This window comes from Scyliorhinus torazame, chromosome 23 (genome assembly GCF_047496885.1).
Source record: "Scyliorhinus torazame isolate Kashiwa2021f chromosome 23, sScyTor2.1, whole genome shotgun sequence".
NCBI classification, from domain to species: domain Eukaryota; kingdom Metazoa; phylum Chordata; class Chondrichthyes; order Carcharhiniformes; family Scyliorhinidae; genus Scyliorhinus; species Scyliorhinus torazame.
Genome location: NC_092729.1, coordinates 37,288,088 through 37,359,775, shown reverse-complemented (window position 1 = coordinate 37,359,775; position 71,688 = coordinate 37,288,088). Strand labels below are relative to the sequence as shown.

The 71,688-nt window shown below is 51.4% G+C and overlaps 2 long non-coding RNA genes across 3 annotated transcripts; one reads left to right on the top strand and one right to left on the bottom strand.

Moving 5' to 3' along the window:
• Positions 1–35,853: 35,853 nt before the first annotated feature.
• LOC140399584 (uncharacterized) lies at positions 35,854–41,320 on the bottom strand. 2 transcript variants are annotated; one of them, XR_011937739.1, is made up of 4 exons: positions 41,235–41,320; positions 39,909–39,936; positions 36,528–36,626; positions 35,854–36,424 (listed from the first exon to the last, which is right to left on the bottom strand). It is a non-coding gene; the product is annotated as an uncharacterized lncRNA (long non-coding RNA). The 2 variants fall into 2 exon arrangements; XR_011937738.1 differs by lacking the exon at positions 36,528–36,626.
• Positions 39,941–45,525, top strand: LOC140399583 (uncharacterized). The gene is made up of 3 exons (XR_011937737.1): positions 39,941–40,001; positions 41,478–41,594; positions 43,692–45,525. It is a non-coding gene; the product is annotated as an uncharacterized lncRNA (long non-coding RNA).
• Positions 45,526–71,688: the final 26,163 nt, after the last annotated feature.

Here is a 71,688-nt window from a genome sequence, read left to right as displayed (position 1 = left end):
ATTCGGCGCGCTTTACGAACTTTCTACATTTTATAAATGGATGTCATTGGAAAAACCGATCTATTTCACACTCCAGATCATTCAGGCGGGTTACTATCCCTTCCTTGCTGTTTTCGGTGTGCCTGGTCAGTAACTATATCTCTATTAATTTTACAATTCATTGATACACACGGCACTTTGTTTGATTGATATTTGGATGTGAAAATGCATTTTGTGCAGTTCAATCTGAAACACCATTACTCTCCATCAATGTAATTTCCCTGATCTGTCAAATGCCTGAGCCTTAAAATAATATGATGTGGAGATCCGGCGTTGGACTGGGGTGAGCACAGTACGAAGTCTGACAACACCAGGTTAAAGTCCAACAAGTTTGTTTCGATGTCACTAGCTTTCGGAGCGCTGCTCCTTCCTCAGGTGAACGATATAGATATACAATAATATAGTTCTCAATCTCTGCAATTGCTTTCACATGGTGGAGAGTTGCTAACCCACGTCATTTCCAGTACCAAAACTGTATATCATCTCCGAAATATCACTTCCCCAATTCTGACTTCGAGACCCCTTCACATATTCTCAAATGTGTCTTTGTTAAAGTCGGACTCGAGAACTCCAATGCCATCAGCGAAACACTTCAGATGACCAAACTCTGCAGCGCGCTGAAAATCCCTGCCTCTGTTCAATCACCATTCTGATGCATGACGTGGAGATGCCGGCGTTGGACGGGGGTGGGCACAGTTAGAAATCTTGCAACACAAGGGTAAAGTCCAACAGTTCTGTTTCGAATCACTAGCTTTCGGAGTGCAGCTCCTTCCTTAGGTCCTTCCTCACCAGTCGAAGGAGCTGCGCTGCGGGATAGTGATTCGAAACAACCTGTTGGACTTTAACCTGCTGTTTTTAGACTCTTTTCTGATGCAAGCATTGCGCACATATATTCCCTTTCGCGCTGCTCATTGACCTTTTCCATATTTCTGCAGCATCTATCCACTGAAGGCTGTTCTTTCCACCTTTTTGACGTAAACTGACTTATAAATGTATCTCTTCATTGTGGCAATCTCCGGCGCACTCTGTCAAAATGGAGCCTGCGCTGAGATTGTTACGAGAGTGCTTTCGAGCTGGGTCAAATACAGCAAGTTCAAGTGGTGAGTTCTAACGGGTTCTAAGGGGGTAACTAGTAATTAAACTGATCTTCAATTGAAAGCTAAATTAGCCCTCACATCGGGTAATTGAAAGCTACTCGTTTGGCGAGTTGTATTCCTGAAACAGGATTCAGCTGAGTTACACTCAACTGTATCTGTTGGATTGTGCAAATGATTTAATTCTGTTTCCAGAGCATTGGATATTGAGGCCGATAAACAATGAAGCCAGTCAGTATTGTTTGTCTGCACTGTTTGGCAGTGCTGTTTTTCTGCACTGTGAGTGCGACTTGGCAGGGCGAGAGTGCTTGACAGTTGGGTGGAAAACACGGAGTTGGGTGAAATTGGCTGAAGGTGACACGGAAATATCGGACGCAGAGCTGAGCAGGAGATTATCGAACAGACCTTGGGAATGTAAAGCGGTTTCATGATTCACTGACACACTGTTCCGACTTGAGGGGAGGGGGGCGGCGGGGGATGAAGTGTGTCATTACAGGAAGGAGTGATTTTCTTGGCGAATAAGGAATCTGTTCAAATTTGAAAATCCATTTGAAATTTCTTGTTATATATTGAGGTAATGGGGAAATATTAAAAATGCGTGGTGTGTTCTTCCGGCATGATGGAAGAGCTGATGTGCCCCATTGTGGTATCTAGTGACGTCATTTGTAGTAAGTGTTGGTTGCTCGAGGAACTCCGGCTCACAGTTGATGAGTTGGATTCTGAGTTTCAGGCGTTGCGACAGATCAGTGAGGGGGAGAGGTACCCAGACACTGTGTTCCACGAGGTAGTCCCATCACTTCGGCTCACTACCTTGAATTCAGCCAGTGGTCAGGGACAGACATTGATGCAAGGGTGCCTCAGCTCTTGGCCTTGTCCAACAGGTAGGAGGTACTTGATCCATTGTTGATGAGGAGGATGAGTTAGCTGACCACTGTGCCGTGGTACAGGAGGACATTCAAGCGTGGAAGCAAAAAGACAATTGGTAGCAGTAGGGGATTCAATGATTAGGGAGACAAAGAGCATCCTTTATAAGCAGGACCAAGTGTGTCACATGAGATGTTGGCTGCCCGGTGCCAGTGTGCGGGACATCAAACGCAGCACGGTAGCATGGTGGTGAGCACAATTTCTTCACAACTCCAGGGTCCCAGGTTCGATTCCCGGCTTGGCTGACTGTCTCTATGGAGTCTGCACGGATGAAAATGAAAATGATAATCGCTTATTGTCGCAAGCAGGCTTCAAATGAAGTTACTTTGAAAATCCCCCAGTCGCCATATTCCGGCGCCCGTTTGGGGAGGCTAGTTCGGGAATTGTACTGTGCTGTTGGCCTGCCTTGGTCTGCTTTAAAAGCTAGCTCTTTCGCCCTGTGCTAAACCAGTCTCTTGGACCTGTTTGAGGATCTGTTTGTGAATTACCAGGAACTAGAACCAAAATTAACGAACAGGTCCTCGAGGGTTATAATCTCTGGATTTCTACCCCAGGCATCTGCAAATTGGCCTAGGAATGAGAAAATTAGGGAAGTAAACACGCGGCTAAACGAGTGGTGCAGGAAAGGGGGGCTACATTTCATGCGGCACTGGCATCAGTATGTTGGCAAGATGGATCTGTTCCGTTGGGATGGCGTCCACCTGAGTTGGACTGGGAACATTGTTCCAGCGGAAAGGAGAAAATAGGGTGGTCACAAGGACTTTAAACTAGCAAATAGCGGGGAGGGGAAGGATAAAAAATATAAGGTGACTGGGAGAGCGAAAGTTGTGGATGCGGCACACTTTTACCAGAGGTTAATGAAGGAGGTCAGAATGTGTGAAAAGAATAGTGCGCCAGAAAATCTTCAAAGTGAAAGACAAATCAGTCGGACATATTTGGAAACCCTGTGCCTGAATCCACGCAGTTTTTGGAACAAGGTCAATGAGCTGACAGCACAAATAGATACAAATGGGTGTGATTTGGTGGGGATCACTGAAACATGGTTGTAGGAGGACCGGGACTGGGAGTTAAATGTCCAAGGGTACTCAGCATTCCGCAAGGACAGACGGAATGGAACAGGAGGTGGAGTTGCTGTGTTGGATAAAGATGACATCAAGGCTGTATTAAGTATTGATATAGGTACAAAGGAGAAAGATGCTGATTTGGTGTGGCTGGAAACAAAACAAAATCAAAGGGCACACTCTTTGTAAAGGCAATGAATCGACAGCACAACTGGACACAAATGGGTATCATTTGGAACGGATCACCTAGAAATTATTAGAACAAAGAACAAAGCACAATGAGGCACAGGAACAGGCCATTCGGCCCTCTAAGAATGTACCTGTCATGATATCGACATTTACCAAAACCCTCAGTACGTCCTTGTGCCCTATCCCTCTATACCCATCCTATCCATGTTTTTGCAAGTTGCCTTTTGAACAACGTTAATGTATTTGCTTTCACAACCTCCTCTGACAACGCGTTCCAGACACTCACCACCATCTGCGTAAATAACCTGCTTCGCACATACCTACACTTTGCCCCACGAACCTCAAACCTATGGCCCATGGTGCCTGGCCCGTCCACCATAGGAAAGAGTGCCTGCCCATCCACTCTATCCATGCCCCTTCTAATATTGTATACCTCTATCAGGTCACCCCTCAACCCCTGTCTCTCGAATGAAAACAGTCGTACCAGCACTGCTGCACAGCTAAGACCCTGCAGACCAGGAAATATCTTGGTAAACCTCCTCTGCAAACTGTTCAAAGCCTCCACACACTTCTGTAATGTGGCATCCAGAATTGTGTGCAATATTCCAAGGGCGGCCTTACCAAGGTTCTATCCATGAACTGCTAGTTGTTATACTAAACCCACGTCCAATGAAGGCAAGCATTCCGTATGCTATCTTCACTACATTGTCCACTTGTGTTGCCACTTTCAAAGATCTGTGGACCAGTATACTCAGATCTCTCTTTATCCCAAAGAGTTTTGTTATTTACTGCATATTTCCACTCTATGTTAGATCTACCAAAATGCATTAATTCGCATTTATCCTGATTAAAATCAATTTACCATTTCCCTATCGAAGTCTCCAATCTATAAATGTTCTGCTGTATCCTCGGACAATCCTCAACAGTATCTGCCACTGCACTAAACTTGGTGTCACCCACAAACTTACTAATCAGACCAGCTACAGGTTCCCGTGGAACATCGCGGGTCACTGCCTTCCATTCATAAAAAAAACCTTTCACTGCTACCATCTGCCATTCGTGACCGAGCCAGTTCTGTATCCATCTTACCACCTCACCTTAGATCCCGTGTTACTTCACCTTTTGTACCAGCGTGCCATGAGGCACTTGGTCATGTTTTTTTTTTAATTCATTTCAAGTACAAAACATTTTTTTTCCAATTAAGCGGCAATTTAGCTTGGCTAATCCATCTATCCTGCACATCTTTTGGTTTTGGGGGGAAAACGCACGCAAACACAGGAAGGATGTGCGAACTCCACACAAAGAGCGTCCGAGAGCCGGGATCGAACCTGGGACCTTGGCATCGAGAGGCGGTAATGCTAATCACTGTGCCACCGTGCTGTCCTTTGGCAAAGGTTTTACTGAAATCCATGAAAATAACATCCACAGCCCTCCCCTCATGAATCATCTTTGTCACCTCCTCAAAAAAACTTGAGCAAGTTAGTGAGGCACGAACTCCCTTTCATAAAACCATGCTGTCTATCGTAAATGAGCCCATTTCTTTCCATATGGGGATCAATCCTGTCCTTGAAAATACTGTCCAATTATTTACCTACTACCGACGCGAGGCTCACCGCCTTTCATTTCCTGGATTATCGCTGCTGCCTTTCTTAAACAGCGGTATCAGATCAGCTCTTCTCCAGTCCTGTCGTATCTCACCTGTGGCCAATGAGGACACAAAGATGTCAGGTAAGTCCCTACCAATTTCCTCCCTTGTTTCCGTCAGTATTCTGGGGTAAACCGCATCCGGCCAAGGAGACGTATTTACTTTAATATAATATAACATACCCAATACTTCCTCCTTTTTGATTTCAACATGGCCCAGACTATCCACACACCTTACCCAAGAATCGTCTTCCACAAAGTCATTTTCTTTGGTGAACACTGATGAAAAGTACTCACTTAGTACCCTTTACATACGAATAAGATGCTTTGCGATTCACCTTAATCTTCCTTGCCGAGGAGATTTCATAGTCCTTCCCAGCCCTCCCAATTTCCCTCTTAATCACCTTCCTACTTTTTTTGCACTCCTCTATAAAGCATCGAGGTTTTCATCATAAAGAATTCTCATCAGCCAATAGCGCCTGTGTCCTATACAAAGCAACCACCTAAGAATGTGACTGGATTCGGTGACATATTTCATACAATCATAGAAATTACTGTGCAGAAGGAGGACATTCGTCCCATCAAGTCTGCACCGGCCTTGGAAAGAGCACGCTGCCCAGACCCAAGCCTTCACAATATCCCCGTAACCCAGTTACCCCACCAAAACATTTTTCACATTATGGACAATTTAGAATGGCCAATACACCTAACCTGCACATCTTTGAACTGCGCGAGGAAAGGGCAGCACCCGGAGAAAAAAAACCATGCTGACACGGGAGAACGTCAAGACTCCGCACAGACAGTAATCCAAGCCGGGAATCGAATCTGGACCTGGAACTGTGAAAGAACAGTAACAACCACTGTATACCGTGCCGACCTAATATTTGAAACGGATCAATCATCATTCTGTCAAACTAACGTTTTTCTCTCCATCCAGATGCAGAATCTCACTGTTTATTTTGCTTCCCTCCAGCTAATGTAGCTACGATTCTAACCCTGACTATTCGGAACTGTGGACTTTCCAGATGTGTCACTCGCTACCTGTTGGCCATGGCAGCAGCAGATCTACTGGTCATTATTATCGATCTAATATTCAGACACATCCCGATTGTTTACTGGGAGCGGTTTTATTTCCTGTGGCCTATCCGTGTGTGTAATATCCATGCTGTCTTTCTTTATGCAGCTACGGACTGTTCTGTCTGGTTTACTGTGTCTTTCACCTTTGATCGATTTGTTGCCATTTGTTGTCAGAAGCTGAAGAATAAATATTGCACTGAGAAAGTGGCGGCGGTGGTTCTCGGAACAGTGGCAGTGCTGAGCTGTTTCAAAAACATTTTTTGGTCCTTCATGTTCTCAGACTGGTACTCGATTAGTAACACACGCAGCTTTTGCTTTCAATCATTCTCCACTTAAGTATCTCCTGTTTGGATAGCCTTCGAGTTTCTGCATCACATTGTGACTCCGTGTGTCCCATTCGTCCTGGTTCTGTTGCTTAATGTTGCAACCATCAGACACATAGTGGTGAGCAGTAAAGCCCGCAGCCGACTTCGGGCAAACAATGCTGCGAAGCGGTCCAGAGACCCAGAGATGGAGAGTCGAACAAAATCAATCATATTGCTGTTCCTTATCTCGTTAAATTTCATCCTGTTATGGACAGTTTTAATGGTATTTTCTATATGGAGACGGACATATTATTTGATAGATGATTCTGTGTTGCTGAGTGATGTTGTTCTGGAAATTGGCTTCATGTTGCAGCTCCTGAGCTGCTGCACAAACACTTGTATTTATGCCGTGACCCAAACTATTTTCAGGGAGCAGTTGTTGAATGTACTGAAGTATCCATTTGTTTCGATTTTTCGATGCATTCAGAGATATACAGAAATGAATAATTGACAATTTGGAGAAATTAATTGCTTGTTTCAATTTTCCCATCGGTGTCGTTGGAAGAGAGCGGATCGGAAGTACTCTGATGGGAAAAAGTCGCAACATTAGCAAGTGTTGCCCTCTTTGATTGGCTCTGAGTATGCCGGTCAATATGGTCGCCTTTCTCAATCCTAATTATGTTTGCTCGAGAGTCGTCAGGTATCTTTGGATACCGCCACAAGGTTCAAACCCGAATACTGATCAAAAAGTCGGTACACCAGTTAGTTAGTTCAAAGTCAATAATATTTAGTTAGACACACAGTAATATCTACTCATGCACGGAATACTACAGACTAAACTATCACTACTGCGAAAGCCTATCCTTAGCTTCGGGCGCCCACTCAGTCAGAGGAACAATGGCCGTTGTTCGGTTCTGAGGCTGCAGGGGTCGAAGTGGTGAAGGGAAACAGCTAAGGTCGCCCGCCTGGTAGCGAGCGTTGACCTTGGACTGCTTCGGGTGCAGCTGGTGGACGGGTTTCTCCGCTGTGAGAGCCAAGTCCAAGAGAGCAATGCTCTCTTGGGGCCTTCCACTTATACCTGAAGGGGCTTTGCGCGCTTTTGGGTGTGCCTTGAACTTGACCCCAATCAATTGGGCCGTATGTTGATCACTCGTATTGATCTTGACCAATAAAGGGGTGGGTGCCCTGATGGCTGGGCGTGTCCTAGGTGGCCGTTGGCATGCTTTGTTTTCTGCTTTCGGTTTGGGGAACTGGCGCCGCGAGGTCTGGGGCCAGATCGGTTACTTAAGTATCTTCCTTTGTTCTCGGAGATGGGCCATCCATATGCTAATGGGCCTACAGTTTCCGGCTTGTCTCGGAGCTGCGGTTCCAATATGCAGACAGGCTCTGTGCCGATTTGTTTTCTTACTATTATCCATTTTTCCCTGCAATCTTTGCAAATGTCCATTTGTATTCTTGAAGTGGCCATCCCAGGTGGCTACACACCCTCCTTGTGATCCTCAACGTGAAGCGTGAAGGATCAAATAACCGCGTCGTCTTCGTTCTCTTCCCACGTTGGGCACCCGTAAGCACTTTATAGGCTCTACACTGCTCTGTCCTATGAATTGCAACTTTTACCTCAATTATTTATGTGCATACATCATTATAACCTTCTACGGGGCGTTATGACATTCAGGCATGCATTACAAAATAAAAAAACTGGAACCTCTGAGTATCCTTAACTGAACTATCCTTACTCAAGCAATGAAAATAATTTAAAGTATTTTAAACTACAAATAGCAGCAACACAGGTCTCTCTGGCTTGGCAGTCAAGCACAGAGTTTGACATTTATTTTTGTTGGAACGATCAAAACACATACAAAAAAAGCGGATGCACGTTAATTCACTTAAATGGGTTGGGGTGTTTCTTGAAGTCCGAAAATAGGGGCTCTGAGGGTGTATATCGGAGTGCGAGTGCGGGAGGCTTTCCTCCGCCATTTCCGCAGTCTTAGAGTCTGAACGACACTGCAGAGTATCGCAAATACTAATAGTGATTCCACAACGTAGGATAGGGAATACCAGGTGATGAACCGGTCACACCAGGTCGGTGTAACGGTAACTATCTCGGGGTTTAGCGTATGGCAGAGTTGGCAAACATTCACGACCTGTGTGGTAGGGGGTCAGGGTGGTGGCACCCGCGCGCAACTGGAGGGATCCCGCTAAGATCCAACTGTAGAGCATGGTGGTTGTCTTCATCTTTCCTTCTTTCTGTCTTCTTCTTTTCTTCTTCTGAGTTTCCCGAGGTTCCGAAGATCTATGGACACAAGCATAATATCTGTTATTATCTTGCTTAAGATTTCGTATGTCTGTCTGTCTGTCCATTTATTGCCAATTGCCCATTATAATTGATCACCATCTGTGACAGCCTAATTTATTATTTGAATCAAATATTTTGGACAAGACATCCGAGAAAAAACTGACATAGTGCGAGCCGTCTCGCAGCCTGTGCAATCTACCATCCCAGCGTTCGAGGATGTAAATAGCATTTGGAAGCAACCTAATAAACAAAAAAAAGAGTTTTGAACTGAGAGAACCAAAATGGAGTGCGTATGGGCTGCAGCGGGTAAGAATGGGTGGAGTCCCCGGGTAGGACGGTGACCAGTGCTGTGTGTGCTCTACCCGAGCGTAGTTGACCAGAGGAGGATCCTTAGGCAGAGGGGACCAGTGCCGTTTCTCCACTGCCTGAGCGACCGGCAAGAACGGAACGGTCGCCGTGGGGGCTGCCTCTCGTGATTACCTTCAAATCAGGAGAGTTGCTATGATTGGTTGTCTGCCGGCAAACTAGGTCCTCTGAACGATTGTCTGTCGACAAACTTGTTCCATTAACTGCCAGTTGGCATTAGAAGAGTGGTGGCAGGGGCCATGAAAAAGTTGAAATGGAGACACAACATTTAAAATTCACAATAACAAACAAACATACATTACAAACATGGTGCAGGTTGCATCAGAAAGGACACCGTAACTCTCCATCGGTTCCTTTTTACCATCATCTGGACACCTCATTGCTCAGCAGCAAACAGAGCCGCAAAGGGATTCGTTTGGCGGGACTCAGACTCTATGTCTTCATCTTCTCCCAGCTGCCATGCTCTTGACTGGAGTAGGTTTGCTAAAGCTGCGAGGGGCTAATTGGGGTCCATCTCATCATTCCGGATGAGCCTGAACGAATTGTCTCGGTGCCAGAATCTTGTGTCGAGGTTGGAGCTGCTAGGGGTTAATCCATAATCGTCGGGCAGTCGGTCTGGGTCAGGAGATTTAATGTATGTTATCTCGAAGGTGTCGCTGGAATCATGTTCGATATCCCTGGGACTGGGGCCTGGTGCAGAGGTGTAATCGTAGCGTGGGACTGGGGCTGTCGCTGTCGCTGTCACTGCTGGTTGAAGGAAGGGAAAGGCGGTGACGTGCCTATGGAGTTGGAGTCGATGTCGTGTCTGAGGACGGGCTGGACTGGTTGGGGAGGGTAGGAATGCGTCATTCGTGGGCGTGCGTGCTCATCTGCTGCTGCAAACGACATGTGGTGTGCATGGTTGTTCTGCGAGCCACAAGTCTTAAGCTGGTGTATGTGAAACCACGCAGACTTGCCATTGGGATATGTGATCTTGTGCACAGACTTTGTCAGGGATGGAATACGTTCCGGAAGGTTTGAGGGAGATGAATGAACTGGGGTTGTAAAGGGATAGCCTCCCTTGCTGCCTTACAGCAAACTCGGTGGCGTGTACCGTTTTATCAAAGCAAGCCCTGCTTTGCTTCTTCCCTGTCCCAAGTCTAACAGCTGCAGCGAGCTGGGCTGCCTTCACATTATCATTAATCTGCTGTACTGATTTTTCATGCGTGAGGGCGGTGACTGTGGGGCTGGCCAAATCCAGTCCTAATAAATAATCTGTCCCTTTCATGGGGCATCCGGTCATGAGGGTGAGGGGGGTGTATCCTGTGGGCGTGGATACTGTGTTTCTTATGAACATCAGTGCAAAGGGGAGAACTGAGTCACAGGTGCCATTGTGCTGTTGCACCATTTTCCTGAGGGTGGCTTTCAGAGTTCTGTTCATCCTCTCAATGTGCTTGATTGGGGCTGGTATGTTACATGAAACTTTTGCTTTATTCCGACATTTGTGAGGACGTTTTTCATCAGTCGTCCTGTAAAATGGGAGCCTTGATCGGACTCTATACTGCGTGGGAGGCCCCATCTTGTAAAGATGTGCTGTGCTAGGATTTTAGCTGTCGTTTTGGCAGTGTTTGTTCTGGATGTAAAAGCTCCCACCCATTTTGTGAAGGTGTCAATGACCAGCGGCACTTACTGAAAACAATTTCTGCAGGAGGGTAGGGGTCCTATATAATAGGACTTAGCTGAGCTTTTCTTGCATATCTGTCCGGATTGTTCTGGGCACAGATTAAGCAATTCTCAATGAAATGAGTAACATTGGTTTTTAAATCAGGCCACCAGCAGAAAGATCTGAGGTGTGCTAGGGTGGGTTCAATGCCCTGGTGCCCATGATTGTCATGGAACTGACAAATAATTTGGTTCTTGTCCTGGCTAGGGAATACATAAATGCCGTCTTTTTAAATCACACCATCATGTATGGTTATCGCGTTTTTAACCTTATCATAAGGGGCTGCGAAATTGCCTTTTAAAACTTCACTGAGCTTCTCATCTTCATTTTGAGCCTTTGCCAAATCTTGAATGTTGGTCTGTGAGAGCTGATCCGCGTGCACTGGGGCGCTTTCGGGGGGTTCCAAAAGTGAACATGTCTGGAAACTGCCTTCGGTAGGGCGTCTGCCTTAACGTTACCGGAGGGGGGGCGCGGGGGGGGGGGGGAAGAACGATGATGACTACGAACTTTAATAATGCCGTATTTCCTATCTTGAGCTGTCTCTAGGATATGGGGCTGAGGGTAGAGGCTTTCTGTCAGCGGAAACGAATCCTCTATTTTCCCACAGGGGTAGGAATTCGGTTAAACTGTTGCAGACATATAAACTGTCCGAATATATGTCGGCTGTGGTCGGAAACGAGTCGAGTTGATCTACAATGTGCGCTCTGGCTGCCAGCTCTGCTGCCTGCGAGCCCAAGTGTCCTGGCAATTTCAACGAAACCTCTTCTGGGGGGCGTCCCTGTGCGTCCTCTTACGTAAATACCGCAACCAGTATTTCTTTTCCCATTTAAAACTATGGAGGAGCCATCCACATAGGTTACAATGGGTGCGCACGTGTCTGTGGGCTGGGGTCTCTGGGGTGTAGTACCTGCTTTCCTGGGAGCTCACTTAGGTATCAAGGATCCTGTATTATGTTTAGTGGAGATGATCTCACACGCGTGTGGGGTACCTGCATGGTGTAAATTATCGGCTAGGAAAGTGTGGGTCTTGGTTCTTTTAAATGTTATGTCCCGCCCCTGTAAAAGAAGGGTCCAACGGGTTGCACGGATCTGGCTGACTGTGCCATCCTTAAGTCGACCATCTAGTAGTCGCTGAGTTGGGGTCTGTTCAGTGAGAATGGTGATGGTTGAGTCCTGTAATGTAGGCGAAGTATTGTACTGCCCACAAATGGTGCTAACCACTATCCGTGCTGCGTTGTTGTAGGAAGTGGCTGACAGTCAGAGGGTCAGTACTGAGTGAGTGCAGCACTGTCAGAGGGTCAGTATTGAGAGAGTGCAGCACTGTCAGAGCGACAGTGCTGAGGGAGTGCAGCAATGTCACAGGGTCAGTACTGAGGGGGTGCTGCACTGTCAGAGGGTCAGTACGGAGTCAGTGCAGCACTGTCAGAGGGTCAGTACTGAGGGAGTGCAGCACTGTCAGAGTATCAGTGCTGACGGAGTGCTCATTGCCAAGAGGGTCAGTATTGAGGGAGTGCTGCACTGTCAGAGGGTCAGTGCTGAGGGAGTGCTGCACTGTCAGAGGGTCTGTACTGAGGGAGTGCTGCACCGTCAGGGGGTCAGTAGTCAGTACTGAGGGAGTGCTGTACTGTCAGAGTGTCAGTGCTGACTGAGTGCTCATTGCCAAGAGGTTCAGTACTGAGGGAGTGCAGCACTGTCAGAGTGTCAGTGCTGGCGGAGTGCTCATTGCCAAGAGGGTCAGTATTGAGGGAGTGCTGCACTGTCAGAGCGTCAGTGCTGACGGAGTGCTGCACTGTCAGAGGGTCAGTACTGAGGGAGTGCTGCACTGTCACAGGGTCAGTACTGAGAGATTGCAGCACTGTCAGAGTGTCAGTGCTGAAGAAGTGCTCACTGCCAAGAAGGTCAGTGTTGAGGGAGTGCAGCACTGTCAGAGTGTCAGTGCTGAGGGAGTGCTGCACTGTCAGAGGGTCAGTTTGTCGGAGTGCTGCACTGTCAGAGGGTCAGTACTGGGGGAGTGCTGCACTGTCAGAGAGTCAGTACTGGGGGAGTGCTGCACTGTCAGAGGGTCAGTACTGAGGGAGTGCTGCACTGTCAGAGGGTCAGTTTGAGGGAGTGCTGCACTGCCAGAGTCAGTACTGAGGGAGTGCTGCACTGTCAGAGGGCCAGTACTGAGGGAGTGCTGCACTGTCAGAGGGTCAGTACTGAGGGAGTGCTGCACTGTCAGAGGGTCAGTACTGAGGGAGTGCTGCACTGTCAGAGGGTCAGTACTGAGGGAGTGCTGCACTGTCAGAGGGTCAATACTGTGGGAGTGCTGCACTGTCAGAGGGTCAGTACTGAGGGAGTGCTGCACTGTCAGAGTCAGTACTGAGGGAGTGCTGCACTGTCGTTGGGTCAGTACTGAGGGAGTGCTGCACTGTCAGAGGGTCAGTACTGAGGGAGTGCTGCACTGTCAGAGGGTCAGTACTGAGGGAGTGCTGCACTGTCGGTGGGTCAGTACTGAGGGAGTGCTGCACTGTCAGAATGTCAGTACTGAGGGAGTGCTGCACTGTCGTTGGGTCAATACTGAGGGAGTGCTGCACTGTCATAGGGTCAGTACTGAGGGAGTGTCGCACTGTCAGAGGGTCAGTACTGAGGGAGTGCTGCACTGTCGTTGGGTCAGTACTGTGGGAGTGCTGCACTGTAACACGAGACTGTATTAATGTTTTGTCAGGGCAAAGGGAGGACAACTTCCTTCACTCAGCGATCTTGGACTCGATTGGCCTATGATCATTTCCTGATGCTTGCTGAACCAAAACACACTGGACAGCAGAATGTTCAGACCTTTATCAGCCTTTACAAAAATGAAACACTTCCATAATCTTGACTGTATTCTTCATAGTCTGGATATTATTTTGTATTATGTTCATACGTTCCACTCCACAGCAAAGCATCCAGGAAAGCATCCAGGAACAGAATGTGCATCTACAGGAACGTCTGGAGAATATGGAGGCGAATGCAAAAACAAAGGCGAATCTGCTGCAGGAGGTGCAGAAAAAACACAGAGAGTCGGTGAGTCACTGACCAGGTTGTTTTATTTCATAGAATTTACAGTACAGAAGGAGGCCATTCGGCCCATCGAGTCTGCTCCGGCTCTTGGAAAGAGCACCATACCCAAGCCCACACCTCCACCCTATCCCCATAACCCAGTAATCCCACCCAACATTAAGGGCAATTTTGGACACTAACGGCAATGTAGCATGGCCAATCCACCTAACCTGCACATCTTTGGACTGTGGGAGGAAACCGGAGCAACCGGAGAAAACCCACGCACACACGGGGAGAATGTGCAGACTCCGCCCAGACAGTGACCCAAGCCGGGAATCGAACCTGGGACCCTGGAGCTGTGAAGCAATGGTGCTAACCACTATCCGTGCTGCGTTGTTGTAGGACGTGGCTGACAGTCAGAGGGTCAGTACTGAGGGAGTGCAGCACTGTCAGAGGGTCAGTATTTAGGGAGTGCCGCACTGTCAGAGAGTCAGTACTGAGGGAGCGCCGCAATGTCAGAGGGTCAGTATTGAGGGAGTGCAGCACTGTCAGATGGTCAGTATTGAGGAAGTGCTGAACTGTCACAGGGTCAGTACTGAGGGGGTGCTGCACTGTCAGAGTATCAGTGCTGACGGAGTGCTCATTGCCAAGAGGGTCAGTATTGAGGGAGTGCTGCACCGTCAGGGGGTCAGTACTGAGGGAGTGCTGCACTGTCAGAGTATCAGGGCTGACGGAGTGCTCCATGTCAACAGGTTCAGTACTGAGGGAGTGCGGCACTGTCAGAGTGTCAGTGCTGACGGAGTGCTCATTGCCAAGAGGGTCAGTATTGAGGGAGTGCTGCACTGTCAGAGGGTCAGTACTGAGGGAGTGCTGCACTGTCAGAGTGTCAGTACTGAGGGAGTGCTGCACTGTCAGAGTGTCAGTGCTGACGGAGTGCACATTGCCAAGAGGGTCAGTATTGAGGGAGTGCTGCACTGTCAGAGGGTCAGTACTGAGGGAGTGCTGCACTGTCAGAGTGTCAGTGCTGACGGAGTGCTGCACTGTCAGAGGGTCAGTACTGAGGGAGTGCAGCACTGTCAGAGTGCCAGTGCTGAGGGAGTGCTGCACTGTCAGATGGTCAGTTTGAGGGAGTACTGCACTGTCAGAGTGTCTGTGCTGAGGGAGTGCTGCACTGTCAGAGTGTCAGTACTGAGGGAGTGCTGCACCGTCAGGGGGTCAGTACTGAGGGAGTGCTGCACTGTCAGAGTGTCAGTGCTGATGGAGTGCTCATTGCCAAGAGGTTCAGTACTGAGGGAGTGCTGCACTGTCTGAGTGTCAGTGCTGACGGAGTGCTCATTGCCAAGAGGGTCAGTATTGAGGGAGTGCTGCACTGTCAGAGGGTCAATACTGAGGGAGTGCTGCACAGTCAGAGGCTCAGTACTGAGGGAGCGCTGCACTGTAAGAGGGTCAGTACTGAGGGTGTGCTGCACTGTCAGAGGGTCAGTACTGAGGGAGTGCTACACTGTCAGAGGGTCAGTACTGAGGGAGTGCTGCACTGTCAGAGTGTCAGTGCTGAGGGAGTGCTGAACTGTCAGAAGGTCAGTACTGAGGGAGCGCTGCACTGTCAGAGGGTCAATACTGAGGGAGTGCTGCACAGTCAGAGGCTCAGTACTGAGGGAGCGCTGCACTGTCAGAGGGTCAGTACTGAGGGTGTGCTGCACTGTCAGAGGGTCAGTACTGAGGGAGTGCTACACTGTCAGAGGGTCAGTACCAAGGGAGTGCTGCACTGTCAGAGTGTCAGTGCTGAGGGAGTGCTGCACTGTCAGAAGGTCAGTACTGAGGGAGTGCTGCACAGTCAGGGGGTCCATACTGAGGGAGTGCTGCACTGTCAGAGGATCAGTACTGAGGGATCGCTGCACTGTCAGAGGGTCCATACTGAGGGAGTGCTGCACTGTCAGAGGATCAGTACTGAGGGATCGCTGCACTGTCAGAGGGTCCGTACTGAGGGAGTGCTGTCAGGATATGCAGGCACACACATAATGATATACAGACAAGCAGCTAATGGACACAGAGAACAGGACATGACCAATAAGCAGGCAGGCACTCAGGGGTGGGATCTGACTATAAAAGACACGAGGCAATCACACTCCGCCTCTTTCCACTGAGGAACATCTAGAGAGTCAGTCAAGGGTGTTGTTACAATCTCACACCTCCACCGCGTGGCTAAGAGCTAGTCTGGTTCAGTCAGACAGAGTAACCACACTTAAGTTAGCAGAGAGTCGAACTCACAGAGAACTGTGCTAACTGTGCTATTAGTTCAATAAACCTGATTGAACTAATTTCAAGGTCTGGAGTATCTTTCTTATCTAAACTGCATCCAGTTGCAGCCAGTGTTAGGCCAGTGTACCTAACACAAAAAGGGAGTGCTGTACTGTCAGTGGGTCAGTACTGAGTGAGCACAGCACTGTCAGAGGGTCAGTACTGAGGGAGTGCTGCACTGTCAGAGGGTCAGTACTGAGGGAGCACTGAACTGTCAGAGGGTCAGTACTGAGGGAGTGCTGCACTGTCAGAGGGTCAGTACTGAGGGAGTGCTGCACTGTCAGAGGGTCAGTACTGAGGGAGTGCTGCACTGTCAGAGGGTCAGTACTGAGTGAGCACAGCACTGTCAGAGGGTCAGTACTGAGGGAGCGCTGTACTGTCAGTGGGTCAGTACTGAGTGAGCACAGCACTGTCAGAGGGTCAGTACTGAGGGAGTGCTGCACTGTCAGAGGGTCAGTTTGTGGGAGTGCTGCACTGTCAGAGGGTCAGTACTGAGGGAGTGCTGCACTGTCAGTGTGTCAGTACTGAGTGAGCACAGCACTGTCAGAGGGTCAGTATTGAGGGAGTGCTGCACTGTCAGAGGGTCAGTACTGAGGGAGTGCTACACTGTCAGAGGGTCAGTACTGAGGGAGTGCTGCACTGTCAGAGTGTCAGTACTGAGGGAGCGCTATACTGTCAGTGGGTCAGTACTGAGTGAGCACAGCACTGTCAGAGGGTCAGTACTGAGGGAGTGCTGCACTGTCAGAGGGTCAGTTTGTGGGAGTGCTGCACTGTCAGAGGGTCAGTACTGAGGGAGCGCTGTACTGTCAGTGGGTCAGTACTGAGTGAGCACAGCACTGTCAGAGGGTCAGTACTGAGGGAGTGCTGCACTGTCAGAGGGTCAGTTTGTGTGAGTGCCGCACTGTCAGAGGGTCAGTACTGAGGGAGTGCTGCACTGTCAGTGGGTCAGTACTGAGTGAGCACAGCACTGTCAGAGGGTCAGTACTGAGGGAGTGCTGCACTGTCAGTGGGTCAGTACTGAGTGAGCACAGCACTGTCAGAGGGTCAGTACTGAGGGAGTGCTGCACTGTCAGTGGGTCAGTACTGAGTGAGCACAGCACTGTCAGAGGGTCAGTACTGAGGGAGTGCTGCACTGTCAGAGGGCCAGTACTGAGGGAGTGCTGAACTGTCAGAAGGTCAGTACTGAGGGAGTGCCGCACTGTCTGATGGTCAGTTTGAGGGAGTACTGCACTGTCAGAGTGTCAGTGCTGAGGGAGTGCTGCACTGTCAAAGTGTCAGTGCTGATGGAGTGCTCATTGCCAAGAGGTTCAGTACTGAGGGAGTGCTGCACTGTCTGAGTGTCAGTGCTGACGGAGTGCTCATTGCCAAGAGGGTCAGTGTTGAGGGAGTGCTGCACTGTCAGAGGGTCAGTACTGAGGGAGTGCAGCACTGTCAGAGTGTCAGTGCTGAGGGAGTGCTGCACTGTCAGAGGGTCAGTTTGAGGGAGTGCTGCACTGTCAGAGGGTCAGTACTGAGGGAGTGCAGCACTGTCAGAGGGTCAGTATTGAGGGAGCGCAGCACTGTCAGAGGGTCAGTACTGAGGGGGTGCTGCACTGTCAGAGGGTCAGTACGGAGTGAGTGCAGCACTGTCAGAGGGTCAGTACGGAGGGAGTGCACCACTGTCAGAGTATCAGTGCTGACGGAGTGCTCATTGCCAAGAGGGTCAGTATTGAGGGAGTGCTGCACTGTCAGAGGGTCAGTGCTGAGGGAGTGCTGCACCGTCAGGGGGTCAGTACTGAGGGAGTGCTGCACTGTCAGAGTGTCAGTGCTGAGGGAGTGCTGCACCGTCAGGCGGTCAGTACTGAGGGTGTGCTGCACTGTTAGAGTGTCAGTGCTGACGGAGTGCTCATTGCCAAGAGGTTCAGTACTGAGGGAGTGCTGCACTGTCAGAGTGTCAGTGCTGACGGAGTGCTCATTGCCAAGAGGGTGAGAATTGAGGGAGTGCTGCACTGTCAGAGAGTCAGTACTGAGGGAGTGCTGCACTGTCAGAGGGTCAATACTGAGGGAGTGCTGCACAGTCAGAGGCTCAGTACTGAGGGAGCGCTGCACTGTCAGAGGGTCAGTACTGAGGGTGTGCTGCACTGTCAGAGGGTCAGTACTGAGGGAGTGCTACACTGTCAGAGGGTCAGTACTGAGGGAGTGCTGCACTGTCACAGTGTCAGGGCTGAGGGAGTGCTGAACTGTCAGAAGGTCAGTACTGAGGGAGCGCTGCACTGTCAGAGGGTCAATACTGAGGGAGTGCTGCACAGTCAGAGGCTCAGTACTGAGGGAGCGCTGCACTGTCAGAGGGTCAGTACTGAGGGTGTGCTGCACTGTCAGAGGGTCAGTACTGAGGGAGTGCTACACTGTCAGAGGGTCAGTACCAAGGGAGTGCTGCACTGTCAGAGTGTCAGTGCTGAGGGAGTGCTGCACTGTCAGAAGGTCAGTACTGAGGGAGTGCTGCACAGTCAGGGGGTCCATACTGAGGGAGTGCTGCACTGTCAGAGTGTCAGTGCTGAGGGAGTGCTGAACTGTCAGAAGGTCAGTACTGAGGGAGCGCTGCACTGTCAGAGGGTCAATACTGAGGGAGTGCTGCACTGTCAGTGGGTCAGTACTGAGTGAGCACAGCACTGTCAGAGGGTCAGTACTGAGGGTGTGCTGCACTGTCAGAGGGTCAGTACTGAGGGAGTGCTGCACTGTAAGAGGGTCAGTACTGAGGGAGTGCTACACTGTCAGAGGGTCAGTACTGAGGGAGTGCTGCACTGTCAGAGTGTCAGTGCTGAGGGAGTGCTGAACTGTCAGAAGGTCAGTACTGAGGGAGCGCTGCACTGTCAGAGGGTCAATACTGAGGGAGTGCTGCACTGTCAGAGGGTCAGTACTGAGGGAGTGCTACACTGTCAGAGGGTCAGTACTAAGGGAGTGCTGCACTGTCAGAGTGTCAGTGCTGAGAGAGTGCTGAACTGTCAGAAGGTCAGAACTGGGGGAGCGCTGCACAATCAGAGGGTCAATACTGAGGGAGTGCTGCACAGTCAGAGGCTCAGTACTGAGGGAGCGCTGCACTGTCAGAGGGTCAGTACTGAGGGTGTGCTGCACTGTCAGAGGGTCAGTACTGAGGGAGTGCTACACTGTCAGAGGGTCAGTATTAAGGGAGTGCTGAACTGTCAGAAGGTCAGTACTGAGGGAGCGCTGCACAGTCAGAGGGTCAATACTGAGGGAGTGCTGCACTGTCAGAGTGTCAGTGCTGAGGGAGTGCTGCACTGTCAGAGGGTCAGTACTGAGGGAGTGCTGCACTGTCAGAGGGTCAGTACTGAGGGAGTGCCGCACTGTCAGAGGGTCAGTATTAAGGGAGTGCTGTACTGTCAGAGTGTCAGTGCTGAGGGAGTGCTGCACTGTCAGAGTGTCAGTACTGAGGGAGTGCTGCACTGTCGTTGGGTCAATACAGTGGGAGTGCTGCACTGTCAGAGGGTCAGTACTGAGGGAGTGCTACACTGTCAGAGGGTCAGTACTAAGGGAGTGCTGTACTGTCAGAGTGTCAGTACTGAGGGAGCGCTGCACTGTCAGAGGGTCAATACTGAGGGAGTGCTGCACTGTCAGAGTGTCAGTACTGAGGGAGTGCTGCACTGTCGTTGGGTCAATACTGTGGAAGTGCTGCACTGTCGTTGGGTCAATACTGTGGGAGTGCTGCACTGTCCGAGGGTCAGTACTGAGGGAGTGCTGCACTGTCGTTGGGTCAATACTGAGGGAGTGCTGCACTGTCGCAGTGTCAATACTGTGGGAGTGCTGCACTGTCCGAGGGTCAGTACTGAGGGAGTGTCGCACTGTCAGAGGGTCAGTACTGAGGGAGTGTTGCACTGTCGTTGGGTCAGTACTGTGGGAGTGCTGCACTGTAACACGAGACTGTATTAATGTTTTGTCAGGGCAAAGGGAGGACAACTTCCTTCACTCAGCGATCTTGGACTCGATTGGCCTATGATCATTTCCTGATGCTTGCTGAACCAAAACACACAGGACAGCAGAATGTTCAGACCTTTATCAGCCTTTACAAAAATGAAACACTTCCATAATCTTGACTGTATTCTTCATAGTCTGGATATTATTTTATATTATGTTCATACGTTCCACTCCACAGCAAAGCATCCAGGAAAGCATCCAGGAACAGAATGTGCATCTACAGGAACGTCTGGAGAATATGGAGGCGAATGCAAAAACAAAGGCGAATCTGCTGCAGGAGGTGCAGAAAAAACACAGAGAGTCGGTGAGTCACTGACCAGGTTGTTTTATTTCATAGAATTTACAGTACAGAAGGAGGCCATTCGGCCCATCGAGTCTGCACCGGCTCTTGGAAAGAGCACCATACCCAAGCCCACACCTCCACCCTATCCCCGTAACCCAGTAATCCCACCCAACATTAAGGGCAATTTTGGACACTAACGGCAATGTAGCATGGCCAATCCACCTAACCTGCACATCTTTGGACTGTGGGAGGAAACCGGAGCAACCGGAGAAAACCCACGCACACACGGGGAGAATGTGCAGACTCCGCCCAGACAGTGACCCAAGCCGGGAATCGAACCTGGGACCCTGGAGCTGTGAAGCAATGGTGCTAACCACTATCCGTGCTGCGTTGTTGTAGGACGTGGCTGACAGTCAGAGGGTCAGTACTGAGTGAGTGCAGCACTGTCAGAGGGTCAGTATTGAGGGAGTGCAGCACTGTCAGATGGTCAGTATTGAGGAAGTGCTGAACTGTCACAGGGTCAGTACTGAGGGGTGCTGCACTGTCAGAGTATCAGTGCTGACGGAGTGCTCATTGCCAAGAGGGTCAGTATTGAGGGAGTGCTGCACTGTCAGAGAGTCAGTGCTGAGGGAGTGCTGCACTGTCAGAGGGTCTGTACTGAGGGAGTGCTGCATCGTCAGGGGGTCAGTACTGAGGGAGTGCTGCACTGTCAGAGTGTCAGTGCTGAGGGAGTGCTTCACCGTCAGGGGGTCAGTACTGAGGGAGTGCTGCACTGTCAGAGTATCAGGGCTGACGGAGTGCTCATTGCCAAGAGGTTCAGTACTGAGGGAGTGCGGCACTGTCAGAGTGTCAGTGCTGACGGAGTGCTCATTGCCAAGAGGGTCAGTATTGAGGGAGTGCTGCACTGTCAGAGGGTCAGTACTGAGGGAGTGCTGCACTGTCAGAGTGTCAGTGCTGACGCAGTGCTCATTGCCAAGAGGATCAGTATTGAGGGAGTGCTGCACTGTCAGAGGGTCAGTACTGAGGGAGTGCAGCACTGTCAGAGTGCCAGTGCTGAGGGAGTGCTGCACTGTCAGAGGGTCAGTTTGAGGGAGTACTGCACTGTCAGAGTGTCAGTGCTGAGGGAGTGCTGCACTGTCAGAGTGTCAGTGCTGAGGGAGTGCTGCACCGTCAGGGGGTCAGTACTGAGGGAGTGCTGCACTGTCAGAGTGTCAGTGCTGATGGAGTGCTCATTGCCAAGAGGTTCAGTACTGCGGGAGTGCTGCACTGTCTGAGTGTCAGTGCTGACGGAGTGCTCATTGCCAAGAGGATCAGTATTGAGGGAGTGCTGCACTGTCAGAGGGTCAGTACTGAGAGAGTGCTGTACTGTCAGAGGGTCAGTGCTGAGGGAGTGCTGCACTGTCTGAGGGTCAGTACTGAGGGAGTGCAGCACTGTCAGAGGGTCAGTATTGAGGGAGCGCAGCACTGTCAGAGGGTCAGTGCTGACGGAGTGCTCATTGCCAAGAGGGTCAGTATTGAGGGAGTGCTGCACTGTCAGAGGGTCAGTACTGAGGGAGTGCTGCACTGTCAGAGTGTCAGTGCTGACGCAGTGCTCATTGCCAAGAGGATCAGTATTGAGGGAGTGCTGCACTGTCAGAGGGTCAGTACTGAGGGAGTGCAGCACTGTCAGAGTGCCAGTGCTGAGGGAGTGCTGCACTGTCAGAGGGTCAGTTTGAGGGAGTACTGCACTGTCAGAGTGTCAGTGCTGAGGGAGTGCTGCACTGTCAGAGTGTCAGTGCTGAGGGAGTGCTGCACCGTCAGGGGGTCAGTACTGAGGGAGTGCTGCACTGTCAGAGTGTCAGTGCTGATGGAGTGCTCATTGCCAAGAGGTTCAGTACTGCGGGAGTGCTGCACTGTCAGAGGGTCAGTACTGAGAGAGTGCTGTACTGTCAGAGGGTCAGTGCTGAGGGAGTGCTGCACTGTCAGAGGGTCAGTACTGAGGGAGTGCAGCACTGTCAGAGGGTCAGTATTGAGGGAGCGCAGCACTGTCAGAGGGTCAGTACTGGGGGGGTGCTGCACTGTCAGAGGGTCAGTACGGAGTGAGTGCTGCACTGTCAGAGGGTCAGTACTGAGGGAGTGCTACACTGTCAGAGGGTCAGTACTGAGGGTGTGCTGCACTGTTAGAGAGTCAGTGCTGACGGAGTGCTCATTGCCAAGAGGTTCAGTACTGAGGGAGTGCTGCACTGTCAGAGTGTCAGTGCTGACGGAGTGCTCATTGCCAAGAGGGTGAGTATTGAGGGAGTGCTGCACTGACAGAGAGTCAGTACTGAGGGAGAGCTGCACTGTCAGAGTGTCAGTGCTGACGGAGTGCTCATTGCCAAGAGGGTGAGTATTGAGGGAGTGCTGCACTGTCAAGAGTGTCAGTGCTGAGGGAGTGCTGCACTGTCAGAGGGTCAATACTGAGGGAGTGCTGCACAGTCAGAGGCTCAGTACTGAGGGAGCGCTGCACTGTCAGAGGGTCAGTACTGAGTGTGTGCTGCACTGTCAGAGGGTCAGTACTGAGGGAGTGCTACACTGTCAGAGGGTCAGTACTGAGGGAGTGCTGCACTGTCAGAGTGTCAGTGCTGTGGGAGTGCTGAACTGTCAGAAGGTCAGTACTGAGGGAGCGCTGCACTGTCAGAGGGTCAATACTGAGGGAGTGCTGCACAGTCAGAGGCTCAGTACTGAGGGAGCGCTGCACTGTCAGAGGGTCAGTACTGAGGGTGTGCTGCACTGTCAGAGGGTCAGTACTGAGGGAGTGCTACACTGTCAGAGGGTCAGTACCAAGGGAGTGCTGCACTGTCAGAGTGTCAGTGCTGAGGGAGTGCTGCACTGTCAGAATGTCAGTACTGAGGGAGTGCTGCACAGTCAGGGGGTCCATACTGAGGGAGTGCTGCACTGTCAGAGGATCAGTACTGAGGGATCGCTGCACTGTCAGAGGGTCCGTACTGAGGGAGTGCTGTCAGGATATGCAGGCACACACATAATGATATACAGACAAGCAGCTAATGGACACAGAGAACAGGACATGACCAATAAGCAGGCAGGACACTCAGGGGTGGGATCTGACTATAAAAAACACGAGGCAATCACACTCCGCCTCTTTCCACTGAGGAACATCTAGAGAGTCAGTCAAGGGTGTTGTTACAATCTCACACCTCCAACGCGTGGCTAAGAGCTAGTCTGGTTCAGTCAGACAGAGTCACCACACTTAAGTTAGCAGAGAGTCGAACTCACAGAGAACTGTGCTAACTGTGCTATTAGTTCAATAAACCTGATTGAACTAACTTCAAGGTCTGGAGTATCTTTCTTATCTAAACTGCATCCAGTTGCAGCCAGTGTTAGACCAGTGGACCTAACACAAATAGGGAGTGCTGTACTGTCAGTGGGTCAGTACTGAGTGAGCACAGCACTGTCAGAGGGTCAGTACTGAGGGAGTGCTACACTGTCAGAGGGTCAGTACTGAGGGAGCACTGAACTGTCAGAGGGTCAGTACTGAGGGAGTGCTGCACTGTCAGAGGGTTAGTACTGAGGGAGTGCTGAACTGTCAGAGGGTCAGAACTGAGGGAGTGCTGCACTGTCAGAGGGTCAGTACTGAGTGAGCACAGCACTGTCAGAGGGTCAGTACTGAGGGAGCACTGTACTGTCAGTGGGTCAGTACTGAGTGAGCACAGCACTGTCAGAAAGTCAGTACTGAGGGAGTGCTGCACTGTCAGAGGGTCAGTTTGTGGGAGTGCTGCACTGTCAGTGGGTCAGTACTGAGGGAGTGCTGCACTGTCAGAGGGTCAGTACTGAGGGAGTGCTGCACTGTCAGTGGGTCAGTACTGAGTGAGCACAGCACTGTCAGAGGGTCAGTACTGAGGGAGTGCTGCACTGTCAGAGGGTCAGTACTGAGGGAGTGCTACACTGTCAGAGGGTCAGTACTGAGGGAGTGCTGCACTGTCAGAGTGTCAGTGCTGAGGGAGTGCAGAACTGTCAGAAGGTCAGTACTGAGGGAGCGCTGCACTGTCAGAGGGTCAATACTGAGGGAGTGCTGCACTGTCAGAGGGTCAGTACTGAGGGAGTGCTACACTGTCAGATGGTCAGTACTAAGGGAGTGCTGCACTGTCAGAGTGTCAGTGCTGAGGGAGTGCTGAACTGTCAGAAGGTCAGTACTGAGGGAGCGCTGCACAGTCAGAGGGTCAATACTGAGGGAGTGCTGCACAGTCAGAGGCTCAGTACTGAGGGAGCGCTGCACTGTCAGAGGGTCAGTACTGAGGGTGTGCTGCACTGTCAGAGGGTCAGTACTGAGGGAGCACCGCACTGTCAGAGGGTCAGTACTGAGGGAGTGCTGAACTGTCAGAAGGTCAGTACTGAGGGAGCGCTGCACAGTCAGAGGGTCAATACTGAGGGAGTGCTGCACTGTCAGAGTGTCAGTGCTGAGGGAGCGCTGCACTGTCAGAGGGTCAGTACTGAGGGAGTGCTGCACTGTCAGAGGGTCAGTACTGAGGGAGTGCCGCACTGTCAGAGGGTCAGTACTAAGGGAGTGCTGTACTGTCAGAGTGTCAGTGCTGAGGGAGTGCTGCACTGTCAGAGTGTCAGTGCTGAGGGAGTGCTGAACTGTCAGAATGTCAGTACTGAGGGAGCGCTGCACAGTCAGAGGGTCCGTACTGAGGGAGTGCTGCACTGTCAGAGGATCAGTACTGAGGGATCGCTGCACTGTCAGAGGGTCCGTACTGAGGGAGTGCTGTCAGGATATGCAGGCACACACACACACATAATGATATACAGACAAGCAGCTAATGGACACAGAAAACAGGACATGACCAATAAGCAGGCAGGACACTCAGGGGTGGGATCTGACTATAAAAGACACGAGGCAATCGCACTCCGCCTCTTTCCACTGAGGAACATCTAGAGAGTCAGTCAAGGGTGTTGTTACAATCTCACACCTCCACCGCGTGGCTAAGAGATAGTCTGGTTCAGTCAGACAGAGTAACCACACTTAAGTTAGCAGAGAGTCGAACTCACAGAGAACTGTGCTAACTGTGCTATTAGTTCAATAAACCTGATTGAACTAACATCAAGGTCTGGAGTATCTTTCTTATCTAAACTGCATCCAGTTGCAGCCAGTGTTAGACCAGTGTACCCAACACAACATCATACCAGGAGACTACTAATTTAAGATGGCTTACCTCAGTCCGTTCCGTGACGACCAGCGAATGTATCCCGGCACCATGGAGAAGATTCAGGCTCCTCACCAGCTCAGGGCCTCCGGCAATCTCAGTGCCAACTGGCGGATATTCAAGCAAAAGTTTCTGCTGTACATCGAAGCCTCAGACCTCGCGGGTGGTCTGAGACAAGAAAGATTGCGTTCCTCCTCTCGACAGCGGGTGATCAAGCCATCGAACTCTTCAACTCGTTTAACTTCCCCGAGGGCCAGGCCAAGACAACGTTTCAGACCATCCTGGACAAGTTTGACAGTCATTGTGAAGTGGGCACCAATGAAATCTTTGAGCGCTAAATATATTCAAACAACGTCTTCAAGGTAACGATGAATGTTTCAATGCCTTCTTAACTAGCCTCCGCCTGCTAGCGCTGTCCTGCAATTTTGGTGATATTGCTGTCTTAATGAGCAGAGACCAAATTGTGTTTGGAGTTCACTCTGATCCTCTGAGAGAGCCGCTCTTAAAAATCATGCATATGACCCTGCCAGTCGCGATTGAAACATGTACAGTGCATGAGCACGTAAAAAATCGGTGTGCCCAATACAAATCGGCTGATAATGAGAAACTTGCCTCCCACAAGGCAGAGAGTGTGCAGGCCATCTCCCAGATGCAGCGCCTCAGCATTGAAGACAGCGGCCATTTTGCACGCTTTTCCCGGGCCCCACACATGCCTGATCCTAACTGGATGACGAAGCTGCCGACACCCACACTGCGCAGGTGCAGACGTCTGCCGACCGCACTGCGCATGTGCGGCGACGTATACCGCGTCACGACGCCGACATCATGACGTGCCCGAACTGTGCCAACGCCCACTTAAAGGGACACTGTCCTGCAAGAGGCAGGCCATGTTTAAACTGCGGGAAGCCTGGACACTATGCAGCCTTGTGCAGGTCTGCACCACCAGTCAGGCTTCAATCACGCCCATTGACTGTCGACCCCACCACCACCCCTCCGGCAGACGACCAGGATCAGACGCAAGCCACAGAGACTGGACTTATGAACATTTGTTCTGTTTGCTAGGTTCTGTGTTCTCGCATTAGACAGCTGTTTTCACATGTACATATGTTCACATCCACTGCATGTATATATGTTAATCTTGGCCTATTCTTGTAAAGACGCTCACATATGTCATCCAAACATTAAAAAAAGGGGAGATGTCATGATATGCAGGCACACACACACATAATGATATACAGACAAGCAGCTAATGGACACAGAGAACAGGACATGACCAATAAGCTGGCAGGACACTCAGGGGTGGGATCTGACTATAAAAGACACGAGGCAATCGCACTCCGCCTCTTTCCACTGAGGAACATCTAGAGAGTCAGTCAAGGGTGTTGTTACAATCTCACACCTCCACCGCGTGGCTAAGAGCTAGTCTGGTTCAGTCAGACAGAGTAACCACACTTAAGTTAGCAGAGAGTCGAACTCACAGAGAACTGTGCTAACTGTGCTATTAGTTCAATAAACCTGAGTGAACTAATTTCAAGGTCTGGAGTATCTTTCTTATCTAAACTGCATCCAGTTGCAGCCAGTGTTAGACCAGTGTACCTAACACAAAAAGGGAGTGCTGTACTGTCAGTGGGTCAGTACTGAGTGAGCACAGCACTGTCAGAGGGTCAGTACTGAGGGAGTGCTGCACTGTCAGAGGGTCAGTTTGTGGGAGTGCTGCACTGTCAGAGGGTCAGTACTGAGGGAGTGCTGCACTGTCAGAGGGTCAGTACTGAGGGAGTGCTGCACTGTCAGAGGGCCAGTACTGAGGGAGTGCTGCACTGTCAGAGGGCCAGTACTGAGGGAGTGCTGCACTGTCAGAGGGCCGGTACTGAAGGAGTGCTGCGCTGTAAGAGGATCAATACTGAGGGTGTGCTGCGCTGTCAGAGGGTCAGTACTCATCTGCCATGATTCCTGCTTTACAACAGTGTTTACAGTTCAGTAAGCGTTTCATTGGCTGTGAATTTTCTTTTGGGACGTGCTGAGTTGGAATGTGTGCTAGCAAAATGAAAGTCTTTCTTTCTTCAATCCCTGGATTTCCTCGTGCAGGGGAATGTCCTGTCGGTGATTGTGACTATAGTAACATTGTGACTGTAGCAATATTCTCACACTTCTGCATAGTTGCCAAACACTCTGGTCTTGTTGTTGAGTTTGCCACTTACTTCGCAGGGTCTGTTTTTGAGGGCCTGCTTAACTACCCCATTAAGGATTTGCAAATAGGTTTGAAATGCTGTCTGCCACATTTAATTGTATGGCAGAACAGGCTGAATGGCCTCCTTCTGTTCCCATATTGCTCATATCGTGTGCTAATTAAATTAAGGGGATGGTAGAATTGAACATTACTGGACTAGCGATCCAGAGGCCTGGACTAATGTGACAGTGATTCGAACCCCCATGTCGGAGGGTGGGAATTGTAATTCAATTCAGTATTAAATCTGGAACTCCGCCTGATCTCCATTTGACCACAGACCCACAGTAATCTGGTTGACTCTGAAATCTAGCAAGCCACTAGGTTGGACCAAACCACAATGGAAATGTTAGAACTATGGCTGTATCTTCACGACATGGACAGCGCAGTTTAAGAATGTGGCTTACCACTCAAGGGAACATAGAGATCATAGAATCATAGAATTTACAGTGCAGAAGGAGGCCATTCGGCCCATCGAGTCTGCACCAGCTCTTGGAAAGAGCACCCTACCCAAGCCCACACCCCCACCCGACCCACAAAACTCAGTAACCCCACCCAACACTAAGGGCAATTTAGGACACTAAGGGCAATTTAGCTTGGCCAATCCACCTAACCTGCACATCTTTGGACTGTGGGAGGAAACCGGAGCACCCAGAGGAAACCCACGCACACACGTGGAGAACATGCAGACTCCGCACAGACAGTGACCCAAGCCGGGAATCGAACCTGGGACCCTGGAGCTGTGAAGCAATTGTGCTAACCACCATGCTACCGTGCTGCCCCCTGGACAATAAATGGTGACCCTGCCAGCATCGTGAGTAAAACAAAGCAAACTACTGACAAGCAGAAGTTGGAAAATTCCTTGTTTCTTGGGTTGGCCGTTGCTTAGCTTGGATACTCGATAAGGATATGAAGTGGGTCCGTTTCTCGGTCACCCTTCTCCTCACCCTTTGTACAAAGCTGTGCGTTGTTGCTGTGACACCTGTCGTGTTATTCACCCTGGGGTAACACGGACTGCAACAGGATGCAGATAGACTATAAAGCATACACCTAACGTAGGCGTTGGTTCAATACGATTTATTGAACTTCTGTAACAATGCACACAGCTGGCTGTGGGTTGACTCTCTACTACTCTAAGTAAACTAACTCCAACTATCTAAACCAGGCTAGCTCTGATCCACGTGTAGAAAGTGCTAAATGATATATACACGCTGACTGTCACTACAGTTGTCACCAGTGGAAAGAGGCGGAGTGCTGATGCCTCGTGTGTTTTATAGTTGGAAGCCCCCCTCTGGTGTTCTGCCTGGTGATTGGTTGTGTTCTGTCCTGTATGTTGATTGGCTCACCTGGGTGTCTGTCACTGCCTGCTTTTACCTCATGATGTGCATGGGTGCATATTATGACAACACCCTCTTTTTAAAAAATAAATTTAGAGTAACCAATTCATTTTTTCCAATTAAGGGGCAATTTAGCGTGGCCAATCCACCTGACCTGCACATCTTTGGGTTGTGGGGGTGTGACCCACGCAGACACGGGGAGAACGTGCAAACTCCACACGGACAGTGACCCAGAGCCGGGATTCGAACCCGGGACCTCGGCGCCGTGAGGCAGCAGTGCTAACCACTGCGCTGCCGTGCTGCCCTCTCTGCTGTGACACAATCGTGATGATGATCTCAGCCTTACCAGTCCTGGTCCACTTGACTGATGCCTGGTGACTTGACATGCCTCAGTGAATGATAACGCAGGACAAAGAAGGCGTATCCTCAAAGGGAAAAAAAGATCATGACTCGTATTGTCTGGAGGCACCTTCCTCTGGAGTCGAACCCCAATCCCTGAAGTGTGTGACGAGTGGGGGAGGGGAGTTGTTGATGGCATTTTAATCTGGGCCAAGTGACCACTTCCTGTGCCATAAACGATCTACAATTCTCGATATTTTTATGTCACAGAAAATGATCTGAGTCCATGCTGGGTTATCCCAATCTGTAAGCCAACTTTCTTTAAAAAAATATATATATTTATTAAAGTTTTTTAACACAATTTTTCTCCCTTACAAACAATAACCCCCCCCCCCCACCACCCCGCCCGTAACAAAAAAAAAACGGGAAATCGCGCAGAGCAAGATATATACATGGCAAAATGATATATTTACACAGCTATGTACACTGGCCCTCTCCCGTACGTGCCAGTTTCCCCAAGCCTTCATGTTATCTCTTGCTCATCCACCTTCCCAGGCAGTCCCCTCTCTGCCCCCCCTCCTCCCAGGACGTCCCCCCCCCCCCCCTCCTCCCAAGGTTGCTGCTGCTGCTGACCGACCTTCCTCTAACGCTCCGCGAGATAGTCTAGGAACGGTTGCCACCGCCTGCAAAACCCCTGCGCAGACCCTCTCAAAGCGAACTTAATCCTCTCCAACTTTATGAACCCAGCCATATCATTTATCCAGGCCTCTAGGCTGGGGGGCTTCGCCTCCTTCCACATTAGCAAGATCCTTCGCCGGGCTACTAGGGACACAAAGGCCAGAATGCCGGCCTCTTTCGCCTCCTGCACTCCCAGTTCGTCCGCTACTCCAAATATTGCTAGCCCCCAGCTTGGCTTGACCCGGACTTTCACCACCTGAGATATTGCTCCCGCCACTCTTCTCCAGAACTCCTCCAGTGCCGGGCATGACCAAAACATATGGACATGGTTCGCCGGGCTCCCTGAGCACCTTCCACATCTGTCCTCTACCCCAAAGAACCTACTCAACCTCGCCCCCGTCAAGTGCGCTCTGTGGACCACCTTAAATTGTATCAGGCTGAGCCTGGCACACGAGGAGGAGGAATTAACCCTACCTAGGGCATCAGCCCACAGACCTTCCTCGATCTCCTCCCCCAGCTCCTCCTCCCATTTACCCTTCAACTCTTCTACCAGCGCTTCCCCCTCTTCTTTCAACTCCTGGTGTATTTCCGACACCTTGCCCTCCCCGACCCATACACCTGAGATCACCCTATCTTGAACGTCTTGTGCGGGGAGCAAAGGGAATTCCCTCACCTGTCGCCTCACAAAAGCCCTCACCTGCATATCTCTAAAGGCATTTCCCGGGGGTAACTCGAACTTCTCCTCCAGTGCCCCTAGGCTCGCAAACGTCCCGTCGATTAACAGGTCCCCCATTCTTCCAATCCCCGCCCGATGCCAGCTCTGGAACCCCCCGTCCATCTTCCCAGGGACAAACCGGTGGTTACCCCTGATCGGTGACCACACCGATGCTCCCATTGCACCCCAGTGCCGTCTCCACTGGCCCCAGATCCTTAGCGTTGCGGCCACCACAGGGCTCGTGGTATACTTTGTCGGCAAGAGCGGCAGCGGTGCCGTCACCAACGCCCCCAGGCTCGTTCCTTTACAGGACGCCATCTCCATCCTCTTCCATGCCGCCCCCGCTCCCTCCATAACCCACTTTCGGATCATCGCCACATTTGCTGCCCAGTAGTAGCTCCCCAGGATTGGCAGCGCCAACCCTCCTCGGTCCCTACTGCGTTCTAGGAACCCTCTCCTTACTCTCGGGGTCTTATTCGCCCACACAAACCCCATAATACTCCTGCCTACTCTCTGAAAAAAGGCCTTAGTGATCACGATGGGAAGGCACTGAAACACAAACAGAAACCTCGGAAGGACCACCATTTTGACCGACTGCACTCTACCCGCCAGCGAGAGTGGTAACATGTCCCATCTTTTGGAATCCTCCTCCGTTTGCTCCACCAACCTCGTCAGATTCAGTTTATGTAGGGTCCCCCAACTCCTGGCTATCTGGATCCCCAGATACCGAAAGCTCCCCTCCGCCCTCCTCAGCGGTAGATCCCCTATCCCTCTTTCTTGGTCCCCCGCCTGTAATACAAAGAGCTCACTCTTCCCTACATTGAGCTTATAGCCCGAAAACTCCCCAAACTCCCTTAGAGTCTGCATGATCTCCACCATCCCCTCCATTGGATCCACCACGTACAGCAACAGGTCATCCGCATATAGTGACACCCGATGCTCTTCTCCCCCTCGGACCACCCCCTTCCATTTATTAGACTCCCTCAATGACATGGCCAATGGTTCGATTGTCAATGCGAACAACAGGGGGGACAGGGGGCACCCCTGCCTCGTCCCTTGGTACAGTCGAAAGTACTCCGACCTCCGCCGGTTCGTCACTACGCTTGCCATCGGGGCTCTGTAAAGGAGCTTAACCCAATTGATAAACCCTACCCCGAACCCAAACCTGCGCAGCACCTCCCAGAGGTACTCCCACTCTACTCGGTCAAAGGCCTTCTCCGCGTCCATAGCTGCCACTATCTCCGTCTCTTCCTCCTCCGATGGCATCATTATCACGTTTAAGAGCCGCCGCACATTGGTGTTTAGTTGCCTGCCCTTTACAAATCCCGTCTGGTCCTCGTGGATTACCCCCGGGACACAGTCCTCGATCCTCGTGGCCAGCACTTTTGCCAGCAACTTTGCATCCACATTGAGGAGCGAGATCGGCCTGTACGATCCACATTGCAGTGGGTCCTTGTCCCGCTTTAGGATCAACAAAATTGTCACTTCCGACATTGTCGGGGGCAGGGTCCCCTCCTCTCTTGCCTCATTAAAGGTCCTCACCAGTAGCGGGGCCAACAGGTCTGCGTACTTCCTGTAGAACTCCACCGGGAATCGGTCCGGTCCCGGGGCCTTCCCCGCCTGCATGCTCCCCAAACCCTTGCTCAGCTCCTCCAACCCGATTGTGCCCCCAAACCAGCCACCTCTTGCTCCTCCACCCTCGGGAATCTCAGCTGATCTAGGAATCGTCTCATCCCCTCTTCCACCGCTGGGGGCTGGGATCTGTACAGCTCTTCATAAAAGGCCTTGAATACCTCGTTTATTTTCGTCGCACTCCGAACCGTGGCTCCCCTTCCATCTTTGACTCCCCCTATTTCCCTCGCTGCCATCCTCTTACGGAGCTGGTGTGCCAGCATCCGACTAGCCTTTTCCCCATACTCGTAGGTCGCCCCCTGCGCTTTCCTCCACTGTGCCTCCGCCTTCCCTGTGGTCAACAGGTCAAACTCCGTCTGGAGCCGTCGTCTTTCCCCAAGTAATCTTTCCTCCGGGGCCTCTGCGTATCTCCTGTCCACTCTCAAAATCTCCCCCACTAACCTCTCCCTTTCCATGCCCTCTGTCTTCTCCCTATGAGCCCTAATGGAAATGAGCTCACCCCTGATCACCGCCTTCAACGCCTCCCATACCACTCCCATCCGCACCTCCCCGTTGTCGATGGCCTCCAAGTACCTTTCGATACACCCCCTCACCTTCCCACACACCACCTCCTCCGCCAGCAGTCCCACATCCAGCCGCCACAACGGGCGTTGGTCCCTCTCCTCTCCCAGCTCCAGTTCCACCCAGTGTGGGGCATGGTCCGAAACGGCTATAGCCGAATACTCCATCCCCTCCACCCTCGGGATGAGCACCCTACCCAGAACAAAGAAATCTATCCGGGAGTAGGCTTTGTGTACATGGGAGAAGAAAGAAAATTCCCTGGCCTGCGGCCTTGCAAACCGCCATGGGTCCACTCCCCCCATCTGATCCATAAACCCCCTAAGTACCTTGGCCACCGCCGGCCTCTTTCCAGTCCTTGATTTGGAGCGGTCTAGTGCTGGATCCAACACTGTATTGAAGTCCCCTCCCATTATCAGGCCTCCTATCTCCAGGTCCGGAATGCGCCCCAACATGCGCTTCATGAATCCTGCATCATCCCAGTTCGGGGCATATACGTTTACCAACACCACCCACATCCCTTGCAGCCTACCGCACACCATTACATATCGCCCTCCATTGTCCGCTACAATAGTCTTGGCCTCAAATGACACATGCTTTCCCACCAATATTGCCACCCCTCTATTCTTCGCGTCCAGTCCCGAGTGGAATACCTGTCCTACCTACCCCTTTCTTATCCTGACCTGGTCCGACACCTTCAGGTGTGTCTCTTGGAGCATGGCCACGTCCGCCTTCAGTCCCTTTAAGTGCGCGAACACTTGAGCCCTCTTCACCGGCCCATTCAGGCCCCTCACATTCCACGTTATCAGCCAGATTGGAGGGGCTCTCACCCCCCCCCCCCCCACGCCCCGCCGACTAGCCATCTTCTTTTCTGGGCCAGTCCCGTGTCCACGCCTCCCTCACCCTCCAGTTCCCCAGAGGGGGAATCCCCGTCCCGACCACCTCTTCTGTGTCCCATTCCCTTTTGGCCAGTGCCGCAGCAACCCTTTCCCCCCCCATCACCCCCCCTCCCCTCCCCCCCCGCTAGACCCCTGTCTAGCTTTTTCGCCCCCCCCCCCATGTCACTCCCGTAAGTCAGCTGACGCCTGCTGACCCCGGATGTAAGCCAACTTTCTCAAAGGAACCTCACTAACACTTTTCAATGTCTCACTTTTGTTGTCCATTTTTTTTAGCTGTCCAAACAGGAATCCCTGCAATGGAAGATTGCAGGCCTGCAGAAGGAAAACACTAACCTGGAAGGTCAGTACAACAACAAATTGCATTTGCATTGCAGCTTTAATGTACAGTAAGAAGTCTTACAGCACCAGGTTAAAGTCCAACAGGTGTGTTTGGAATCATTAGCTTTCGGAAGGATGAAGAAGCAGCTCTCCGAAAGCTAGTGATTCAAAACAAACCTGTTGGACTTTAACCTGCTGTTGTAAGACTTCTTACTGGGCCCACCCCAGTCCAACGCCGGCATCTCCACATCATAGCTTTAATGTAATAGCTGATCCCAACTGATGCTTCACAAGAGCGTGCTTAGACAAAATTTAATACAAACCCACTTCAGGAAATATTTGTTAAAAGAAGTAGGCTTTGGGCAGCACGGTGGCGCAGTGGTTAGCACTGCTGCCTCACGGCACCGAGGTCCCAGGTTCGATCCCGGCTCTGGGTCACTGTCCGTGTGGAGTTTGCACATTCTCCCCGTGTTTGCGTGGGTTTCGCCCCCACAACCCAAAGATGTGCAGGGTAGGTGGATTGGCCGCACTAAATTGCCCCTTAATTGGAAAAAATGAATTGGGTACTCTAAATTTATTTCTAAAAAGACAAAAAAAGAAGTAGGCTTTAAGAAGAGTTTAAAAGCGAGGGGGCGGAAGGTTTAGGGCCCAGACAGCTGAAGGCATGGTGCCAGTGGCGGAGCGATTAAAATCAGGCTGAAGAGGTCAGAACAAGTCGAAAACAGAGACCTCAGAGGGTATGGGATTGGTGGAGGTTACAGGGAGGGGGAGTAGTGTGGGACACGCGGAGGTTACAGAGAGTGGGGGGGGGGGGCGGGACTGGTGGCAGTTATAAAGTGAGGGAGGTGAAGGTGGATGGAATTGACAGATGTTACAGAGAGGGAGGGGAGGGGAAGTGTGGGACTGGTGGAGGTTACAGGGAGGGGGAGGAGTGTGAGACTGGTGGGTTTGAGGCAGTTTACAGAGTGTGATGTGGGGGTGTTGGGTGTGGTAAAATAATGGCGGGCCACATGGGTCATTTTCCCGCTGGCGGGGAAGTTTCTCAATGATAGGCTGTAAAGGGATTGTTTTCTCACTCCCATCGATTTAGGAAGCAGATTTGCATAATTAAAGAGCATTTCAGGGCCATTTCATGGGACTGCCATTACCTCCTGGTGATGGTGGGGTGACCCTGACCACCCCCCCCCCTCATGGAGGCAGTCTCCCTGAAGCAGCTATGGGGTGCGGGGATGATGGAAACCAGAGGATGCACTCCCCCAGACTGGAGGCCAGGAAAGGCAGCCCTTGCCGCCCAGTAATTCTACTGGAGAGATCCCCCCCACCCCATCTTCTGGAGTCTACCATCCTTGGACCCCCTAACGTTGAGTATTCGCTTATCTGTCTGAGGCTGCCTCCATTTTGAGGGGCTCCTGGGGTTACCCACCTTGCTCAGCTGCGCCGAACTCTGGGTGGGGGCTGGCTTCAGAGCTGCCAGCCCTTTGATTGGGCCAGGCACATGGAGATCCCATCACTGTGCGGCGAGCCTGCAGGCAGCCAATAAGGACGCCGCTTGCAGTAACATTTCTGAGGCGGCCCTGCTGGTCAGAAACCCAGCGCCCACATTTCAGCCAGACATCGGGGGTCCCAACACCATTCAGTAGAGGGGAGGGGAGGAGCAAAAACAATACAAGGGAGCAATTGTGTTTTGAATTCAGGGTCAAACACGCAATGAAAACAGAGTTTATTGTCAGGTGTACCGAGGTACAGTGAAAAGTATTGTTCTGCGTACAGTCCAGACAGATCGTTCCATACATGAAAAACGTAGGACACACGAAAAATACAAAATGCAAATACATCGACATAGACATCGGGTGAAGCACACACAGTGTAATTCTAGTCAGTAGAGAACATGCGTGGAGAGATCAGTTCAGTCCATAAGAGGGTCATTCAGGAGTGTAGTAACAGCGGGGAAGAAGCTGTTTGTGAATCTGATCTCAGACTTTTGCATTTCCTGCCCAATGGAAGAGATTGGAAGAGGGAATAACCCTCTTTGGGAGGGGTCTTTGATTACGCTGCCCGCTTTATCAAGGCAGCGGGAGGTGTAGACACAGTCAATGGATGGGAGATATGTTCGCATGATGGACTGGGCGGTGTTCACAACTCTCCATAGCTTCTTACGGTCTTGGGCCGCTGGATTAGTTGCTGGACGAGTAATCTAGAGACCCATGATAATGATCTGGGGACCCGGGTTCGAATCCCACCACAGCAGGATGGAATTTAAACTCAATACAATATCTGGAATTAAAAGTGTAATAATGACCATGAAACCATTGTCAATTGTCGTAGAAACCCATCTGGTACACTGATGTCCTTTGGGGAGGAAATCTGCCATCCTTACCTGGTCTGGCCTACATTTGACTCCAGACCCACAGCAATGTGCTTGACTTTTAAATGCCCTCTGAAATTGCCTAGCAAGCCACTCAATTGTATTCAGCCACTACGAAAACAGAAAAAAGGAATGAAACTGGACAGACCCCCCCGGCATTGAACCAGCCACCAGAACCAGGCAAACGCAGCCCTGCCAATCCTGAAAAGTCCTCCTTACTAACGTCTGGGTAGCAGGAGGTGCAGACAGAGTTAATGGATGGGAGATATGTTCGCATTATGGACTGGGTGGTTGGGAGAGCTGTCTCACAGACTCATCAAGCAACAGCCTAACAGTCATACTCACAGAATCGTACCTTACAAACAATGTCCCAGACACCACTATTACCATTCCTGGGTATGTCCTGTCTCACTGGCAGGACAGACCCAGCAGAGGTTACGGCACAGTGATATACAGCCGGGAGTGAGTTGTCCTGGGAGTCCTCAACATCAACTCTGCACCCCATGAAGTCGCATGGCTTCAGGTTGAACATGGGCAAGGACACCTCCTGCTGATTACCACATAGCGGCCACCATCACCTGACGAATCAGTACTCCTCCATGTTGAACACCACTTGGAGGAAGCATTGAGGATGGCAAGGGCGAGAATATGCACTGGGTGGGGGATTTCAATGTCCATCACCAAGAGTGGCTCGGTAGTACCACCATAGACCTAGCTGGCCGGGTCCTAAAGGAGATAGCTGCTAGACTGGGATGGGCAGCAGGTGGGGAGGGAACCAACAAGAGGGAGAAACATACTTGACCTCATCCTCATCAATCTGCCTGCTGCAGATGCATCTGTCCATGACAGTATCAGTGGAAGTGACCACCGCACAGTCCTTGTGGAGACAAAGTCCCAACTCCCCATTGAGGATACCCTCCATCATGCTGCGTGGCACTGCCACAGTGCTAAATGGGATAGACTTCGAACAGATCTAGCAACTCAAGACTGGGCATCCAGGAGGCGCTGTGGGCCACCAGCAACACAATTGTAATCAACCACAATCTGCAATCTCAATGCCCGGCATATTCCCCACTCTACTATTACCACCAAGCCAGGGGTTCAACACTGGTTCAATGAAGAGTGCAGGAGAGCATGCCCGAAGCAACATCAGGCATACTGAAAAAGGAGTGTCAGCCTGGTGAAGCTACAACACAGGACTATCTCTGTGCCAAACAGCATAAGCAACAAGTAATAGACAGAGCTAAGCGATTCCAAAACAAACACAAGAATTCGGTGTTACTTTAAAACTATGTACCTAAAAGTTGTGTTGGACAAAATGATTAAATGAATTTGCAGAATATGTGTTTTTAATCCTTAATTTAAAACTGGGGCTTAATATTTACGCTATCAGCTTAAACAGCTATCGTTTACCTATATTAGGTGTATTAGACATACCTGGCATCTACACACATCCAGCCATGAATGATGGTGGACAATTAAACAACTCACTGGAGGAGGAGGCTCCACAAATATCCCCATCCTCAATGATGGAGGAGCCCAGCACATCTGTGCAAAAGACAAGTCTGAGCGTTTGCAACAATCTTCAGCCAGAAGAGCCGAGTGAATGACCCATCTCGATCTCTCCCGGAGGTCCCCAACATCAGATATGTCAGTCTTCAGCCAATACGATTCACTCCACGTGATATCAAGAAACAGCTGAAGGCACTGGATACTGTAAAGGCTATGGACCCTGACAGTATGCTGTCAATGGTACTGAAGACATGTGCTCCAGAACTTGCCGCACCCCTATCCAAGCTGGTATAGTACAGCTGCAACACTGGCATCTACCCGGCCATGTGGAAAACTGCCCAGGTGTCCTATATATAAGAAACAGGAAAATTCCAACCAAGCCAAGTACCGCTCTATCAGTCTGTCTCCAGTGATGAAAGGAGTCATTAACACAGCTATAGAGTAGCACTTACTCATCAATAATCTGCTCATGAAAGCTCAGTTTGGGTTCTGCTAGGGTCACTCAGCTCCTGACCGCATTACAGCCTTGATTGAAACATGGATTACAGAGCTGAATGCCAGAGGTAAAGTGAGAGTGACTGCCCTTGACATCAAGGCAGCATTTGACCGAGTGCGGCATCAAGGAGCCCTAGCTAAACTGGGACCAATGGGAATCAGGGGGAAACTCTCCGCTGGTTGGAGTCATACCTGGCACAAAGGAAGATGGTTCTGGTGGTTGAAGTTCAATCATCTCAGCTGCGGTGTTCCTCAGGGTAGTGTCCTCGGCATAACCATCTTCAGCTGCTTCATCAATGACCTCCCTTCCATCATAAGGTCAGAAGTGGGGATATTTGCTGATTACTGCACCATCCAGGACAAAGCAGCCCGCTTGATTGCTCCCCCTTCCACAAACATTCAAACCCTCCTCTACCGACGAACAGTGGCAGCCGTGTGTACCATCTACAAGATGCACTACTGATTTGCTGAGTTCAGCACCATTCATAACTCCTCAGATAATGAAGCAGTCCATGTCCAAATGCAGTAAGACCCAGACAATATCCAGGCTTGAGCTGACAAGTGGCAAATTACATTTGCATCACAGAAGTGTCAGGCAATGACCATCTCCTATAAGAGAGGATCTAACCACCGCCCCATGACATTCAATGGCATTACCATCGCTGAATCCCCCACAATCCACATCCTGGGGGTTACCATTGATCAGAAACTGAACTGGACTAGCCATATTAATACTGTGGCTACCAGGGCAGGTCAAAGGCTAGGAATTCTGCGCTAAGTAACCCACCTCCTGAACCACCCCCCTCCCACCCCAAAGCCTGTCCACCATCTACAAGGCACAAGTCAGGAGTGTAATGGAAGACTCTCCACTTGCCTGGATGAGTGCAGCTCCAACAACACTCAAGAAGTTTGACACCATCCAGGACAAAGCAGCCCGCTTGATTGCTCCCCCTTCCACAAACATTCAAACCCTCCACTACCAACGAACAGTTGCAGCCGTGTGTACCATCTACAAGGTGCGCTACAGGAACTCACCAAGGTTCTTTGTTCTTTGTTCCTGAGACAACACCTTCCAAACCCACAACCACTGCTATCTAGAAGGACAAGAGCAGCAGATACCTGGGGACCCCATTACCTGGAGATTCCCCTCCATGTCACTCACCATCCTGACTTGGAAATATATCGCTGTTCCTTCACTGTCGCTGGGTCAAAATCATGGAACTGCCTATCTCACAGCACAGTGGGTGTGCCTACAACTCAGGGACTGCAGCGGTTCAATAAAGCAATTCACCACCACCTTCTGAAGGGCAACTAGGGATGGACAATAAATACTGGCCTAACCAGCGACGCCAACATCCCAGTTTTAAAAATGGGACTGACACTTACCATTTCAATTTCTCTTTTGCTAGATGATCTGCAGAAGAAACAGAGAGAGGTTGATCAGTTGGTTGATCGTAACTCATGGCTGAATTCACAACAGTAAGAGTGGGTCTTTTTATACACAATTTTATAAATGCCAAAGGCTCAGAGACGTGCAGATTTGGAAAAAATATTTGAAAAAGCAAATCGGACAGGTCACTGGGGATAAAGTAAGAGGATTGGGGAAGGAGGGGCTCTCCCTCAGAACCCAAGCACAAACACGATGGGCTGAATGGCCACCTTCTGTGCTCTATCACTCTGCTGGAAGATAAGATACAAAGAAAGAAACATTTGTATTAATATCGGTCCTCAGGACTTCCCAAAGTGCTTTAAAGCCAATGACATCTTTTTGAAGCGCATTCACTGTCATAATGTACGCACAGCAAGATCCCACCGAGAGCATTGTGATAATGGTCATGTGATCTGTTTTCCTGATGTCAGTCAAAGGATAAAGTTTTAAAAGAAATTTAGAGTCCCCAATTCATTTTTTTTCCAATTAAGGGACAATTTAGCGTGGCCGATCCACCTAGTCTGCACATCTTTGGGTTTTGGGGGCGAAACCCACACAAACACGGGAAGAATGTGCAAACTCCACACGGACAGTGACCCAGAGCCGGGATCGAACCTGGGGCCTCGGCGCTGTGAGTCGGCAATGTTAACCACTGCCACCCGTGCTGCCCTCGGTCAAAGGATAAATATCAGTCAAGGAGATGGAAAACCCCTCCTCCTTTCTTCAAAATTATGCCATGGGATCCGGACTGAGGGAGCATACGGTGCCTCGGATTAACATCGCATCCGAAAGGTTGCTGCTCCAACAGGGCGGCTCTCCCTCTGTACTGCACCTGGAGTATTAGCCTGGATCATGGGCAGGATTAGGGGTGGCACAGTGGCTAACACTGCTGCCTCACAGCGTTAGGGACCCGGATTCAATTCCGGCCTTAGGTGACTGTGTGGAGTTTGCACGTTCTTCCCGTGTAAACGTGGGTTTCCTCCGACTGCTCCGGTTTCCTGCCACAGTCCAAAGATGTGCAGGTTAGGTGAATTGGCCATGTTAAATTACCCATTAGTGTCCAAGGGTTAGGTGGGGTTACGGGGATAGGGAGTGGGAGTGGACTCTTTCAGAGGGTTGGTGCTAACTCGATGGGTCGAATGGCCTCCTTCTGCACTGCAGGTATCACATGAGTCTATGTGCTCAAGTTCTGGAGTGGGGCTAAACTCTTTCTGACCCAGAAGTGAGCTTGTTACACACAGGAATCTGAAGAAATGATTGGCGAGCCTCAGAATCAGGCTTACATAGTGAGGAGGGGTGAATATTCTGGAGATTCTTTTCATTCCCGTTGGCCAAGAGGGTCCGGTTCAGCAGAGCTCCTTCTGCAGCAAGATAAAAATGAGGATAAAATTCACGATCAGGTGGACAGTACATGGGCTATCAGTGGATTGGGTTGATGGACTAATGCCATCTTCGTTTCTGTGCTTCACATTCCTATCATTCTTAATATTGGAATTAATTCCGATTTTATCTTAATTCCCTTACAGGTACGATTGTGGTCATAAACCCTGTCCCAAACAAGAAGATTACACCTGGTTCATCATTTTGATCTGTATTTTCTGCTTTTGCTTGGGGTTGTGCATATGCTATACGTGCAGTTAATTGTAAGTTGAGTCAAAGAAGAAGTAGCGACGGATTAATACCCAATAATGTAGTGGTATTGTCACTGGATTAGTAATCCAGAGACCCAGAGTAATGCTCTGGGAACCTCATTCGAAACTCACCACGGCAGATGTTGAAACTTGAATTCAATTTAAAAATCTCGAATTGAGAGTCTAATGATGGCCATGAAACCATTGTCAACTGCAACTGTAAAAACCCATCTGGTTCACCAATGCCCTTTAGGTAAGGCCGTCCTTACCTGGTCTGGCCCACATGTGACTCTAGATCCACAGCAATGTGGTTGACTCGTAACTGCCCTTCAGTTCAAGACCAATTAGGGAGGCCAGCAAATGGGCACATCCCATGAACAAATAAAGAAAGGAATGGGGTTAGGGGAGGGGTTGTAATATAAGGGTCTGGCATATATGTGATTAATGTGGGACTGAGTACAGTACCACCCAAGGCACATGACGCAGACCCAGGATCAGTATTGGTGTCGAGTGGAGACAGGAATGGATCTAAGCAGGGGCAGCGCGGTGGCGCAGTGGATAGCACTGCGGCCTGACGGCGACGAGGTCCCAGGTTCGCTCCCGCTCTGGGTCACTGTCCGTGTGGAGTTTGCTCATTCTCCCCGCGTTGGCGTGGGTTTCGCCCCTACAACCCAAAAACGTGCAAGCTAGGTGGATTGGCCACACTAAATTGCCCCTTAATTGGAAAAAATGAATTGGGTACTCTAAATTAAAAAAAAAAAGGAATGGACCTAAGCATGGAGGTAGCTCACAGTCTTTATAGTACATGTGTACATAGATCTAGTAGTTAATAATGACATCCAGTTAACCTACTTCTTTAGTGAGAGTGAATAACTGAGGGAGATGGTGCTGGGAAAATTGTTGGGATTGAAGGCGGATAAATCCCCAGGGCCGGATAATCTACATCCCAGAGTGCTTAAGGAAGTGGCTCTGGAAATAGTGGATGCATTGGTGGTCATCTTCCAGGATTCTGGAACAGTCTCTGCAGATTGGAGGGTAGCTAATGTTACTCCAATATTCAAAAAGGGAGGTAGAGAGAAAGCTGGGAATTATAGACCAGTACGCCTAACATTGGTAGTGGGGAAAATTCTTGAATCTATTATCAAAGACTTTATAGTGGAACATTTAGAAAGCAGTGGCAGGATCAGTCAGTGTCAGCATGGATTTATGAAGGGGAAATCATGCTTGACAAATCTATTGGAATTCTTTGAAGATGTAACCAGTACAGTTGACAAGGGGGAACCAGTTGATGTGGTATATTTGGACTTTCAGTTTGACTCAGTCCCACAGAAGAGATTACTGTGCAAGATTAAAGCGCATTGGATTGGGAGAAGTGTATTGAGGTGGATAGAAAACTGGCTGCCAGAGAGGAAACAAAGAGTAGGAATTAATGGGTCCTTTTCAAATTGGCAGGCAGTAACTAGTGGAGTACCACAGGGATCGGTGCTGGGATCCCAATTATTCACAATATATGGTAATGATTTGGATGAGGGCACAAAATGTAATGGCTCAAAGTTTGCAGATGATACCAAGCTGGGTGGGAGGGTGAACTGTGACAAGATGCAGAGATCCTACAGCATGATATGGACAGGATGGGCGAGTGGGCAAATCAATGGCAGATGCAGCATAATTTTGATAAGTGTGAGGTTATTCATTTTGGAAGCAAAAACAGGAAGGCAGATTACTACCTGAATGGTTGTAAATTTGGAGAGGGGAGTGTGCAGCGGGACCTTGGTGGCCTTGTGCACCAGTTGCTGAAGGTAAGCTTGCAGGTGTAGCAGGTGGTAAAGAAGGCTAATAGCGGGCAGCACGGTGGTGCAGTGGTTAGCACTGCTGCCTTGCGCTGCTGAGGTCCCAGGTTTGATCCCGGCCCTGGGTCACTGTCCATCACCACAACCCAAAGATGTGCAGGGTAAGTGGATTGGTAAGTGGATTGGCCAGGCTAAATTGCCCCTTAATTGGGTGCTCTAAATTTATTTTTTAAAAGATGGGGCGAGGGCAGCAGAAGGGGTTTGGTGGGTTGAACTTGGGGAAAGGTAATAACATGTTTGAAAACTTTTCCTTGTGCAGGGTTCTTCCAAAGACCTGAGATGAAGTGCGGTCCTCAATGTGCAGAGATGAAACAAGCTCCCCTGTGCAAAGTGGCTAATGGTGATCAGAGGAAGGAACATTGGGCGCAATTCTCCGAATAAATCTCTAGGTGTGGTCTCCAGCGGGAAACGAGATGTGATTCCCGTTTGGTAGTTCGGCACAATCCAGATCAGAATCCACCCGCACTGAAGCTTTTCTGGAGGTCGGGGTGGTATCTCACCAAAGCCCAGATTCTCATTTCATTGCAACTTGTCACTCCTAACTGTGTCGCTCGTGTCTTCATATTAACCAACTGAAGGCTTCCTCTGGAAGAAGTGTGGTTGGGTTTGCTGGACACTAAGACCTGTCGCCGAGTGTGGTTTCCAACCCACCTATTAAAGTAACAGTACTAAACAATTAGCCTGGCTTAGAGTTAATGTGGACACATCTGAGGCACAGAAAGTGAAAAGGCTGGCCAGGACATCAGTCTTACTCCAAATCTGCCACCCTTTTCATCTCCATCTGCATTCTGTGAAACTTGTCAATGAACCAATGAATCTTCCAGTCCTCAAAACGGTGACGTTTCCTCACTTTCTGCCGTCTGGCCATCTGCTAGTTCCGCAGAGATTGAAAACTCCAGATTCACTCTCGCCTCAATATCTTCTTTTCTCCTACTCCTGAACCCTGAACCTTAACCCGTCATGTCCCAACAAAAGTATGGATTAATCATAGAATTTACAGTGCAGAAGGAGGCCATTTGGCCCATCGAGTCTGCACCGGCTCTTGGAAAGAGCGCCCCACTTAAGCCCACGCCTCCACCCTATCCCCGTAACTCCACCCAATCTTTTTTGGACACTAAGGGCAATTTATCATGGCCTGTCTACCTGCACACCTTTGGACTGTGGGAGGAAACCGGAGCACCCGGAGGAAACGGCACAGACACAGGGAGAACGTGCAGACTCCCTACAGACAGTGACCCAAGCCGGGAATCGAACCTGGGACCCTGGAGCTGTGAAGCAACTGTGCTAACCACTGTGCTACCGCGCCGCCCAAATGACACAGTGCAACTTATTGGTCAAAGCTTGCTGTAATGGCACGCGGGGGAATGACTGAGCTCACTTGTCTTTCGCTGTGAAGATTGGTGACCTGGATTAACAGCGAGTGTTTCAATTTGTAAATTTACATAAAGCTCCATTTCCTTCTCTCACAATTAAAGTGACAAGCAATGCCTCGTGGCGTAATTTTTCTTTTGCAAATAGGAGTCGAATAAGAGAACCAGAAAACTTCTTAGAAAAGGATTGTATTGAGTTTTGTTTCTGTAACAGCTTATATTGGATTTCCTCGTAAATTGGGTGCTGTTGTTATTCATTCCTCTCTGATGCAATATCAGATAGGACCAGGACAAGCTCACTCAGCCCATCAAGCCTGTTGCATATATTAACCGAGTGACCACATAGATTTCAGATAATTGATTAAAAAAAACAAAGGGGAAGATGAGACGAGTACTTGTTGTACAGCAAGTTGTGATCTGGATGGTGCTGCGTAAAAAGAAGCAAATTCAATAATAACTTTCAAAAGGGAATTGGATATACTTTTAAAAGGCAACACTGCGGAGATGCGGGAAAGAGCCGGGGTGGGATTAATTGCACGGGCATTGAAGGGCTGAATGGCCTCTTTTTGGACTGAATGTTTCTATGATCATTTATACGACTCTGCAGACTTTCTCACATAAAATGTCAATGGGCCAATCATTGTTTTTTATATCTGTATTTTGTTTACTAAAACGGTTCTGTCCAGATTTGCAATAAAGTAAAACAATGTTTTTTTAAACTTGTATCGCGGGATAGATATCTCCTGCTTTCACTTAACTCCACGTTAAACCGCAATCATCCTGCAAACCACAGTGATTGGAACAAAGGGCATAATGAGGACACAAGGGGCTGGCTCCACACAGGATAATAGTCCAGCTCATTTATGCCAGCAAGTGATGGAAACTTGGCAGTCCATAACTCGGAGATCAATCCTTTTCCATGCTTGAGTTTCTGATTTAAACCATTAGTTGAGTGTGGGAGGGAATGAACCCTCATATAGATCATTGGGAATTCTTGTTTAGTTTCCAATCTTAACTCGCTCCGATCTATCGGTTATTCGATATCTAACCCTTTTGACTATCCCCTGATGAAATTGCATCCTGCAACTCCTTTAACAGAACGCAGTGCTGAATCCTCACTGACGTTATTGGTGAAATTGCCTTGCCTTCACGGAATAGGCCTAGCAATAGCTTGTGATGGGTGATGATAGAAAATATGGCAGCCATACACGTATTGACGGAATTCGTTTTCAGTCTGTGCATATTTCCTTTTGGCCGCAGCCAGCGACCGAGAGGCAAAACGATCGGACAGTCCCGGCCGTCACACATCCGATGGGACAGAACTGCCCCAATGCCACACAATGAAGCATCGCAGGTGGTATACAACAGATTCGAATGGGCAAAATGTGCAAACATCCCTGAAGAGGACAACCGGCATTTCACCTTTTTAAACGCCGCATCCGGGGCCTTGTCCCAAGCCCAAGGCTGGCGCATCTTCAAGAGTAAGTGGAGGGGGACTTCCGGGTGCGGCGATGACCAGCTAAGTCGCACGTTTCGGCAGCTCCCGGTGAAACGGACTTTTGGGCTCTTGATAGGAGCCCCAACGGCAATTTTAACGGCTAAAAACACCGTGCGGTAAACCAGAAGGGAATTCCCCCTGGACACGGATGGAAAAAGGAGAGGAAAGTGGCCGGATTGCAGCGGATCCTTTGGAACAGCGGCAAGGAAGGCAAGCAAAAACCAAGATGGCGTCGGAAGGTGGCAGTCTCATATGGGGCCCTGAACGACAAGAGTTCTTGAAATGCTGCGTGGAAGAGATAAAAAAGGAAATGAAGAAAGAGCTGTTGGCCCCGATACTACAGGCGATTGAAGGGCTAAAGGAGGAACAAAAGACCCAGGAGCGGGAGCTTCGGGTCGTGAAGGCGAAGGCAGCCGAGAATGAGGACGATATACAGGGCCTGGTGGTGAAGACGGAGATACAGGAGGCACATCAGAAACGATGTGTGGAGAGGTTGGAGGCACTGGAAAACAACGCAAGGAGGAACAACCTGAGGATTCTTGGTCTTCCTGAAGGTGTGGAGGGTGCGGACGTCGGGGCATATGTGAGCACGATGCTGCACTCGTTAATGGGAGCGGAGGCCCCGGCGGGTCCGTTGGAGGTGGAGGGAGCATACCGAGTTATGGCGCGAGGACCGAGAGCAGGAGAAACTCCCAGAGCCATCGTGGTGAGATTCCTCCGTTTTAAGGATAGAGAAATGGTCCTTAGATGGGCGAAGAAAACCCGGAGCAGTAAATGGGAGAACGCGGTGATCCGCGTTTATCAAGACTGGAGTGCGGAGATGGCGAGAAGGAGGGCGAGCTTTAATCGGGCCAAGGCGGTGCTTCATAAAAGGAAGATAAAATTTGGAATGCTGCAACCGGCAAGACTGTGGGTCACATATCAAGGGAGGCACCACTACTTTGAAACGGCGGATGAAGCGTGGACCTTTATTGTAGAAGAAAAACTGGAATGAGTGGATTATTAAAAAGAACGTTTGGACAAAGTGGTGGGGCGAATGGGGGGGGCGAAGAGGGGTTTTATGTTCTAATCCTGCGGTGTGGTAACTTTTCTCTCTCCCACAGGGGGTGATGGGGGGAGGTGGGGAGGGAGAGGAGATGGGGCATTGGCCATGGGGGGGCGGGGCCAAGGGAGAAGCGCGGGCTTGGCTCCCGCGCTATGATAATTATGGCGGGAATAGAGAAGCAGGAAGGAGGGGGCGTCGCACGGTGCGAGCCGTGGTCACGGGGGGAAGCCGAGGTCAGCCAGAGTTTGCTGACTTCTGGGAGCAACATGGGGGGAGTAATTACGCTAGCGGGGGGTCTAGCGGGGGGGGGGGTGGGAGGGGGGAATTACTGGGTTGCTGCTGCTGGGGAAAGGGGGGAGCGGGTACGGGAGAGGATGAGCGGGGGGGCACCGCCTGGGGGAGATACAGCTGCGTGGGAACTGGGTGAGAAGCTGGAAAAAGATGATGGCTAATCGGCAAGGGGGGGGGGGTGGGAAGCCCCCCAACTCGGCTGATCACGTGGAACGTGAGAGGGCTCAATGGGCCGATAAAGAGGGCACGCGTACTCGCACACCTTAAGAAACTTAAAGCAGATGTGGTTATGTTACAGGACACGCACCTGAAACTGATAGACCAGGTTAGGCTGCGCAAAGGATGGGTGGGGCAGGTGTTCCATTCGGGGCTAGATGCGAAAAACAGGGGGGTGGCTATATTAGTGGGGAAGCGGGTAATGTTCGAGGCAAAGACTATAGTGGCGGATAACGGGGGCAGATACGTGATGGTGAGTGGCAAACTACAGGGAGAGACGGTGGTTTTGGTAAACGTGTATGCCCCGAACTGGGATGATGCCAATTTTATGAGGCGGATGCTAGGACGCATTCCGGACCTGGAGACGGGAAAGCTGATAATGGGGGGAGACTTTAACACGGTGTTGGAACCAGGGCTGGATAGGTCGAAGTCCAGGACTGGAAGGAGGCCGGCAGCAGCCAAGGTGCTTAAAGATTTTATGGAGCAGATGGGAGGTGTGGACCCGTGGAGATTCAGTAGACCTAGGAGTAAGGAGTTCTCGTTTTTCTCCTATGTCCATAAAGTCTATTCGCGCATAGACTTTTTCGTGCTGGGTAGGGCATTGATCCCGAAGGTGAGGGGAACGGAGTATACGGCTATAGCCATTTCGGATCACGCCCCACACTGGGTGGACTTGGAGATAGGGGAGGAAACAGGAGGGCGCCCACCCTGGAGAATGGACATGGGACTAATGGCGGATGAGGGGGTGTGTCTAAGGGTGAGGGGATGTATTGAAAAGTACTTGGAACTCAATGACAATGGGGAGGTCCAGGTGGGAGTGGTCTGGGAGGCGTTGAAGGCGGTGGTTAGGGGGGAGCTGATATCAATAAGGGCACATAAAGGGAAGCAGGAGAGTAAGGAACGGGAGCGGTTGCTGCAAGAACTTTTGAGGGTGGACAGACAATATGCGGAAGCACCGGAGGAGGGATTGTACAGGGAAAGGCAAAGGCTGCATGTGGAATTTGACTTGCTGACTACAGGCACTGCAGAGGCACAATGGAGGAAGGCACAGGGTGTACAGTATGAATATGGGGAGAAGGCGAGCAGGTTGCTGGCACACCAATTGAGGAAAAGGGGAGCAGCGAGGGAAATAGGGGGAGTGAGGGACGAGGAAGGAGAGATGGAGCGGGGAGCGGAGAGAGTGAATGAAGTGTTCAAGACATTTTATAAAAAATTATATGAAGCTCAACCCCCGGATGGGAGGGAGAGAATGATGGACTTTTTGGATCGGCTGGAAATTCCCAAGGTGAAAGAGCAGGAAAGGGTGGGACTGGGAGCACAGATCGAGGTAGAAGAAGTGGTGAAAGGAATTAGGAGCATGCAGACGGGAAAGGCCCCGGGACCGGACGGATTCCCAGTCGAATTTTATAGAAAATATTTGGACTTGCTCGCCCCGGTACTGACGAGGACCTTTAATGAGGCAAAGGAAAGGGGACAACTGCCTCCGACTATGTCTGAAGCAACGATATCGCTTCTCTTAAAGAAGGAAAAGGACCCGCTACAATGCGGGTCCTACAGACCAATTTCCCTCCTAAATGTGGATGCCAAGGTCCTGGCCAAGGTAATGGCAATGAGAATAGAGGAATGTGTCCCGGGGGTGGTTCACGAGGACCAAACTGGGTTTGTGAAGGGGAGACAGCTGAACACGAATATACGGAGGCTGTTAGGGGTAATGATGATGGCCCCACCAGAGGGTGAAACAGAGATAGTAGTGGCGATGGATGCCGAGAAAGCATTTGATAGAGTGGAATGGGATTACTTGTGGGAGGTGTTGAGGAGATTTGGTTTTGGAGAGGGGTATGTTAGATGGGTGCAGCTATTGTATAGGGTCCCAGTGGCGAGTGTGGTCACGAATGGACGGGGATCGGCATATTTTCGGCTCCATAGAGGGACAAGGCAGGGATGCCCTCTGTCCCCATTACTGTTTGCACTGGCGATTGAGCCCCTGGCGATAGCGCTGAGGGGTTCCAAGAAGTGGAGGGGAGTACTTAGGGGAGGAGAAGAACACCTAGTATCTTTGTATGCGGACGATTTGCTACTATATGTGGCGGATCCGGCGGAGGGGATGCCAGAAATAATGCGGATACTTGGGGAGTTTGGGGATTTTTCAGGGTATAAATTGAACATGGGGAAGAGTGAGCTGTTTGAGGTGCATCCTGGGGAGCAGAGTAGAGAAATAGAGGACCTACCGTTGAGGAAGGTAACAAGAGACTTTTGTTACCTGGGGATCCAGATAGCCAAGAATTGGGGCACACTACACAGGTTAAATTTAACGCGGTTGGTGGAACAGATGGAGGAAGATTTCAAGAGATGGGATATGGTAGCCCTGTCAATGGCAGGGAGGGTGCAGGCGGTTAAGATGGTGGTCCTCCCGAGATTCCTCTTTGTGTTTCAGTGCCTCCCGGTGGTGATCACGAAGGCTTTTTTTAAAAGGATTGAAAAGAGCATCATGGGTTTTGTTTGGGCCGGGAAGACCCCGAGAGTGAGGAAGGGATTCTTACAGCGTAGCAGGGATAGGGGGGGGCTGGCACTACCGAGCCTAAGTGAGTACTATTGGGCCGCTAATATTTCAATGGTGAGTAAGTGGATGGGAGAGGAGGAGGGAGCGGCGTGGAAGAGATTAGAGAGGGCGTCCTGTAGGGGGACTAGCCTGCAGGCTATGGTGACAGCCCCATTGCCGTTCTCACCGAGGAACTACACCACAAGCCCGGTGGTGGTAGCTACACTGAAGATTTGGGGACAGTGGAGACGGCATAGGGGAAAGACTGGAGCTTTGGGGGGGGGTCCCCGATAAGAAACAACCATAGGTTTGCCCCGGGGGGAATGGATGGGGGATATGGAATGTGGCAAAGAGCAGGAATAACGCAAGTGAAAGATCTATTTGTGGATGGGAAGTTCGCGAGTCTGGGAGCGCTGACCGAGAAATATGGGTTGCCCCAAGGGAATGCATTCAGGTATATGCAACTGAGGGCTTTTGCGAGGCAACAGGTGAGGGATGTTCCGCAGCTCCCGACACAAGAGGTGCAGTACAGAGTGATCTCAAAGACATGGGTGGGGGATGGTAAGGTGTCAGATATATATAGGGAAATGAGGGACGAAGGGGAGACTATGGTAGATGAACTAAAAGGGAAATGGGAAGAAGAGGAGATCGAGGAGGGGCTGTGGGCGGATGCCCTAAGTAGGGTAAACTCGTCGTCCTCGTGTGCCAGGCTAAGCCTGATTCAGTTTAAGGTATTACACAGGGCGCATATGACTGGAGCGCGGCTCAGTAAATTTTTTGGGGTGGAGGATAGGTGTGCGAGGTGCTCGAGAAGCCCAACGAATCATACCCATATGTTTTGGTCATGCCCGGCACTACGGGGGTTTTGGATGGGGGTGGCAAAGGTGCTTTCAAAAGTAGTGGGGGTCCGGGTCGAACCAAGCTGGGGGTTGGCTATATTTGGGGTTGCACAAGAGCCGGGAGTGCAGGAGGCGAGAGAGGCCGATGTTTTGGCCTTTGCGTCCCGAGTAGCCCGGCGCAGGATATTGCTAATGTGGAAGGAAGCCAAGCCCCCGGGGGTGGAGACCTGGATAAATGACATGGCGGGGTTTATAAAGCTAGAGTGGATTAAGTTCGACCTAAGGGGGTCGGCTCAAGGGTTCACCAGGCGGTGGCAACCGTTCGTCGAATACCTTGCGGATAGATAGATGGAAGGGGAAAAAGAAGGCAGCAGCAGCAGCCCAGGATTTGGGGGGGGGGTGGGATTTGGGGGGGGGGAGTGGGCGGGGGGGGGTGTAACTTGTGACAAGGCAGTTGCCAATTAGGGCTAGTTTTCATTTTTGTTATTTAATATTTATTCATTTTTTGTTTTTTGCTTATATAAAATAGGTCATTGTTATTTGTGCTGTTATAATATTGTGTAAAGGATGCACAATGTACTGTGTTGGTTGACCAAAAATTTTCAATAAAATATTTATTAAAAAAAAAAGAGTAAGTGGAGGGGGGAACGGTAATAAAATTTGGAATAAGTCACCCATAATAATTTACTCCTCCAAGAAATGAGCAAAGTCCTGTGGTGCCTCGAGGAGCAGGGGTCATTTTGTTTGCCCGTACTTTCTCTGCGACCGGGTGTAGGCCGCCTCGGTCCACCCAGTGTCTGCAGGGCTTGTTGACAGCCGGTGGTCCTGCAGGGCGGGCTAGCTGATGGTGTCACTGGTGGGATATCCGCCCTGCGTGTGGCAGTGTGCCAGGATGGATGCGGATGGCCACGACGCATGCGTCCGTCAATCGAGGTGCGCCCCGCGGCTCGCCTGCCTCCTCTGCAGTGGGGCACCGCCTCAGATGCGTGCACGATCTCCTCCGCCCGATCGCGATTCCGGCGTTGGCCGACGGAGAATCCCGCCCCAGGTGCTGCGTCTCTCACACTTAAGGAAGATGGGACAGGAGTCGGACGTTCAGCAGCTGGGAATGTGGGATGAAAAGTGAAGCTTGGAGTTGAACCAAGTTCCTCAGCATAAACTAAATACACTGGATATAAAAGTGGAAACTTTAATTTCATATGGCTTCCCTCAAGCTCTGGTGATGCCAAGAGTCTTTGCCAATTCTCAGCTTTAATTTTTGTTTTCAGGCAAAGCCCCAATCAGTGCACGTCTGAGCAGCATGTGATTTCCAGGAACTTGGTGTTGACACTGAGAAGTTCACTGACGATGTCGAGAGACAGAAACGTGACTTTCACATTTCACTACAGGAAGAGCTGATATTCTTCAGACAGTCATATTGAACATTACTTGGTTGTTGACACTTCCCCACTGCCGTCTAAAAGTTAACACATCCAGCCCCTGGGTCACTAGGACAATGCTGACAGCTTTTGTGGCCTGGATCACAAGGCACCCATGCTCAGTCTTTATCCTGTTCTGCCTTGTCCTGGTGGCGTTCAACATGCCATCCCTGTCTCCAGACCAAGATCACCGCGGAATGCTGAATGCGCCGTTCGACGGGGATGACCGATTGCTTTGGAGGCAAAACGCAGATCTGCACGAAGGTCTGAGCGTTTGGAAGGAAAAGGTGGAGCGTCTGGAGTCTGAGCTCTCGAAGAACAATCGCATCCACGAGGCGAAGAAGCGTGAGGAGCTGGTGAGTTACCCGGCCCTCGTCAATGAGGGGCGAGGACTTGAGTTTAACTGGAGGCGCTTGGTGGATGCAGAATGAGGCATGAGGGAAGAGAAAGATTGATTTGTATTTTGACAGCACCATTGTTTGAAAGCGCGGTCACAGCCGATTAATCGGAGTCACTGTTACAACATTGGTAACAGGGCAGCCAATTTGTGCACAAAATCACACAAACAGCAGCATGACAAAGCCAAGGAGACCAGTTTTTGTGATTGACTGAACAGTCTGCCTGCTTGTTTACAAATGCTGGTCTCTGTACCCAAGAGCATCTTCAGGCCTTTGGTTTAACATAATTCCCCTCCGTAAAGCCGGTCATGGGCCTCATTAGTGAACACGAAAGGTATTTATTGCTAAGAACAGTTTAGCATCCTCCAGGCTGCACCTACATGTCTAACAGAGCACCACCCCCCGGGGTTACTCTCCACTCTTGAGTCCCAGTTGGTCCGCAAGCCGGGTGAATCTTTCCTGCTGTGTTGCCCTTCAAGGGACTATCACCGCATCCTCTGACCGTTCTGCACCCCCGCGGCACTGGAGAGCCAGTCAATATTTGTTGTATGAACGGCCGGCATTGCGGCATGAACCTTCTGATTCAGGTGAAGAGCCTGGACAACTCCTCACATTGTCATCAGATTTAATGAGAGTCCAAGAAATTCCAGCAGACTGACCTGTTCAGTGCAATAATGAGGGAGTGCTGCACTGTCAGAGGGTCAGTACAGAGGGAGTGCTGCACTGTCAGAGGGTCAGTACTGAGGGAGAGCTGCACTGTCAGAGGGTCAGTACTGAGGGAGTGCTGCACTGTCAGAGGGTCAGTACTGAGAGGGTGCTGCACTGTCAGAGGGTCAGTACTGAGGGAGTGCTGCACTGTCAGAGGGTCAGTACTGAGAGGGTGCTGCACTGTCAGAAGGTCAGTACTGAGGGAGTGCTGCACTATCAGAGGGTCAGTACTGAGGGAGTGATGCACTGTCAGAGGATCAGTACTGAGGGAGCGCTACAGTGTCAGAGGGTCAGTACTGAGGGAGCGCTGCACTGTCAGAGGGTCAGTACTGAGGGAGTGCTGCACTGTCAGAGGGTCAGTACTGAGGGAGTGCTGCACTGTCAGAGGGTCAGTACTGAGGGAGTGCTTCACTGTCAGAGGGTCAGTACTGAGGGAGTGCTTCACTGTCAGAGGGTCAGTACTGAGGGAGCGCTGCACTGTCAGAGGGTCAGTACTGAGGGAGTGCTGCACTGTCAGAGGGTCAGTACTGAGGGAGTGCTGCACTGTCAGAGGGTCAGTACTGAGGGAGTGCTGCACTGTCAGAGGGTCAGTACTGAGGGAGTGCTGCACTGTCAGAGGGTCAGTACTGAGAGGGTGCTGCACTGTCAGAAGGTCAGTACTGAGGGAGTGCTGCACTGTCAGAGGGTCAGTACTGAGGGAGTGCTGCACTGTCAGAGGATCAGTACTGAGGGAACGCTACAGTGTCAGAGGGTCAGTACTGAGGGAGCGCTGCACTGTCAGAGGGTCAGTACTGAGGGAGTGCTTCACTGTCAGAGGGTCAGTACTGAGGGAGTGCTGCACTGTCAGAGGGTCAGTACTGAGGGAGTGCTTCACTGTCAGAGGGTCAGTACTAAGGGAGTGCTTCACTGTCAGAGGGTCAGTACTGAGGGAGCGCTGCACTGTCAGAGGGTCAGTACTGAGGGAGTGCTGCACTGTCAGAGGGTCAGTACTGAAGGAGTGCTGCACTGTCAGATGGTCAGTACTGAGGGAGCACTGCACTGTCAGAAGGTCAGTACTGAGGGAGTGCTTCACTGTCAGAGGGTCAGTACTGAGGGAGTGCTGCGCTATCACAGGGTCAGTACTGAGGGAGTGCTGCACTGTCACAGGGTCAGTACTGAGGGAGTGCTGCACTGTCACAGGGTCAGTACTGAGAGAGTGCTGCGCTATCACAGGGTCAGTACTGAGGGAGTGCTGCACTGTCACAGGGTCAGTACTGAGTGAGTGCTGCACTGTCGGAGGTGATGTGTTGGGTGCTCTGGATCCGTGGAACACATATAGGTCACCAACACTTAAAATGGTGCAACACTATTTTATTAAGTCAGAAGCTGTTTAACATACTTTCACTGTGGGTTAACACGATATTAGATTGAACTAAAGACCTATGCCTTGTCCTAACCAGTCTATGCACTCAGCACATGGCGAAGATCTGTGCTGCAGGCTGTGAGCTCTGTCCTACTAGGAAGCTGCAGCTCGAATGAGCAGGAACTCTGATGCCCCCTGTCTTTCTAGTGCATGTGATCTAACTGGTGATTGGCTGCGGTATTGTGTGCGTTGATTGGTCCCGCTGTGTGTCCATCAGTGTGTGTGTATCTGCACCATGATATACTGCTGTATATTATGACATCCCCCCTTTTATAAGGTCAGGTTCAGGGCTCGGGCGGTCTGGAGGAACTTTTCAAGGTTCGCGTCATGGTCCTGCTGATCATGGCCGCAGATGGTGACATTGTCCGCGTACGTAGTACATTGTCCGCAAGCCGTACTGGTCCACCATTTGGTCCATCGCCCTCTGGAAGACGGAGACCCCATTTGTGACACCGAAGGGGATCCTGAGGAAGAGGAAGAGTCGGCCGGCTGCTTCGAACGCAGTATAGGGGCGGTCTTTCGGTCGGATAGGGGGCTGGTGGTAGGCGGATTCGAGATCGAAAGTGGAAAATATTGAGCGATCCGATTGACCATTTCTGCTATGTGAGGAAGGGGGTACACATCGAGCAGCGTGAAGCGGTTTATGGTCTGGCTATAGTCCACGACCATCCGTTTCTTTTCCCCGGACCGTACTACACCACTTCTGCAGGTTCCAGGGGCTGTTGCTAGCCTCGATGACCCCCTCTCCCAGTAAACTCTGGACCTCATGACTTGATAAAAGTCATGTCTTGGGCACTGTACCGCCAGCTCCTGGTGGGCTTGCAGTCGGGAGTGAGGTTCGCGAATAGAGAGGGGGGTGCGACTTCCAGTGTCGTAAGGCTGCATACAGTGAGGGGGGGCAAGGGTCTACCGAACTTCAGTGTCAGGCTTCGGTGGCTGCATTGGAAATTCAGCCCGAGCAGCAGAGGGGTGCAGAGGTGAGGGAGGATATAAAGTTGAAACGAGCGTATTCGGCGCCCTGGATCGAGAGGTCCGCAATACAATACCCCTTGATTTGGACCGAGTGGGACCCAGATGCGAGGGCTATGGTTTGGGATGCGGGATGAGTGTGCAAGGAGCAGCGCCTTACCGTTTCTGGGTGGATAAAGCTCTCCGTGCTCCCGGAGTCGAAGAGGCAGGGACGTGTCCGGTCGGTGCGCATCCGCATTGCGAGGCCTGTGGGCCTGTGAGCCTGATTTTCGGGCCTGATGATCTTTTTGTTTCTGGGGCTTGGGTCTGGCCAGGCAGACCCTCGTGAAATGCCCCTTCTTCCCGCAGATGGCGGAGCGGGCTTGGCAACGTGGACGTGGGTGCTGGCCCTGCCCACAGAAATAGCACGGTGTGCCCCCGGTCTGAGCGGATCGCCACGCAGCGCAGGCCCGTAGCGTGGCCGAGTCTGGGGAAGTACGAAGGGGGCTCGCAGGGACCGCGGGGTACGGGCCTAGATTGTGGCGGGCTACTTCCAGCGAGATTGTGGCGAGCATTACCGTGTCCTGGAGGTCTTTTGCTCCATTTTCGAGGAGTCGCTGCCAGATATAGGTCGAATGGATGCCGGACACGAAAGCATCTCGGATGTGCAGGTTCATATGGACTTCCCCCGTCACATCCTGATGATTGCAGTTCCTGGCGAGTGCGGTGAGCTATTCCACAAATTCGTCTAGCGTTTCCCCAGAGCTCTGCCGGCAGGTCGAGAGCAGATGCCGGGCATGTACCTCGTTTATGGGTTTGACGAACCGCTTGCGTAGGATCTCGACCTCCTGGTCGTAAGTAGTCGCCTTCTCGATCATGGCGGTGATTCTGTGACTCACCCGGGCATCGAATATGCGCAGCTTGCGTGGCGCTAGGATGGGAGTCTCCGAGGAGTTCAGGTAGGCCTCGAAGCAGCGAGGCCAGTACTTTAAAATTTATTTTGCCTCCGGTGTCCGTGCTTCCAGGTTGAGCTTCTCTGGCTTGAGACCTGCGTCCATCCTAACGTAGTTCAGCTTATTAAATTGTAGTACCCTCAATAACGACGCAAGAGAGTAGAACGGTAAAGAAGGCTTTAATAAGCTGAGAACTAGCCTGATGCCGAGACTGGTGCTTACTGGGTGTCGCCTACAGAGCGGCCCCTTATATACGACTCCCTGGTGGGCGGAGCCGGAGGCGGAGTCCCCCAGGGTTCCAAGCCCGGTCTTAATGGGAACATCACCTTACATGATTATAAGGGTACAGTAACACAGTAAACATAAATCACACCCCCAGAAGAGATTAGACAAGTCCATCATCTGTCGACCCCTGAGCTGTCGCAGCCCCCCGAGCAGGATGCCTCAGGGCCGGGTGCGAGCGAGACCCCCGAGGGCCCGTTCCGCCCTGTGCCATTTTGCACCCCAGAGGCGTTCCTTTTTACAACGCCGGAGGGCTGTGACGGCTCCCTGACCTCAGGGTCATTGGGTGTTGGTTGTCTCCCCTCTCCATCCTAGCCTCCGACGCCGGCAGTCCCCGTCTCCACCCTGGAGCTTATTCCGGAACTGTTCCCGGGTCTATCCGGTGACCCGGCATCGCAAGAGGAGGGGGGGGGGGGGGGGTTTCAACCGCCACCGCCCTCTGGCCTGATACAATTAGAGGAGTGTGCGAGGAACCCGTCTGTCGACGATCCGGGTGGTGGGATCGAGGCAGACCCAGGGCTGGTTGGTGGGACCGTGCCGTCTGCCACACTCAATGTGGCGGAGGACTTGGTCCCAGACTGCGACTGCCCGGAGGAGGACGGTTGCTCGGTGGGGGCACAGGGGATGAGTTTGGGTCCATCAGAAGCGAGATGGTGGACTCCCTCGTAGCCGACACCAAGTCGCCCCGAGGGGAACTCCGGGATTTTCTGCGTGTAAACCGCGGTCGCCGAAACCGAGCGCAGCTAGCCGCCAATCGGTGTTCGGACTTGGCGCTGCTCATCCGGTCTTACCGTGCCTGCGTTAAAGAGACGGGAGACACAGACACCTCTGAGTAGCGCTGGCAGAAATCTTTCCTCGCCGGACTCCTGAGGGAACGGGGCCCGCGCTCCTCTGCTCCTTCTGAGCACTGAACGGTGAAGGTAGCACTTTACCCCTGACACGGAGGTGACCATAGCCAGCCTCAACATTAACGGCAGCAGGGACGCGCTCCGCAGGTTCCAGAACTTCTCGGTCCTCCGGGACGGGAAGTATGCGCCGTGCTTCCTGCAAGAAACCCACACCGCTCCGGGAGACAAAGCCACACGGCGCCTGGAGTGGCGAGGGTGGAGGGGGGGTCTACATGAGTCACCTAACCTCATGTTTAGGTGGGGCGGCTATCTTGTTGTCCCCACATTTTCAGCCGGAGATCTTGGGGGTCAAGGAGCCAGTGCCAGGCCGGTGGCTGCACTTGACAGTGCGCGAGGGGGTCGAGGTACTTCACTTTGTGAATGTCCATGCTCCCCAGGCTGGCCAGCAGCAGACGACTTTCTTCGAACAAGTGTCCACTCAGCTTGGCAGCATCGCCGCGGGCGAGTGCATCGTCCTGGGGGGGATTTTAATTGCACCCCTCCTTGAGGCTATGGTGGGATGTGGGCAAGACTCACATGCGTACCTTCTGTCAGGGGTATTCGAAGGGGTCGACAAAGAGGCGGAAATCCAAGGTCGAGGAGTTGGAAAAGGAGGTGCTCGACCTGGAGTCACGTCTCGGTCAGCCCAATGAAGACCCGGCCCTGCGGCTGGCATACAGAGAGAAGAACGGTGCACTGCGGGACCCGCAACTTGTCGGGTCCCGGGGCGCGTATGTGAGGTCGCGGATCCAGATCCTTACGGGCATGGACCGCGGCTCCCCCTTCTTCTACTTGCTGGAAAAAAGGTGCGGGGTCCGTCAGCAGCTCGTTACGCTGCTGGCCGACGGCGGGTCCCTCGTCTCGGGTCCGGAGGAGGTTCGGGCCCATAGAATTTACAGTGCAGAAGGAGGCCATTCAGCCCATCGAGTCTGCACCGGCCCTTACAAAGAGCACCCTACTCAAGCCCACCCTATCCCCGTAACCCAGTAACCTCCACTTAACCTTTCTGAACACGAAGGGCAATTTATCATGGCCAATCCACCTAACCTGCACATCTTTGGACTGTGAGAGGAAACCGGAGTACCCGGAGTAAACCCACGCACACACGGGGAGGATGTGCAGACTCCGCGCAGACAGTGACCCAGCCGGGAATCGAACCTGGGACCCTGGAGCTGTGAAGCAATTGTACTAACCACTGTGCTACCGTGCTGGCGAAGCTTCTACGGTGCTCTCTTCTCTCCGGATCCGTCCAGCGAGGATGTTTGCAGGGTTTTGGGGGAGGACCTGCTGCAGGTCGGCCTGGAGGGCGCCGGTGGACTTGATACCCCTATAAGCCTGGGGGAGCTGACCGGCGCCCTCGACAGCCAGTCCAGGGGCAAAACCCCAGGGCTGGACGGGCTGACTGTGGAGTTCTTCAGGGCGTACTGGGAAGTCCTGTGGAGTGACTATGCGGGAGTCCTGGGGGGAAAGTATCGCAACCGGAGAGATGCCCCTCTCATGGCGCAGAGCCACCATTACCTTGCTGCCAAAGAGGGGGGACCTCCGCCACCTTAAAAACTGGCGTCTGGTCTCCCTCCTCCGCACAAATTACAAGATTTTTGCCAAGGCAATGAGTTTGCACCTTGGCACCGCGCTGGACCACATGATCCACCCTGACCAGTCCTACACGGTCCCGGGCCGCACAATCCATGACAACATTCACCTGGTCCGGGACCTGGTCCATCAATCCCAGAGGGCTGGTGTGTCGAGCGCCTTCCTGTCCCTTGATCAGGAGAAAGCGTTTGACAGGGTGGATCACGAATATTTATTCGGGACACTGCAAGCATTCGGGTTCGGGACGCAATTTGTCGTCCGGATCCGACTTCTGTGCACTGCCGCAGAGGGTCTCGTTAAGCTTGACGGGTCTCTGACGGCGCCCCTTCACTTTGAGAGAGGAGTCCGTCAGGGCTGCCCTTTGCTGGCCAACTTTATTCTATTTGTGTGGAGCCTTTCCTGTGGAGGAGGCTGTCGGGACTGCTTCTGCGCGGGCCGGGCATTGGGGTGGTCCTTACGGCTTATGTTAATGACGTGCTCCTCGTGTTCACTGACCCCGCTAACCTGCGGAGGATGTGAGAGTGCCGGGCTGTGTACTCCGACGCGTCCTCTGCCAGGATCAACTGAGCCAAACATTACGGACTCCTGGTCAGTCCGTGGCAGACGGACCCCCTCCCAGAGGAGCTCAGGCCTTTCACACACGGGGAGAAAGTGCAGACTCCGCACAGACATCTTTGGGTTGTGGGGCGAAACCCACGCAAACACGGGGAGAATGTGCAAACTCCAGATGGGCAGTGGCCCAGAGCTGGGATCGAACCTGGGACCTCGTCGCCGTGTGGCAGCAGTGCTAACCACTGCGCCGCGGTGCTGCCCGAGGGGCAATTTATCATGGCCAATCCACCTAAAATGCAGATCTTTGAACTGTGGGAGGAAACCTGAGCACCCGGAGGAAACGCACGCAGACACGGGGAGAACTTGCAGACTCCGCACAGTCACCCGAGGCCGGAATTGAACCCGGATCCCTGGCGCTGTGAAGCATTTGTATGCAGACTTGAGGGTATGGGAAGAAGGCAGTGAGAGGAGGCAGCGGTATTGTTACTGGCCTCGTGATCAAGAGACCCTGGGAACGATCTGGGGACCTGGGTTCAGATCCCACCAGGTCAGATAGAAATCTGGCAATAAAATTTTAATGATGACCATCACAGAATCCCTACAGGGCAGAAGCATGCCATTCGGCCCATTGAATCTGTACTGAGCCTCCCAAAGAGCACTCTACCGAAGCTCACTCCCCCCATCCCATCACCGCAACCTAACCTGCACATCTTTCTGCATACAGTAAGGGGCAATATAGCATGGCCAATCCACCCAACCTGCACATCTTTGGACTGTGAGAGGAAACCGGAGCATCCGGAGGAAACCCACGCAGACACGGGGAGAAAGTGGAAACTCCACACAGTCACCCAAGGTCAGAATCAAACCAGGATCTCTGGTGCTGTCAGGCAGCAGTGCTAACCACTGTGTCACCGTGAAGACATTGTTCATTGTCTTAAAAATCCATCTGGTTCACTCACACAAGGATGGCAATCTGCTATCCTTACCTGGCCTACTTGTGGCTCCAGTTCCACAGCAATGTAGTTGACTCTCAAAGAACCTGTGATGGGCAATAAATGCTGGCCAAGATCCCGGAAATGAATTTAACAAAAGATTGAGGGATATAGAGGAAAGGTGAGAGGTGGGATTGAGGGATTTGGGAAGTGTGGGGGATACCATTCGGTAGGTCTTAATGAAGTCTTTGTCATCTTAAGTAGTTTAACTATATATTAATCAATTACAAAAACTACTTAATAACAATAATCTTTATTAGTGTCACAAGTAGGCTTACGTTAACACTGCAATGAGGTTATTGTGAAAATCCCCTAGTCGCACTAAGCACTGTGCGACCGTGCTGGTCATTACACTAAAGAATCAAAGCTAGGAGCTGCCTCAATACTCTGTCCAACAATTGTCTGAGGGTGACCAAAATCTGAGCTGGTTTGAATCATGTGACTTCCAGGAAATGTGTGTGTGTGGGGGTGTTGGGGAGGGGGTGGGGGGTGGGGGGCAGGAAATGTTAAGATATCTGATGGTGGAAATGACGCAATTGTGTGCTGAATTGAAATATTGCAACAGGAGGACTGAGATAGGTGCTGAGCTGCCAGTGCAGAGTTGGCTGCAGTAGGTGCCTGGGTACAGCAGACATAAGATGAAGTTGAGTGACTATCCAGGATCCTGCCCCTCTGCTTTAAAATGGTCGAGTTTGCTGCTGTTCTCAGTTGCGGTGATTATTGCATGTTCAGTTATTTTAATAATGCACTCCAATCATCCAGCGAAACAGTTGGGAGCGTGCCGGGAACAACTGACAAACAATACCCTATTGCCGAGTGATCCAACAGAGTCCTCATTGATGGGCTGTCAGAATCAATTGGTGAGTAGCAAAAACATCAAGAATTCAGAGTGTTAAGCAACCTTTGGCACGTCTGAGACTGTGGAAGCATTTATCAAGCAGTGACACGGGGCGGCACGGTAGCATAGTGGTTAACACAGCTCCAGGGTCCCAGGTTCGATTCCCGGCTGCGGTTCCTGTCTGTGCGGAGTCTGCACATTCTCCCCGTGTCTGCGTGAGTTTCCTCCGGTTGCTCCGGTTTCCTCCCACAGTCCAAAGATGTGCAGGTTAGGTGGGGTTACTGGGTTCCCGGGATAGAGTGGAGGTGTGGGCTCGGGTAGGGTGCTCTTTCCAATGACCGGTGCAGATTCGAGGGGCTGAATTACCTCCTTGTGCACTGTAAATTCTATGATTCTATGACGTATGTGACTGAAATAAAGTACTGTAGCTCTTCTATGGAGATGCGTTATTAAGTGGTTATTTTAAACGGGACTTTCTGTGGGTTATTTGAGTTCAAAATCCAACCAGGCACTTCGAGAATTTGAGTTCCGTTTAGTTAAAAAAAATCTGAAAATAAAAAGATCAGGAAACGTGATCAGGAAGCTGTCGGACTGTGAAACCAGTTCATGTCCCTTCGGAAGTGGGGGGGACGGGGACGGGGGGGACGCCTTTATTTCCTGGTCTGGGGTTATATGGGACCTGCACTCCCCTCAGATGCCCTCTGAAGATGCTTAACGAGACACTATGCAGTACAAATCAACATCCTGATTATAATCTTTTTGGTGTCTCAAGTAGGCTTACATTAACACTGCAATGAAGTTACTGGGGAAAAGGGGGTTACCATGAACCAGAAACTTAACCGAACCACCAGCCACACTATTACTGTGGCTCAGAAAGCAGGTCAGAGGCGAGAGGTTCACTTCTGACACTCCGTTGCTGGGTCAAAGCTTCCTCTCCACCAGCACTGTGTTGTTACCCCTACACCACAGGACGCCAGTGGTTCAAGGCGGCTGCACACAGCCAGATTCTCAGGGGGGCATCATCCAATAGGGAAACACATGGGCGGCATGGTAGCACAGTGGTTATGTCATGAGAATGTCGCTTTAAGAAATGTTTGGCTGCTCATGTTACTGCAGTGATGTCAGAGTGTGGGTGGAGCTGAGCTCTGGTTCTGCTTTTTAGTTTCACTTTGAGAAAAGCTTGGTTGTGTCTGTCTTTTTGGTTTAGTTTTTGAGTGAGTTGCAGCTGAAGTCAGCCAAAGCAGCTGTACTGTTGAGCTCTCTGCCATGAAGGACTATCTCTTAATCATTTGGTGAATTCAGAATTATAAATGTTTTCAGTAGTGAATGTAAACCCTGATGTGCTTCTGTTTAAAGGTTTGTTAAGTCTTCTGGGTGTTAAAAGGACAGCATACAGATTATTTAGTCTTGTATCTTTGGAGGGGTGTATTTGATTTACTGGTTGCTAAGATGATCACTGTTTGTTTTAGAAAGGTTAGCTTGAGTTCATAGAATAAACATTGTTTTACTTAAAAAAAATACTTTTCTGCTGTACCACACCTGTAGAGTGGGCCGTAGGCTCCCCACACCACAATCTATTAAAAGTTGTGGGTCAGGTGAACTCCATGATACACTTTGGGGTTCTCTAAACCCTGGCCCATAACAGTTAGCACTGTTGCTTCACAGGGCCAGGGTCCCAGGTACGATTCCTGGCATGGATCACTGTCTGTGCAGAGTCTGCACATTCTCCCTGTGCCTGCGTAGTGCTCCGGTTTCCTTCCACAAGTCCCAAAAGACGTGCTTGATCGGTGAATTGGACATTCTAAATTCGCCCTCCGTGTACACGAACAGGCGCCGGAATGTGGCGACGAGGGATTTTCACAGTTACTTCATTGCAGGGTTAATGTAAACCTACTTGTGACAATAATAAAGATTATATAAATCTCCATGGAGGCTGTTTGACAATAGTGCCATTCTGATCAACAAAATGCTGGAAAGCCCCAGGTTTATTCCCTCAGTTAGTGCTCACTCTACTCATCTCAGCCTCCATCAAGACTAAGGCAGCACAATCATTGGACAGCACGGGGCTAGAATTTGGGGAGAGCATGTTTTTGAAAAAAACTTTATTTTCTATGAGATTGAGAGTCCACTTTAATTACTGAGTGCCCTGTGATATCTCTGGGACCGGCGAATGTTTGGTTAATCAGTTGGAAATCAGTTAAAGCATGAGGTTTGGTGGGCAGTACGTGGCACAGTGGTTAGCACTGCTACCTCACGGCGCCGAGGCCCCAGGTTCGATCCCGGCTCTGGGTCACTGTCCGTGTGGAATCTGCACATTCACCCTGTGTTTTTGTGGGCTCCGCCCCCGCAACCCGAAGATGTGCAGGGTAGTTGGATTGGCTACACTAAAGTGCCCCTTAATTGGAAAAAATGAATTGGGCACTTGTGGTAAACCACTGTTAGTGTGGTAACCTGCTACTGTATTACATGTAATGTGGTAAACCACTGCCCGATCGCTCCGCCTCCCCTCGGGCTCGGTATAAAGGTAGCCGACCTCCAGCCCTGTCCCAGTTCGGGATCAGAGGCCAGGAGGCTTTCTGTTTAGCTTATTAAAGCCTCAGTTTCATTCACTACTCAATTTAATAAGCTAAACTTTTAAGATTAATTCATCGCTCAAGCCTGATCGCCTGGAACTGGACCCACAAGCAGCCGACGCCACTGCAACATTCGAGCACTGGCTAAGCTGCTTCGTAGTTTACCTCGGATCCTCCACCGACGGCGTCACCGACCTCCAGAAGCAGCAAATACTCAACGCACGGGTGAGCCCGCAAGTTTTTCTTCTTGTCAGAGACGCCCCTTGTATTCGGAGGCAATAATGCTGCTGAAGGGACAGTACGTGAAGACAGTAAACGAGGTGTACGCCAGGCACCGCCTTGCCACGAGGCGACAACGCCCCGGAGAATCACAAGCCAAATTCCTGCGTGCCTTGCGGAAGTGTGCTTGCCAGGCGGTATCGGCTGCCCAGCACACGGAGCTGCTGATCAGGGTATTAAGTCCAATTACATCCGCCAATGCTTGCTAGAAGGGGGTCCGCTCGGCCTACCTGAGACAGTGCAGCTCTCAAACTCCCTGGAGGTGGCTTTCCAGAACATGGAGGCCTACACCTCCGACCACTCGGCACCCTTGTGGACGTCGTGAGTGCCGCCATCACGCGACTCGAGTGCAGCGCAAGCCTGTGCCGTGCAGCAGCCTGCCAACGCCGGAAGCCCCAAATGCTACTTTTGCGGCCAGGGTAAGCACCCCAGACAACAGTGCCCTGCATGGAACGCGACTTGCAACGGGTGTGGGAGGAAGGGCCACTTCGCCAAAGTCTGCCAGGCCCGACCAGTCCCTAAAACTCCTAGGCCCAGCATTGCTGCCTGCTGTTCGTCGGGACCTCCCCCATCTGCCGCGCCACCCGCCATGTGCAACTCTTGGGGGCTGCCATCTCCGCTGCCACCCGCCATGTGCGACCCGTGGGGGCTGCCATCTCCGCTGCCACCCGCCACGTGCGACTCGTGGGGGCTGCCATCTCCGCTGCCACCCGCCATGTGCGACTCGTGGGCACCGCCATCTTCGCTGCCACCCGCCATGTGCGACTCGTGGGCGCCGCCATCTCCGCTGCCACCCGCCATGTGCGACCCATGGGCGCCGCCATCTCCGCTGCTACCCGCCATGTGCGACTCGTGGGCGCCGCCATCTCCACTGCCACCCGCCATGTGCGACTCGTGGGGGCTGCCATCTCCGCTGCCACCTGCCATGTGCGACCCGTGGGCGCCGCCATCTCCGCTGCCACCCGCCATGTGCGACCCGTGGGGGCCGCCATCTTTGCCGCCATCTTGTACTCCCATCTGCCACGCACAACCCATGGGGGCCACAATCCTTGACACCACCTCCGATGCCAACAGCCACACGTGACCAATGGGGGCCGCCATCTTGGAACTGCTCCGCCGCCTCCCGGGACCCCTGCTCACCCGGTTGTACCTCCGACCAGCCCACCCACCACCTTCCGAAGCTCGCCTCCATCACACTCGACCAATCTCGACCCCATCAACTCACGAGATCCACGATGACCGTCCGGATCAACGGGCACAAGACGGCCTGCCTCTTCGATTCCGGGAGCACAGACAGCTTTATCCACCCAGATACGGTAAGGCGCTGCTCCCTCCCAATTTTACCCACGACCCAGAAAATCTCCCTGGCTTCCGGATCGCATTCCGTAGCAATCCGGGGGTACTGTGTCGCGACTTTTTCAGTACAGGGCGTAGAGTACACTAACTTTAAGCTCTGCGTCCTCCCCCATCTCTGCGCTGCCCTATTACTGGGGCTCGACTTCAAGTGCCACCTCCAAAACCTTACCTTAAAATTCGGTGGACCCCTGCCCCCCCCTCACCGTCTGTAGCCTCGTGACCCTTAAGGTCGCCCCACCCTCGCTCTTCGCTAACCTCATCCCGGACTGTAAGCCCATCACCACTAGGAGCAGACGATACAGTGCCCGGGACAGGGCCCGGGACAGGGCCTTTATCTGGTCGGAGGTCCAGCGACTCCTATGAGAGGGGATCATTGAGGCCAGTACCAGCCCCTGGAGAGTCCAAGTGCTGGTCGTCAAGACTGGGGAGAAGCACCGGATGGTCATCGACGACAGTCAGACGATCAACCGGTACACGCAGCTCGATGCGTACCCCCTCCCCCGCATATCTGACACGGTCAATCAGATTGCGCAGTATTGAGTCTTCTCCACAGTCGATTTGAAGTCCGCGTACCACCAGCTCCCTATCCGCCAGGAGGACCGCCAATACACTGCCTTCGAGGCAGATGGCCGCCTCTATCACTTCCTCAGAGGCTCCTTCGGCGTCACCAATGGGGTCTCGGTCTTCCAGCGAGAAATGGACCGATTGGTTGACCAGTACGGGCTGCGGGCCACGTTCCCGTACCTAGACAATGTCACCATCTGCGGCCTTGACCAGCAGGACCATGACGCCAACCTCCAAAAATTCCTCAACAACACTAAGTTCCTTAACCTCACATACATTTTCCGCCATCCTCGGCTACGTTGTAGAAAACGGAGTCCTAGGGCCTGATCCCGACCGCATGCGCCCCCTCCTGGAACTACCCCTCCCCCACTGCCCCAAGGCCCTGAAGAGATGCATGGGGTTCTTCTCGTATTATGCACAGTGGGTCCCCAATTATGCGGACAAGGCCCGCCCACATATTAAATCTATCGTTTTTCCCCTGACGGCTGAGGCCCGCCTGGCCTTCAACCGCATCAAGGCAGATATTGCCAAAGCCGCGATGCACGCTTTGCCCTGGCCGCTACCCTCAACCAGGTGGGCAGGCTCATGGCTTTCTTCTCCCATACCCTCCTTACCTCCGAAATTCGGCACTCCTCCATCGAAAAGGAAGCCCAAGCCATTGTAGAAGCTGTGTGAAATTGGAGGCATTATCTGGCCGGCAGGCGATTCACTCTCCTCACTGAACAACGGTCGGTTGCCTTCATGTTTAACAATACACAGCGCGGCAAAATTAAGAACGACAAGATTCTGAGGTGGAGGATCGAACTATCCATCTACAACTATGAGATCTCGTACCGACCTGAGCCCCCAGATGCCCTATCCCGTGGTACATGTGCCAGTGCACAAGTAGACCGACTTCGGGCCCTCCACAATGACCTCTGTCACTCAGGGGTCACCCGTTTTTTTCATTTTATAAAGGCTCGCAACCTGCCTTACTCCATTGAGGGGGTCAGGACCATAACCAGGGACTGCCAGGTCTGCGCAGAGTGAAAACCGCACTTCTATCGGCCCGACAGAGCGTACCTGGTTAAAAACCTCCCGCCCCTTTGAACGCCTCAGCGTCGACTTCAAAGGCCCCTTCCCTCCACTGACCATAACGTGTACTTCCTCAACGTTGTTGATGAGTACTCACGCTTCCCCTTTGCCATCCCGTGCCCTGACATGACCTCTGCCACCGTCATCAAGGCCCTGCACAGTCTCTTCGCCTTGTTCGGTTTCCCCACCGACATCCATAGCGATCGGGGTTCCTCCTTCATGAGCGACAAGTTGCGTCAGCCCCGGTTAACAAGGGCATCGCCTCAAGCAGGACGATCAGCTACAACCCCCGGGGAAACGGACAGGTAGAGAGTCCTTCTGGCCCTATGGTCGAGGGGTCTCCCAGTGCCCCGCTGGCAGGAGGTTCTTCCCAAGGCACTCCACTCCATCCGGTCGCTCCCGTGCACTGCCACCAACGAGACCCCTCACGAACATATGTTTGCCTTCCCCAGGAATTGCACCTCAGGGGTCTCGCTCCCGTCCTGGCTGACAGTCCCAGGGCCCGTCCTCCTCCGGAAGCATGCGAGGAGTCATAAATCGGGTCCCCTCGTCGAGAAGGTCCTGCTCCTCCATGCCAACCCACAATATGCCTACGTGGCACATCATGACTGGCGGCTGGGCGTTCGTGTCACATGGAGCCAATGTCTGGATGCCCGGTCGGATTTGGTCAAATGTTCGGTGGCTGACTACAGAGACTGCTGCTCCTGTACCCGACCCCATCCGTGTGGGGTGCCCGTTCACCCGAAGTCTGACATGGATCCTCACGGTGCCACTTTGCAGTGCGACTGCTGGTACGAGTGGTTTTCCTCATCCAAATAGTGTGCCCGATCACGGGGAAGGCGGTCGAAGGAGCTGGGGTGGGCCCTCTTGGGATCATCTGTCGCCTCAGTCTCAGCGGCCTGTTGCTGGCCCGTATCCGTCGTCCGGGTCTTCTCGATCATGGGAGACTGCTCGACAGCCCTCTAGGCCTCTTCAGTGGCGATCTGCATCCCTATGGTAATCGTCCCTAGGTCAGGGGCCCTTCTCTTCAGACCTTGGAAAGGGTGCCGGGCGCTCATTCGAGCAGCCTACGTTCAGGACCACCATGCCTATGAGCTCCTGGACTCCCTGTTCAGCGTTTCATGGGAGATGGCTATGTCTTTTTTAAAAAATGATACTTTAATCCAAACACACTTCAACGTGGCAACACCGCAACAACACCACACAATACACACAGATTGTACATTTTTCCCCTTTTAACCCCTGAGAGATGGCTATCTCAATCGTCTGTTGCAAATTCAAGTGAATTTCCGCTGGGAGCTTAGTTACGTTGCTGCGTCGCAGATCCCCCCCAAAACCAAATGGTCTCTCAGTGTTTTGTTCAATATCGTCCCGAACTCGCAGAACTCAGCAAGTTTTCGTAGGCGGGCCAGAAAGTCAGTAATGGATTCTTCCTGACTCTGGGGAGCTGTGTGAAATCGGGAACGGCGGACAATTATCAGTGACTTGGGGTTAAAATGTTCCCGGACTAAGGCTACTAAGGCGGCGAAAGATCAGGTATCTGGTGCATCAGGATAGGTCAGATTTGTAATGATACTGTAAGTGATGTCTTCACAAACCGTGGGCAGGGTTACCGTTTGCCGTTCACTGCCGATTATAACGTGTGTTCTAAAGCGGTATTGCATTCGCTCAATGTACTGCCCCCAATCATCAGTACCTGCATCAAATTGCTCCAATTTTCCAATGTGAAGCTGGCTGAAGAGCAGCCTCCTGAGGCCAATGGAAAGAGGTTCGAGTTCACAGCACTTGGCGCCGACAGCAGCTCGACTTGATCCTCGTCGCCAGTGTAGAACCCGCACAGAGTGATCCCAGGACAGGATGCCGTTGCCGGAGAAGTTTGCACTCTGTGGAGGTCACGGGGAACCAATGGTCCACAGGCCGTGACCCCTGGGAGGGTTGTAACACTCACCCATCACCTCCCTACCTTCCTGACACAGAGTAGCCTCAAACTCTCCAGACACCACATCCTCATTCCTCCTACTCTTCCATCCTAAACTCTTCAACTTGATCTTCATTTGATGTTCGCAGCTAAATCAGGGATTAAATACATGGTTAACAGATGCGGCCTGTTAGCAATATCATATGTATCATTATGTTTTATTCAGTATAAGTACGAATGTTTGAGCAGCAGCAACACAGAGCAACATCATTACCATTTGGCCATTGTTAGAGGCACATTCCCCATGTTTGGATTGGATTTGTTTATTGTCACGTGTACCGAGGTGCAGCGAAAAGTATTTTTCTGCGAGCAACTCAAACAGATCATTTAGTACATGAAAATAAAAGAAAATAAAAAGAAAATACATAAAAGTGCAACACAAGGTCCACAATGCAAATAAATAGACACCGGCATCGGATGAAGCATACAGGAGTGTAGTATTAATCAGGCCAGTTCATAAGGGGGTGTAGTTACACCCTCGTCATGCCTCAGGTACTCTGTGTTAGGCAATGCAACTTATAAAAGCTCTTCATTTCCACTTATACTTTCTTTAAACAGAAGAGCCTATGGAGACCGTTTTACCCCATTTAATTTGATTGGCCTAATTACAAAAGGTGTGATTTATCTGACTGTCCACCCAGGTCACGTCACAGATGTCATAGAACCCCTACAGTGCAGAAGGAGGCCATTCAGCCCATCAGGCCTGCACCGTCTATCTGAAAAAGCACTCTATCTAGGCCCACTTTCCCGCCCTGTCCCGGTAACCCCAGTTAATCTTCACATCTTTAGACAAAGGGGCAATTTAGCATGGCCAATCCACCTAACCTGCACATCTTTGGACTGTGGGAGGAAACCGGAGCACCCGGAGGAAATCCACGCAGACACGGGGAGAATGTGCAAGCTCCACACAGTCACCCGAGGCCGGAATTGAACCCGTGTCCCTGGCGCTGTGAGGCAGCAGTGCTAACTGTGCCACCGTGCCCCCTTAGGGCTAATTAGGAAACTCCTTACCTTCCAACATTCGGACTGCTGTCAGATTGTAAACATTCCACTGGCCAAATTACAGAATTTCAGAAAGAGCCCATTTGGCCCAGTATGTCTGTACCAGTTCTACGAATGAGCAACTCATTCACCGTCTCCCCATCACCCAGCACATTCTTCCTTTTCATTTAAAAATAAATAAATTTATAGTACCCCTATTTTTTTTTTCAATTAAGGGGCAATTTTAGCGTGGCCAATCGACCTAACCTGCACATCTTTGGGTTGTGGGGGTGAATCCCACGCAGACACGGGGAGAATGCGGAAACGCCTCGCAGACAGTGACCCAGGGCCGGGATCAAACCCTGGTCCTCAGCGCTGTAGCCAGCGGTGCTAACCACTGCTGTCCCCACATTCTTCCTTTTCAGATAAAAATCCAATTCCCTTGTGAAAGGCTCGATTGAGCCTGCCACCACCACACTCAGGCAGCGCATTCCAGATCTTAACCACTCGCTGTGTGAAAAGGGTTCTCCTCCTGTCTCCGTCACTTTCTTTTACCAAATACCTTAAATCTGTGCATTCTTGTTCTCGATCTTTCCACCAATGAGAACAGTTTCTCCCTTTCTATTCTGTCCAGGACCCTCATGATTTTGAATAGCTAAACAAGGGATTCCCAGTGGCTTCG